Genomic DNA, 72089 nt, shown 5'->3' with positions numbered 1-72089 from the left:
CATCGTGCATTACAATTTCTTATGTCTTCAAAATTAAATCATGACAGGTTAAAACGTTGGGCATTGTTTCTGCAAGAATTCCACTTCACAATAGTCTACATTCCCGGCAAGGAGAACATTGTTGCGGACGCACTGTCACGCGCACCGGCTGGGCTTGAGAAAAGTAACACAGAAGGCAACCTCGAGAAAAATTTCAGTATTCTTTACATTCAGAAAGTCGCCTTTGAAAACTTCATCACCACATCTTTAAAGGACATTGCTCATGAACAAGATAAAGATCCGATTTGGAAAGACATCAAAAGCAAATGGCATGAAAAGACACACACACAGATTCGGCATTATTATCTGGTTAGAAACAACATACTATTCAAACGCTGCACTGTTGAGGACAAGCTATGGGTACTTCGCATTCCTGACGATTTTGTTAATAAGCTCATTTGGTACATTCATTTCAGCTACGCACATTTTGGTCCACGAAAATGTTATCATATTCTTCGAACGACTTGTTATTTTAACAATATGGAAAACAGAATTCGAAGAGTCCTGTCTATTTGTAAACTTTGTCAAAAGGCGAAACCATCTACTATCTCACATCGTGCTCCGTTGTTTCCTATCATTCCTTCTAAATTAAAAGAATTTGCTGCAGTTGATCTATTGGGACCCCTTGTCAGAACATCGAATGGATTTTCGTACGTTCTAGTCGCTGGTGAACTTACTTCCAAATTTGTTTCTTTCACTCCGTTACGTAAAGCCACTGGACGATCTGTATCCAACGCCTTTGTTAAAAATTTCTTACGTGAAGTTGGCCACGTTGCTAAAGTCATTTCAGATAACGGACCGCAATTCAGATCTGCTGTTTGGTCACGCATGCTTCGCAACCATAAAATCAAACCTGTTTTTATTTCATTGTACTCACCACATTGTAACCCCTCCGAACGGATTATGAAAGAAATCAATAAGCTTTGCAGACTTTATTGTCACAGAAAGCATCAGCATTAAGACAGATATTTACACTTATTTCAAAAAGTGCTGAATGAAATGCCTCATGACTCCACCGCTTTACCACCTACTCTTGTACCGAAGAATGAAAAACCACCGAACAGAATCAGAGAGCTTGTACCTTTCCCGAATACACGTAAACTTCGACACAAAGACATAATTGATTTGGCTATTAAAAATATAAAATCTGCAGCAGACAAAAGGAGAAAACTACACGGTAAAGCAAATGCAAAGAAATTATACACTCTGGAAATTGAAATAAGAACACCGTGAATTCATTGTCCCAGGAAGGGGAAACTTTATTGACACATTCCTGGGGTCAGATACATCACATGATCACACTGACAGAACCACAGGCACATAGACACAGGCAACAGAGCATGCACAATGTCGGCACTAGTACAGCGTATATCCACCTTTCGCAGCAATGCAGGCTGCTATTCTCCCATGGAGACGATCGTAGAGATGCTGGATGTAGTCCTGTGGAACGGCTTGCCATGCCATTTCCACCTGGCGCCTCAGTTGGACCAGCGTTCGTGCTGGACGTGCAGACCGCGTGAGACGACGCTTCATCCAGTCCCAAACATGCTCAATGGGGGACAGATCCGGAGATCTTGCTGGCCAGGGTAGTTGACTTGCACCTTCTAGAGCACGTTGGGTGGCACGGGATACATGCGGACGTGCGTTGTCCTGTTGGAACAGCAAGTTCCCTTGCCGGTCTAGGAATGGTAGAACGATGGGTTCGATGACGGTTTGGATGTACCGTGCACTATTCAGTGTCCCCTCAACGATCACCAGTGGTGTACGGCCAGTGTAGGAGATCGCTCCCCACACCATGATGCCGGGTGTTGGCCCTGTGTGCCTCGGTCGTATGCAGTCCTGATTGTGGCGCTCACCTGCACGGCGCCAAACACGCATACGACCATCATTGGCACCAAGGCAGAAGCGACTCTCATCGCTGAAGACGACACGTCTCCATTCGTCCCTCCATTCACGCCTGTCGCGACACCACTGGAGGCGGGCTGCACGATGTTGGGGCGTGAGCGGAAGACGGCCTAACGGTGTGCGGGACCGTAGCCCAGCTTCATGGAGACGGTTGCGAATGGTCCTCGCCGATACCCCAGGAGCAACAGTGTCCCTAATTTGCTGGGAAGTGGCGGTGCGGTCCCCTACGGCACTGCGTAGGATCCTACGGTCTTGGCGTGCATCCGTGCGTCGCTGCGGTCCGGTCCCAGGTCGACGGGCACGTGCACCTTCCGCCGACCACTGGCGACAACATCGATGTACTGTGGAGACCTCACGCCCCACGTGTTGAGCAATTCGGCGGTACGTCCACCCGGCCTCCCGCATTCCCACTATACGCCCTCGCTCAAAGTCCGTCAACTGCACATACGGTTCACGTCCACGCTGTCGCGGCATGCTACCAGTGTTAAAGACTGCGATGGAGCTCCGTATGCCACGGCAAACTGGCTGACACTGACGGCGGCGGTGCACAAATGCTGCACAGCTAGCGCCATTCGACGGCCAACACCGCGGTTCCTGGTGTGTCCGCTGTGCCGTGCGTGTGATCATTGCTTGTACAGCCCTCTCGCAGTGTCCGGAGCAAGTATGGTGGGTCTGACACACCGGTGTCAATGTGTTCTTTTTTCCATTTCCAGGAGTGTATATTGGTCAGAAAGTTCTCATTAAAGGTTATTCATTGTCACATAAGAATAAACACTTGAGTCACAAATTCTTTCTAGTTTACAATGGACCTTACAGAATCCGACGTATGCCACATGATAACTGAGTTGAAGTTGAAACTCTGCGTACTAGGAAGAGTAAAGGTTTACACCACATTTCACATGTAAAACCGTTTATTGAAAGATAATCTGCTTTTTAACATTGTCTTTGCCATAAAACTTTTCACTTCACATTTCTAGTATGCTTTGTCAGACTTAAGAAACTGTTAACATGCAACAATGTTTGAAGTTAAATATCCAGCCTAGAACCTAGGGAACATTTTTAAACAGAAATTACGAACGCATTGTTATAGTGAACAGACTACACAGTGTTGTATTTGTACATTCTTGCTTGTTAGTTGCACGATTACGTAACGACTATCAGGCTTACAAACTTAGGACACATATTGGTACTGCTAATGAGATTTTAATGCAACATTTTGGTTTACTTGAAAATACATTCTGGATTTAAAGTACTTTCTGTGAGATACCAGATGACACAGTGGTTAGTTTATGTGACAGCTACACGATTTTTATCATGACGCTACTAATGAGTGACAGTTTAAAATGTTGCTTTTGCAGTGTTTCTGTTTTATATCTGCACAGTTTTCTGTTTTATTCTGGAAAGTAAAACATGTTTTAGTAGTAACTTTTGTGATATAGCTACAATGAGCCAGCCTTTTCCGTAGCACAACAATACATTACAGTACAGTACTTTCTTCATCACAACAATAAGCGTAATAACTACGATATCTATACACAAAGCATTTCACTTTTGTTTATCATGAGGTGAGTACATTGACTTCTGCAGAACTTAGCTTTCGGAGGACGATAACTACGACACTTCCACAGAGATTATCTAACAACAAGACGCACAGTTTAGCGCTACAGTACACGTATTTGAGTGATTAATTTCGCACTTAAAACATTTATTTTTTTAAAGATATTTGAAGTGCAATGATACAAGGGTTTTCCGTGATACATTTCATTCCATTGCTGTAATCTGTAACACCTGAGGGTATAATTACATTAATTCTCAGGGGGGTACACGCTTACTTTGTGTACCATGTGTGTGGCAAGCACAAGGAGCCCTAGCTGATATGGTATTTGCTTATACAACGTTACACATCGGTACCATATTTCTCCAACACAAAATACACAGCTACCTGATTATTTATCAGAGAAACAAACTTTTTTTTTCTACATCAGTGACAGATGTTTACGCAATTACACAGGTGGATAATTTCACACTTATGAAATTGTATTTTGTTTGCACTGTGTGAACTGTTCATATTTTTTTTTCGGAACCATTGTGATACTATGAGAGCTTTGAATGATGTATTTGGTAAGGGAGCATGATTTTAAAGTACATTTGAGGTAGATGACACTATTGAAATAAGCAGAGAATTTTCTTTAGGTTTTGATATTATTGGAGGAAGCTACGACGATTTTGAGATTTGACTGAGGTGTTATGATATTATTATGACGACCATGTGTATTTTGCTGTTGAGGTATGTTTATGATCAATAAGCTGATGCTATATGAGGAATGTTTATTATGATATGTTTTTATTATGATGAAATACTGAAGAAGTGTCGACGAATATTTATATGTGTAATAAGGTAAGGAATAATGAGTAGTGGTTAGGGACTCTGATTTATGAAAAGGATGTTGGAAACCAAGAATCGTACTTTAAGAGTTATGAAATGTGTGTAAATGCGTGAAAGTATCACAATGCCGGCGAAAATTTTTTGGACACTGTTATATTTAAAGGATTTCACTTTCTACACATTTGTAACGCAAATTCTCAACCTGTGAAAATATTTTTATATGAGACTGTCACTGTAGCGGAAACTGCTGTTGTAAATATTTCAGTTAGAAAGGTAAGTGACCTTGACATAATGCGTTTTGGGCGCCCAGCTGAGAGGTAGTCGTCTGACAAAAGAAAGCCATTAGGTGCAGAGAAAAGAAAGGGAGGCCATTATCCTCACTATTGACATTCCTTTGTAGAAAGCACCGCAAATACGACACGCTCATTACTTGGAAAGATACTTACATCTGCACACCTGATTATGACAAGCGTCTTTCTCGAGAATTGAGATAATTTTTACTGCCTTATGAAATGCCATATGGCTAATGAATGATGTTTCATGCCGTCCTTTGTACATATTTGCTCATTTTCTTTAATATCTAGTTTCTAGCTGCACTGCAGCATTGGTTAAAATAAAATTTAATATATGTACTAATATAGTTATTTTATGCCTACAGATCCAGTCAATAAGAAATTTATGATCTACTTCCAAGAAAACGAGGGCACATAAATAGACATTTCCCTTCACAGGAATTGCATAAATAATTTCTTTACGATTTAGTAACTTATCTGCTAGTGTAAGTTCTCGTGATGCATCACTCTAGTGTTAAGATGTGACATAGGTATTACACATGGCCATTTTTAGTGTAATATTTTTTCTGCTTGAGCTATGTCATGTTTAGATATAAGTTTTTGCATTGCTGCTGCTGTTTGCCAGGCATAGTGTTACTGAATTTGACTTTGTGTTACTCTGCTAAGCCAGTTTACTACTGATTTATTTTTCTTGTTTGCTGCTCATTGCCTTATATTAGTCGTAATATTGCAATTGATTTGCCAATGTCCATTTTTTTGTCATTGCTGTTTGTGTTATTTGTTTTGTGCTGCTGCATTGCCTCGTCCCTTAGTTTAGCATATGAGCTCAGTAGATTTAAGTTAGCTTAAGAGGGGGTAGACTATATAAGAGAATGAGTTGCGATGAATTGGAAGAAATGCATTGAGAAGTTAAATGAAAAAAGTACAGAAAGCAGGTATAGATAGGACTTTTTGGTAATAATGATGAACGAAGGGAGATCTCCATGCAAAATACTGCAGTAAAACAAACCCTGTCCTTTCCTTTTGTGTCATCCCTCTACATCTTTGTGTACCCTTGTGTATTTGTGTTTTTCCTGTCTTTATGTGTTTAGCTGATGAGAGCTATGTTGTAGAATTTTTCTAATACTATGTTATTTACTTTGTAAAGATGTTTAGACATTATTTATTCTGTTTTGTTGCTCATATGTGAAGGTGATGTTTCAAAAGTTATTCTGATCTTTATGTATGTACTCATGTCATAATTCCTGAAACACTGATGTATATGTTTATTTCGATTCTTTTGTAAAGCCTGTTTTACTACAAATGTTATCTGTATTGTTATGTTCTTTAATGATGTATTTTGTACCTTTGTTATTGTATTTTTATGTTATAAAATTGTAATTGACACCAGTTCATCAAATTAAGTAACTTGTAAGTTACATTTCACTGCACACGTTTTTGTTGGTCATAGTATATGGACAATATGTGAGAAGTAGGGACTGATAGTGTTTGCATGTGTGTTAATAATTCAGCAAGGGACTGGATAACAGCATTGCTGGTTTTAAGGACATTTCAAAAAAATTTTTTGTGAGTGCACAAGTGGTGGTTCATGGACTTGCTATATTCTCCGCAAGACTCTTCGATGGTGATTGTGCACCTGCACAGTCGCAACAGATGACTGTTGGCCGTCTCTACAAGGACTACAGTGGGTCTGCATCTTTGATGACCCACCAATACCATTATTTCTACAAGGACTACAGTGGGTCTACACCATTGCTGACTCACCTGTACCATTATTTCTACTAGGACCGCAGTGGGTCTGCACCTCTGGTGGCCCACCAATACCACAATCTCTACCAGGACTACAGTGGGTCTGCACCTCTGGTGGCCCACCAATACCGTAATCTCTACCAGGACTACAGTGGATCTACTCTGTGATGACCTACCTACCAATATTCTTCAAAACTTCGACTGACTCTGTGGTGGGTTTGCTCTGTTGTGGCCCATTACCTGTCTGCATGTCAAGAGTCAGCACTGTCTTTTCGTTGGAGGGACAACACTACTTCTTCAAGACAGCATGGAAATCCACTACTTCCGTGTGCATTTTCTTTTACTGCTCAGACTTTGAAAAAAAAACTGCAATTTTACTATGATGAATGATCAGGACTGTCTTTATGGACTGTGAGAAAATTTTACCTTTTGACCAACATTGTATCAATAAGTGTGTGCATTTGATATCTTTGTTATTGTAATCATGAAATTTTTTTTAAATCATTATTGGCCAGTGCCCAAAACAATTTGTAAAATTTTTTGTGGGGAGCATGGGGGCTATGTAAGTAGGCTGTTTATGTTTTCTTATTGGCAACGTTACGTAGCGCTCTGTATGAAAATCACTGGCTGTGCTGTGTGCAGTCTGTGGCTAGTTTGCATTGTTGTCTGCCATTGTAGTGTTGGGCAGCTGGATGTGAACAGCGCGTAGAGTTGCGCAGTTGGTGGTGAGCCGCCAGCAGTGGTGGATGTGGGGAGAGAGATGGCGGAGTTTTGAAATTTTTAAAATTGGATGTCATGAACTGCTATGTATATTATGAGTTTTCAACATTATTAAGGTAAATACATTGTTTGTTCTCTATTAAAATCTTTCATTTGCTAACTATGCCTATCAGTAGTTAGTGCCTTCAGTAGTTTGAATCTTTTATTTAGCTGGCAGTAGTGGCGCTCGCTGTATTGCAGTAGCTTGAGTAGCGAAGATTTCTGTGAGGTAAGTGATTTGTGAAAGGTATAGTTTAATGTTAGTCAGGGCCATTCTTTTGTAGGGATTATTGAAAGTCAGATTGCGTTGCGCTAAAAATATTGTAGCGAAATATTGTGTGTCAGTTTAAGCACAGTCAAGTATAATTTTTCTAAGGGGACGTTTCAAACAGTCGTTCCAGCGACAGTACACGTGAGGCGGAATGTCCTACCCCCTAGGTTATTGATTAGCATCCCGTTGTCACTTAACTCGATCCTCGTCATGCCACTTGGCATCCCTTTCCCATAACAATTTACGATCATCGCTTCCCAAGAAATAGATATCCTCGGTGTCGCAAAGCATCTTAAATCACTTAATAAAAGCAAAGCTTCCTGTCCAGATTGTATACCAGTCAGGTTCCTCTCAGAGTATGCTGATACAATAGCTCCATATTTAGCAGTTATATATAACCGCTCGCTCACAGAAAGATCCGAACCTAAAGAGTGGAAAATTGCTCAAGTCACACCAATACCGAGAAAGGGAAGTAGGAGTAATCCGTTGAATTACAGGCCCACATCACTAACGTCGATTTGCAGTAGGGTTTTGGAACATATACTGTATTCTAATATTATGAAGTACCTCGAAGAAAACGATTTGTTGAATCATAGTCAGCACGGATTCAGAAAATCTCGGTCTTGCGAAACACAACTAGCTCTTTGCACTCATGAAGTAATGAATGCTATCGACAGAGGATGTCAAATTGATTCCATATTTTTAGATTTCCAGAAGGCTTTCGACACCGTTCCTCACAAGCGTCTTCTAGCCAAACTGCCTGCCTATGGAATATCGCCTCAGTTGTGCGACTGGATTCGTGATTTCCTGTCAGAAAGGTCACAGTTCGTAGTAATAGACGGTAAGTCATCGAGTAAAACAGAAATAATATCAGGCGTTCCCCAAGGAAGTGTTATAGGCCCTCTATTGTTCCTGATCTATATTAACGACATAGGAGACAATCTCAGTAGCCGTTTAGATTGTTTGCAGACGATGCTGTCATTTACCGTTTTGTAAAGTGATCAGACGACCAAAACGAATTGCAAAATGATTTAGATAAGGTATTTGTGTGGTGCGAAAAGTGGCAATTGACCCTGAATAAAGAAAAGTGAGAAGTTATTCACATGAGTACTAAAAGAAATCCGCTAAATTTCGATTACGCGATAAGTCACACAAATCTGAAGGCTGTAAATTCAGCTAAATACTTCTGGATTACAATTACAAATAACCTAAATTGGAACGATCACATAGATAATGTTGTGGGTAGAGCCAACCGAAGGTTGCGACTCATTGGCAGAACACTTAGAAGGTGCGACAGGTCTACTAAAGAGACTGCTTACACTACGCTTGTCCGCCCTATTCCGGAGTATTGCTGTGCGGTGTGGGATCCGCTTTAGGTGGAACTGACGGATGACATCGAAAAAGTACAAAGAAGGGCAGTTCATTTGGTATTATCGCGAAGTAGGGGATATAGTGTCACAGACGTGATACGTCAATTGGAGTGGCAATCATTAAAAGAAAGACGTTTATCGTTGCGACGGGATCTTCTCATGAAATTTCAATCACCAGTTTTCTCCTCCGATTGCGAGAACATTCTGTTGGCAACCAGCTATACAGGGAGAAATGATCGTCACGATAAAATAAGAGAAATCAGGGCTCGCACAGAAAAATTTAAGTGCTCGTTTTTCCCACGCGCTGTTCGAGAGTGGAACGGTAGAGAGACAGTTCAAGGTGGTTCATTGAACCCTCTGCCAGGCACTTTATTTTGAATGAGAGAATAATCACGCAGATGCAGATGCAGAGTGAGTACCGAGTAAACCCAATGCATGCCTGGTTTTTTCCTTGTTTTAGAAAAAAAAGGAGTAGTGACAACGCTTTACTCTTGACATTCGGCTGCTTCTGTCTCACCCCAAATCCGTTGTACTGCACGTGTCTGCGTGGTAGTCCGGACCGTATTAGTCGGACAGGCCACAACACTGTCTCTGTGGCAGCCCCGTAACTCTTCTGCGAACAGTGTCGTATATTTAAGCACAAATGAACCGTGCTGCTTGCCTATAACAAAGCGCACTGCCCGTTCGAAATGGAGCAAGTTAACACGCATACTCGGAACATCTGCCAAAAAGTCGTGGCACAAGTCGCACCCACGCATACAGGGGAGCAGTCTAGCGCAGCGCAGTGTATCTGGGTCCAAGCGACGCGACGCTGCGGGCTGTGTCAACACCGACTCTATAGAAGGCCCTGGCGCTACGTCATCAGTCGTTAGTGACGTCACAACGCCTAGCCATGTCACATGGCGTATGATCGTAGTGTTGGTTGTGCAGTGCCGTTCCTTTTGTATTACGTATTGTGTTTTTTCGACTACAGCAGTTATAGTGAGAGTTTTCACCACGGTGTACAAGTGTTGTGTTCCTGGCTGTAACGGCAATTGTCCAAATTCGAGTTTTCGTTTCCTAACGACGAAGACCTTCGTCGCAAGTGGATTGCCGCCATTCACAGGGATGCATTTTCACCAACCAAATATTCCAAAGTAAGTAAATCCGATAGTGTTCCATGTTTTCAGTTTTTGTAGTTCTTTATTCTTTATTTCTACCTTTTGAAGACCTGTACGATATTGTATCCGGGCACCACTACTGGCTTTGTGTCGTCAGTCTTACGTAGTTAACGAACTTTGACCGGTCAGTTCAGCAACTAGTATTCACACTTGAATAGACGAAATCGCGTTTTCTACATTCTTTTTTATTTACTCGAAGGAACTATTTATTTGACCTGCATGTAGGCAAAGACTTCTTTTCAGAGTAAAGATCATACAGTTAGCTGTGTTGTGACAAGTCAGGTTTTAGCAAAGATTTCCACTGAAAATAATAGTACGATGTGTAAATTCGAAGTTATGAGCTCTAATACAATCGAATTAGTGTTCAACTTCAGTCATTATTTTCGAAATTATTTTCAGGTATGTGAACTAAATTTTCCAAAAGAGAATTCAGTAATACAGAACTATGATCTTCATTTGTAGCTTTACGATAGTAAGAAAATCTTTCATCTAAATAAAACTGCAGAATGCAAAACCATACCAAACATTTTGTCCAAAAATAAGGGATTTATAGTGATAAGCACGCCCAGGCGTTTCTGCCTGCAACAGATGTGGCGTTCGCCGTGCCTAGCTGACGTGGCGTCACCAACAAGCGCCGAGGCCTTCCTTTGAGTCGGTGTTGGCTGTGTCGGCGCGGCGGCTCGCACGTGGACGGCGGTCAGTGTGGGATACCGGGCCGCCGGGGCGCTCCGGCCGCTGCCTCTTCATCGCCGCGGCGGCTCGCGTGCCGCACGAAGCCCCAAAGTCCTTTGTCGGCAGCCGCCGGCCAGATAAATTCAACCGTGAAGAATGGCGCGGCCGCCGCACCTGTGCTCGCGTGGCCGTAACGAGCTGCCGCGGGAAACCAGCCGAGGCTGCTGCCCGTAGCCAGAGACGCCGAGCGCAAGGGACGGGCAGCGCACGCCACTGCCGTACGCTTTGCCTTCCGCACAAAATCGCAAATCGCGTTCCGAGTCACTCTGGTGTACGTAACGGCGCATTACTGAAGCCAACAGGATTCAAATTATCCACCCTCTCATTTCTTTCACGTAACCATTTGTGGGGTATGAACTACACTACTGGCCATTAAAATTGCTACACCAAGAAGAAATGCAGATGGTAAACGGGTATTCATTGGACAAATATATTATACTAGAACTGACATGTGATTACATTTTCACGCAATTTGACTGATTAGATCCTGAGAAATTATTACCCAGAACAACCACCTCTCGCCGTAATAAAGGCCTTGATGCGCCTGGGCATTGAGTCAAACAGAGCTTGGATGGCGTGTACAGGTACAGCTGCCCATGCAGCTTCAACACGATACCACAGTTCATCAAGAGTAGTGACTGGCGTATTGTGACGACCCAGTTGCTCGACCACCATTGACCAGACGTTTTCAATTGGTGAGAGATCTGGAGAATGTGCTGGCCAGCAGTCGAACATTTTCTGTATCCATAAAGGCCCGTACAGGACCTGCAACATGCGGTCGTGCATTATCCTGCTGAAATGTAGCGTTTCGCAGGGATCGAATGAAGAGTAGAGCCACGGGTCGTAACACATCTGAAATGTAACGTCCACTGTTCAAAGTGCCGTCAGTGCGAACAAGAAGTGACCGAGACGTGTAACCAATGGCACCCCATACCATGACGCCGGGTTATACGCCAGTATGGCGATGACGAATACATGCTTCCAATGTGCGTTCACCGCGATGTCGCCAAACACGGATGCGACCGTCATGATGCTGTAAACAGAACCTGGATTCATCCGAAACAATGACGTTTTGCCATTCGTGCACCCAGGTTCGTCGTTGAGTACACCATCGCAGGCAATCCTGTCTGTGGTGCAGCGTCAAGGGTAACCGCAGCTGCAAACGTCGTCGAACTGTTCGTGCAGATGGTTGTTGTCTTGCAAACGTCCCCATCTGTTGACTGAGAGATCGAGATGTGGCTGCACGATCCGTTACAGCCATGTGGATAAGATGCCTGTCATCTCGACTGCTAGTGATACGAGGCCGTTGGGATCCAGCACGGCGTTGCGTATTACCCTCCTGAACCCTCCGATCCCATATTCTCCTAACAGTCATTGGATCTCGATCAACGCGAGCAGCAATGTCGCGATACGATAAACCGCAAAGGCAATAGGCTACAATCCGACCTTTATCATAGTCGGAAACATGATGGTACGCATTTGTCCTCCTTACACGAGGCATCACAACAACGTTTCACCAGGCAACGCCGGTCAACTGCTGTTTGTGTATGAGAAATCGGTTGAAAACTTTCCTCATGTCAGCACGTTGTAGGTGTCGCCTCCGATGCCAACTTTGTGTGAATGCTCTGAAAAGCTAATCATTTGCATATCACAGCATCTTCTTCCTGTCTTTTAAATTTGGCGTCTGTATCACCTCATCTTCTTGGTGTAGCAATTTTAATGGTCAATAGTGTAATTTTTAGTTACTCTAAGTATTAAGTCGAAACAAGGCCCCGGGAGTAGACAACATTCATCCATTAGAACTACTGATAGCCTTCGGAGAGGCAGTCCTGACAAAACTCTTCCACCTGGCAAGCAGTATGTATGAGACAGGCGAATTACCCTTACACGCCAAGAAGAATATAATAATAAAAATATGGCATTTCAGTCTCTGATCGCTATTTTTTAATTTCATTGGCCGGTTTCACCGGTCATTGTAAATAAAAAATAGCGATAAGAGACTGAAATGCCATATTTTTAATCAAATAACGATCGCGGCAATCCCAATAACACAATCATCTAGTTTTGAATATAATAATTCCAATCCCAAAGAAATCAGGTGTTGACAGATGTGATAATTACCGAACTATCAGTTTAATAAGCCACGGCTGCAAAATACTAACACGAATTCTATACAGACGAATGGAAAAACTGGTAGAAGCCGACCTCGGGAAAGATCAGTTTGGATTCCGTAGGAACGCTGGAACACGTGAGGCAATACTAACCCTATGACTTATCTTAGAAGATAGATTAAGGAAACGCAAGCCAACGTTTCTAGCATTTGTAGACTTAGGGCAAGCTTTTGACAAGGTTGAATGGAATATTCTCTTTTAAATTCTCTAGGTAGCAGGGGTCAAACACAGGCAGCGAAAGGCTATTTACAATTTGTACAGAAACCAGATGGCAGTTATAAGAGTCAAGGGGCATGAAAGGGAAGCAGTGGTTGCGAATGGATGAGACAAGATTGTAGCCTCTCTCCGATGTTATCCAATCTATATATTGAGCAAGCAGTAAATGAAACAAAAGAAAAATTTGGAGAAGGAATTGAAATCCATGGAGAAGAAATAAAAACTTTGAGGTTTGCTGATGACGTTGTAATTCTGTCAGAGACAGGAAAGGACCTGGAAGAGCAGTTAAACGGAAGGGACAGTGTCTTGAAAGGAAGATATAAGATGAACATCAACAAAATCAAAAGGGGGATTAAGCCGTGTTGCGGCTCACGTTGGTGCCGTTGGTAGCTTGGCATCATGTAATAGGGATAGTGGCGTCTCGTTTTCTTCTTGCGTTTACTGGCACCACTACATTTGCTAGCGTTGTCTGTTTGCGTGTGGCAGCAGCAGCGGTTATCGATATCTGGTACTATCTTTGGAAGTACGTCAAAGGTTTCCAGGTCGGAGTGTGTCGAGGAGTTCGGTTGGGACGGACCAGTAGTTAGGTTGAACAGTGCGAGGGCGTGCCGGGACTGCTGGCGGCACGCAGGCATTGCTGGATCGAGGGGTTATAGTTGCGAGGGCGACAAACTCGTTCTCCACCAGACCCAGGACGTTTGAGTTGAGTGAACATTAACCCAGTACTGAAACCTCCACGATTTTGAGTTCACGCCATTTGTTGACACGTTGCTGCTCGCAGGGTCGCTGAGACAAAGAGCAACAAGTGGAGTGTTTAGAGTCGGTGAAATTAATTAGCCGTTCTCCACTTCTTATTAATAATCATTGAATTCCTTGTGTTTATTGATGAAGTTCAACCAGCGGTATTTTTTTGGCTAGTGGCCGCTAACGCCCCAGTTACCTGCCCTGGAAGTTTGTGGCAGCGTACCTTTCCTTGCCTTGCCACTGCTGTCCAGTAAGGCTTGTGGTTCGGATATTTAGTTTCTTTTGGACTACTTTGGTCATAGTGGTTCCTTCTGTTTCTGGATGTTCTAAACACCGGATTCTGAAGACGCAGTGCTGTCCGCCAGTTCCGCCATGCCTGGGTTATTCCATCGTTGTATTGGTTATCAGACCTTAGGTAGATTTTGCAAGAGTGTTGATCTGTGTTTAAACTGTCACTAGTTTGAGTTACCATCCGGTTAAGCGAATACAACTCTTGGCTGCCTGTCTCATCGTTTACGAAGTTGAGCGACTTTCCCAGGTCGATACTTGGTGACTGTCTAAGGCCCACTTCTCTCTTGATTTGGTCAGATTTTTGATGATAGTTTTTTTTAAATATTTTAATTCATATTTATTACTATTGGCGCCTTCAGCCGACAAATAATTTGAATTTCTTGTCAATAAGGCCTTCACCCGTGAGTGCAACTTGCGTAAGAATTTTTTATTAGACATTTTGTCTTAACAGACAAATTAGGTAATTGTTGCAATTTTATCATATGATGACATGTTGGAGACCGTGGCTGTTTTTGAAGACAAATGTTGTTGGTGTTAGGACAGCAACCAGCCACAAATTTACTTTGAGTTCCTTTATTCAAAGGAAACCGTTACCGGTTTCGAATCGTTGCGATTCATCATCAGACGGTTTACACGCTTTCTTTCTACATTTGGTGTGTTTTTATAGATTAATTGTCCTAAAATATAAATAAAACATAATTACAAACACGCCACACACAGATGGTAGCGTTGCAGATTTTCGTTGCATGTGACTTACGTGAAACGTCGGTTTCGAGTGTTTGTTTCCATAACGTTCACCCAATCGATGTAAATGCATTCACACTGCATCCTCGTTGTTGCACACGTAATAGTTCTCACTGTACACTTTAGATTTGTCGCTGAGATCATTCCAACCACGCACCACATGTTTTGGTACATACAAAGAGCTTACAAACATATGGGTGTCACAGATGCTATGATACATCGTAACATTTGACGATGTTGTCCTATGATTGGAAAGAATCATATATTCTTTTACAAAACTGTAATGTCTTTTACATTAGTGCAGAGATTTTTTTTTATTTAGATCTGTTATTGCTAATTTAATTATAAATTCTCATGCTGCCAAATGTAATAAAATATAATGTACTATTTTACCTACACAGTTCTAAATATATATAAAAAACTTTATAATTAAATTAGCAATAACAGATCTAAATAAAAAAAATCTCTGCACTAATGTAAAAGTCATTACAGTTTTGTAAAAGAATATATGATTCTTTCCAATCATAGGACATCATCGTCAAATGTTACGATGTATCATAGCATCTGTGACACCCATATGTTTGTAAGCTCTTTGTATGTACCAAAACATGTGGTGCGTGGTTGGAATGATCTCAGCGACAAATCTAAAGTGTACAGTGAGAACTATTACGTGTGCAACAACGAGGATGCAGTGTGAATGCATTTACATCGATTGGATGAACGTTATGGAAACAAACACTCGAAACCGACGTTTCACGTAAGTCACATGCAACGAAAATCTGCAACGCTACCATCTGTGTGTGGCGTGTTTGTAATTATGTTTTATTTATATTTTAGGACAATTAATCTATAAAAACACACCAAATGTAGAAAGAAAGCGTGTAAACCGTCTGATGATGAATCGCAACGATTCGAAACCGGTAACGGTTTCCTTTGAATAAAGGAACTCAAAGTAAATTTGTGGCTGGTTGCTGTCCTAACACCAACAACATTTGTAGATAATTGTTCCTTATTGTCAACCTTATTTGCAATTGTTTCCAAATAAAGTGTAAGTGACTTAAAAAAAAGAATTGAGCAACCAACGGTGACAGAGTACGGCCCTGTCCACACCAAATCCTGCCTTTCCCTAAGTCCCAGGTCTCAGGGATAATGAAATGTAGTCGAATTAAACCAGGTGATGGTGAGGGAATTAGGTTAGGAAATAAGACACTTAAAGTAGTAGATGAGTTTTGCTATTTCTGGAGCAAAATAATTGATGATGGTCGATGCAGAGAGGATATAAAATGTAGAGGAAAGCGTTTCTGAAGAAGAGAAATTCTTAACATAGAGTATAGATTTAAGCGTCAGAAAGTCTTTTCTGAAAGTATTTGTATGGGGCGATAAATAGTTTAGACAAGAAGAGAATAGAAGCTTTCGAAGTGTGGTGCTACAGAAGAATACTGAAGATTAGATGGGTAGATCACGAAACTAATGAGGAGGTATTGAATAGAATTGGGGAGAAGAGCAATTTGTGGCCCAACCTGACTAGAAGAAGGGATCGTTTGGTAGGACGTGTCCTGAGGCATCAACGGATCGCAAATTTAGTATTGGAGGGCACCGTGGAGGGTAAAAATCGTAGAGGGAGACCAAGAGATGAATACAGTAAGCAGATTCAAAAGAATGTAGGTTGCAGTAGGTATTTGAAGATCAAGAAGCTTGCACGGGATAGTGTAGCATGGAGAGCTGCATCAAACTGGTCTCTGGACTGAAGACCACAACAACAACAAAAAGTACGTTAACTGGTGTGTAGAATGTATGACACGTGAGACATACCATCCAGCTTTCGGAAAAACATCATCAAAACTAAATAACAGAGATCGCCGTACGCTAACACGAATTTTGTTAAAACTAAAGTGACTGCAGAAATCAATAGCCATCTTCGAGTCCCAATATGTATCGACACTGTCCGCCGAGAACTCCATAAAGCGAATATTCATGGACGAGCTTCTATACCGAAACCATCAGCGACGACAACCAACGCAAAGAAGCGTAAAACATGGTGTTAGGAGCATAGATCCTGAACGGCTGATCGGTGGAAACACGTCATATGGTCCGACGAGTCAACGTTTTCGTTATTTCCAACACTGGGCCGGGTTTACGTTTGGAGAACGCCAAAAGAAACCTACAATCCTGATTGCTTGATTCCAATGGTTAAGCACGGAGGTGGAAGTATGATGGTGGCTACAGCCATATCATGGTATTTTGCTGGTCCCATCATTACTCTCAAGGGCCGTATTACAGCCACGATTATGTGAACATTTTACGTGATCAGGTGCACCCCATGTTTCCAATGATGTCATATTTCAGGACGACAATGCACCCATTCACACAGGCAGCACAGCGCAATCGTGGTATGAGGAGCATGCAACTGAACTGCAGCATCTTCCCTGGCCAGCACAGTCCGCGGACTTGAATATTATCGACCCCTTGCAGCCAGTATTGGAGCGCAGACTCCGGAGTAGATTTCCACCTCCTCGTCACTACAGGGTTTAGAAGAAGTTCTGTTTGCAGAGTGGCATAACATTTCACTCGAGACTATAAATCATTGTTGTTGTTGTGGTCTTCAGTCGAGAGACTGGTTTGATGCAGCTCTCCATGCTACTCTATCCTGTGCAAGCTTCTTCATCTCCCAGTACCTACTGCAGCCTACATCCTTCTGAATCTGTTTAGTGTACTCATCCCTTGGTCTCCCTCTACGATTTTTACCCTCCACGCTGCCCTCCAATACTAAATTGGTGATCCTCAGAATATGCCCTACCAACCGATCCCTTCTTCTAGTCAAGTTGTGCCACAAATTTCTCTTCTCTCCAATTCTATTCAATACCTCCTCATCAGTTATGTGATCTACCCAGCTAATCCTCAGCATTCTTCTGTAGCACCACATGAGACGACTTCCTGACATTTAAATCTAAACTCGATGTTTACAAATTTCTCTTCTTCAGAAACGCTTTCCTTGCCATTGCCAGTCTACATTTTATATCCTCTCTACTTCGACCATCATCAGTTATTTTGCTCCCCAAATAGCAAAACTCCTTTACTACTTTAAGTGTCTCATTTCCTAATCTAATTCCGATAGCATCACTCGGTTTAAAACGACTACATTCGATTATATGCCAGTATAACAATCGCAGCTGTATTACGAGAAAATGGGGGTTCAACCCCTTATTAATAAACGTTTCCCAAGGAAATACAGGTGTTGACATTATTTTGCCTATGCCCTGTAACTCGGCCGTACCAGAAGATGACTGCGGGAAAAATAAAAGATGTACAAAAAGTAGACACATATCACGGGATAGAGCATCACTCCAATTATTATTCCCAGTCTGTCATAAAAAACTGTTGTGCAGTAATGCTGCAGACGTGTACCTGCAACCAAATAAAAAAATTAATTACGTAGTTTTATTTTTCTAGGATGTAATTTAACGTATGTGACCACTCCTCGTACGCTCTTGGTGAGGACTACGCCCATGTGAAGTACGGTGTAGTTGTGGTGAACTTTGAAGTGACGACTACTTTACTTTCTGCTCAGCTACTACGGAATGCGGGTCACGTAACGTTGACAGAGACTTATGGTAATTGCAGCAGGCTCGCAGTTTCTGCGCTGTTCTCTCTCTCTCTCTCTCTCTCTCTCTCTCTCTCTCTCACACACACACACACACACACACACACACACATACACACGCAGAAAGTCAGCAGAGAGCGCAGAGAGTGTGGCCGCGGGCTGCTCTGCTCTCCTCTGGTACGGGCTGGGCTGGGCCGGGTTCTGCAACTTGGCGAGTTGTTGAGTTGTTGGTAGACAAGCGAGCATCTCGCCGCGCCGTGGGAGCGCGCGCACGCTGCCGGGCGGTGTGGGGTGATGTGGGGTGGGGCGGACCGGAGCGACTGCAGCGCCGCCGCGCCGGCCTCGCGGCTCAAATCAGAAGCTGGCCCCTCCCCTCCGCCCTCCTACTCAACCCACTCCTCGCCACCCCTCCCCCCCCCCCCCACCCTTGGGCTAACTTAATTACTGCGGCCCAGTCACGCGACTGCGCGATCCGCACACGCCAGACAACTGAGCGCCAGCTGACTGCGCCTCGCGGCGTCTTCCCGCGGGACGAAGAGTTAACTCGAGTTAACACTGCGCCCAGGCCGAGTTCCGATGCGGCAAAGGACTCTCGAGCTGGTGCCCTACATCGGCCATGTGGTCTCTAGATAGAATTGCTTCTGACCTCAGGCGCTCAGTGACTGGAGGCGAGATGTTAGTCTTCGTCTCTAGTATCCACTCCTGGTCATACGCGTGTTCCAGATATTTCCATGTCGAAATAAGATTTTATCCATTATAGATGAGGATCACTGCAGTAACTATAGAGGTATTACACTGATGGCACACACAATGAAAATTTGGGAAAGAGTGATAGAAGCAAGAAAACACAAGGAGACTGTGGTGTGTGAGGAACAGTTTGGGTTTATGCCTGGAAGAGGAACGACTGATGCAATACATGCTTTAAGGCGGATAGTGGAGAGACACGGGGAGCTACAAGCCGATCTACATATGGCTTTCATTGATTTGGAGAAAGGATATGACAGAGTCCCAAGGGACGAAATATGGACAAACATGAGAGAGCAGTGCGTGCCAGAGAAGTATGTAAGGTTAGTGAAGGAAATTTACAGAGGAGCAATGACAGAGCTGAGAAGTAGTGTGGGTATTACAAAGGAATTTCCAGTAAAAGTAGGGTTACGTCAAGGGTCTGCGCTTAGTCCCTACCTCTTTGACCTGATTGTGGATGTTCTGGTGAAGGATGTGAAGAAGGAAACGCCGTGGAATATGATGTTTGCGGATGATGTGGTTCTTTGTGAGCAGAGCATCGACAGACTTGAGGAAAAGCTGGAGGAAGGCACTAGAAGAAAGAGGGATGAAAATTAGCAGGACAAAGTCAGAATGATTAGCACTGAAGGATGTGCAGGTGAGGTCTTGCAAGCTTCAGGATGATGAGCTGAAATCGGTCTGCAAATTTAAATACCTGGGGTCGTAGATACAGAGGGACAGAGGACTGGAAAGCGAGATACAACACCGAATAAATTGCGGTTCGAACAACTGGAGGAAAATGAGTGGAGTGTTGTGTGACAAGAAGGTGAGCGTTGGGTTGAAAGGGAAAGTGTACAAGTCGGTGGTAAGGCCTGATACGATATACAGGGCAGAGACATGGCCAATAACAGTAGCCCAGGAAAGGAAGATGGAAGTGGCGGAAATGAGGATGCTGAGGTGGATTTGTGGGGTAACAAGGAAGGACAGGATTAGAAGTGAATTTGTTAGAGTAGCTGTGAAAGTGGGACCCATGGGGAAAAAGATACAAGAGAGCAGACTAAGGCGGTACGGACACTTACAGAGAAAATGGTAAGAGTACATCGGAAACAGAGTTGAAGATATAAAGGTTGAAGGAGCGAGAAGGAGAGGAAGACCGAAGATGAGGTGGAAGGATAAGATATCCAGGGACCTAAGGGACAAAGGATGGAAGAAGGAAGAGGCAATGGATAGAGTACTATGGAGCAGAAGGATCCAGATGAGTTACGCCGACACTACGTGTCGTGGGGCAAGGCGACGATAAAGAAGAAGAAGAAGAAGAGGATCACTGCGACTGATATTCGAAGAAACCTATATTTCCATGTCGATCTTTGCTGGACGGTCTGGATCACTTCTTTTTCCCGTGCATCGTTGCATGTCATCTCTCCGTCTCGTCAGAGGGCGTCCGACACTTCACTTTGACTCCTGCGGCCGTCACTGGATCAGAGTTTTGGGCCATTTGAATGTCTTCCTGGCCACATGTCCTGCCTGATGCCACTTCAGTCTCACTATCCGCTCGACAACGTCATAGACACTCTTTGCTCTAATTATCTCTTCGTTCTCGATTCTCTCTCTCTCAGTCTAACACCAAGTGTTGCTCTGTCTGTTGCCCTTCCACAGACTCTGAATCGATTTGCGGTGCATTGTTTCGTGTCCGTATACTATTTTTGGCAGGATGCAAGTATCACAAACCATCGTTTTTAAATGTGTGCGGATAGTCGGTTTGCACATAATGTAACCGAGTTTCCCAAATTCCACCCAAGTAAGGCCAATTGGACGGATGATCTCTGCTGTCTGGTTGACGGGGCTCATACGTTTGGTCTTTTGAAGGTTAATTTTGAGGCCTACAGCTTGGGAAGCACCTTTAAGCTCTCTCATCGTTGTTGAAGGTTCGTTTATGACACTCCTAAAGAGGATGATATCACCTCCAAAGCGAAGATGGTTTAGATGTCTTTCGTCCACGCTCATATATTTCCGTTCACAGACTAGACACTTGAACATAGCCTTCCAGGGTGACATGAACAACATAGGCGAGATCGTGTCTCCTTGTATCAGGTTTCTTCTCAAGGGAACCTTGCCAGTGATCCAGACTTAATTTATTTTCGCATGTAGAGGGGAATGTAGCGAATTAAACTGGTATACCTGTAGTCAGTGCGGGGTCTGTTCGTCGCTCTAATCAACGACCTGGTTGTCTCTGAAGGCAATGTGAAGTTGGATATTATACTCTGTACATTTCTCTATCAGTATACGCAGTACTTGAATTCTACTGCCGAAATATATCGTATAAAATGCGTGACACAGTGCTGCTCTTTTTAATTTCACACTTATTCCGACCGGTCTCGCTCTTGAACCATCGTCCAGGGAAAAGTACCAAGTGTGTGAGAAAAGTAATGAGACTGACAACACCGCCAGCAATTTGGCAATGCTGTGTTTTTTCTACTGGTATACTCTGCTATGTTCCTTCCGTCCAGATGCTTAGTCCGAGTTTCAGCCCCGTGCAGTCATCATGTGATTTTTCAGAGCTTCATCAGTGAAGTTGTGTTTCGATGTGTGACACGAAAATGGAAAGCGAAATTTAGAAGAACGTTATGCCATCAAGTTTTGTGTTAAACTTGGGAAATCCTCGAATATGACCTCTGAAAAGTTGAAACAGCGCTATGGGGAACATGCCTTACCAAGAGTACAAGGTTTTCGCTGGCACAAATCGTTTTTGGATGGCCGAGAAAACGCTGATGACGAATCTCACTCACTGAGGCCTCCAACTCAAAAAACTGACGAAAACGTCAATCGTGTGCTTGCTCTTGTCAGATCAGACCGATGTTTAACAGTAAGGATGATGGATGATCTGTTAAAGACTTCCACCGTTCATCAAATTTTACCAGAGATTTGCACGTGTGAAAGGTTTGTGACAAAGTGGTGCCGGAAAACCTCATAGCTTAGCAGGACAGTCAAAGAAGCGTGTGGGTTGATCTTTTTGAGAGGACTGGCAAAAATGGTTGAGTCGAGTCATCACAGGGGATGAATCCCTTATTTGTGAGCACTGTCCTGAGACAAAGCGGCAAAGTAAGGAGTGGCACACTGAGGCACCTTCTCGACGGAAAGAAAGTTCGAATGAGCAAATCAAAGATCAAAACAATGCTGATTTCCTTTTTTTACAGTATGAGTAAAGTGTGTAAAAAAATTTGTTCCTCCAGGACAAATCGTCAACCATGTACGAGGTGCGGCTAGAAAAAAACCGGACTGATGCTGGAAAAAAACATTTATTTACAATTATTTACAATTTCATGTTATCTCCTTCAATGTACTCTCCGCCTCGGTCTCTACACCGCTCCATACGAATTTTCCACTGTTCATAGCAATGCTGCAGATCATTTTCGGTAAGTCCATACATTACTTCCGTCGCTTTTTCTTTTACTGCTTCAACAGTCTCAAATCTAGTTCCTTTCAAAGCTGACTTGACTTTAGGGAAAAGAAAAAAGTCACAGGGGGCCAAATCAGGTGAGTAGGGTGGATGATCTAAGATGGGAATGTTGTGTTTTGCCAAAAACGTCTTCACTGACAACGCAATGTGAGCTGGGGCATTGTCTTGGTGAAGGATCCATGACTTTTTTCTCCACAAATCGTTCCGTTTTCTCCGTACTCGCTCACGTAGGGTAGCCAGGACGCTAATGTAGTAATGCTGATTCACTGTTTGTCCCTCTGGTACCCAATCAATGTGCACAATCCCTTTGATGTCAAAAAAACAATCATCATTGCCTTGAATTTCGATTTTGACATTCGTACTTTTTTTTTGTCGTGGAGAACAAGGAGTTTTCCAATGCATCGATTGGCGTTTAGTTTCGGGATCGTAAGTAAAAAACCACGATTCATCGCAAGTAATAACATTTTGTAAGAAGGTGGGATCACTTTCAATGTTGTCCAGGATGTCAGAACAAATCATTCTTCGGCGTTCCTTCTGTTCAATTGTGAGACACTTTGGAACCATTTTTGAACACACTTTGTTCATGTTGAAACTTTCATGAAGAATCTGCCTAACACTTTCCTTGTCAACTCCTGTTAACTCAGACACTACTCTGATTGTTAAACGGTGATCTTGTCGAACAAGTTTACCGATTTTTTCAATGTTTGCATCAGTTTTTGCTGACAATGGTCTGCCAGTGCGAGTGTCATCACTGGTGTCTTCGCGGCCATCTTTAAATCGTTTAAACCACTCAAACACTTGTGTTCGCGATAAACAATCATCGCCGTACACTTGTTGTAACATTACAAACGTTTCACTTGCAGATTTTCCTAGTTTGAAACAAAATTTGATGTTAACACGCTGTTCTTTCTGTACACTCAACATTTTCCGACGCACAGACAAAACGTCAACTACTTAAAACAGACGCCACGGGCAGACTGAGTGCAGGAGGCAGATGAAACTCGAGCAGTAGGCGGAGCGAGAGTCACGTGACAGGCCACGAGACTTTCAGCCTTATTGCATTCGTTTTATTGTTTCACCAGTACTAGTCCGGTTTTTTTCTAGCCACACCTCGTATTTTACAAAGAAATCCTTGAGAAGCTCAGCGTAACGATGAATCAAGTGAGACCGGACATTGCAAACAAGTGGATGCTGCATCATGATAACGCCCTTGTGACTCGGGCACTTCCATTACGTAATGTTTGATCTCAAAAGGCATTCCTGTTGTTTCACAGTCCTCCTTTTCGCCTGATCTGAATCCTTGAGAAATGTCTTAAAAGGACGTCATTTTGAGACGCTGGAGAACATTCAAAAGAATGTGACCTAGATGTTAAAGGCCCTACCAGTTGAAGCTTTTCAGCGCTACTGCCAAGAATGGGAACAACGACTCTGCCTCTCTATAGCTGCCGAAGGGAACTACTTGGGGGCGGAAAATGTTGTTGTTTTAAAAAAATATAAAAATGAAAACGTTGATAGATTACTTTTCTCACACACTTCGTAAAAACAGGAACGTTCTCGCATGTCACAGGCACATGATACAATGCAAAATTACCATCCTTAATGCGACAGCAACTGTAGCGCACAGCATAATATCAAAGCACCCAACACAATGATGTGGCCAATTCAGTACCAAATGAAAAAAGTGAATACGGTATTGTTTCATGTATGACATGTGACAGCTTTTTAATTTTTATTTTTCTTGATGATGTTTTAAGACCGTCGAGGGTTGGAACTTTAATAGATATGTGTTTCCAAGTTTTACTGACCTTCAAAGTAGTCACCAGCATTGTGTATAACCCGTTGCCAGCGATGTGGCAGTCGTAGGATACCCTTAGCGGTGCCAGTTGTGTTGACATTTCGAGGGGCGCGGTCTATTGACCGACGAATTTGTAGCAGTTCTGAAGCGAATGCCGTGAAGTGTTTCCTTCAGTTTAGAAATCGAGTTGAACTCACGAGGCCTTTAGTCAGGGAAGTGCAGAAGGTGTTATAGCACTTAGCAGCCCCATCAGTCGAACAAATCAGTAGCAGCTTGCACTGTACGTGCTTGAGCATCGTCCTGCAAAATGATGGTCAGGTCCTGCAGAAAGTGTCATCACTTCTGTCTCTAAGCTGGTCGTAGGTTGTGTTCCAAAAATGAACGGATGTACTCGCCGGATGAAATTTTGTGATAGACATTTTTTATCGCTGGCATGTGAGGAGTCGCGCTTCTCTTGCAACCTTCGTCCTCAATTATCTGCTGGATGTATTTCAATCTCTGTCTTCATCTACAGTTTTTGCCCTCTACAGCTCCCTCTAGTATCGTGGAAGTCAGTTCCTGATCTCTTAACAGATGTCCTATCATCCTGCCCCTTCTCCTTGTCAGTGTTTTCCACATGCTCATTTCCTCTCCGATTCTGCGCAGAACATCCTCGTTCCTTACCTTATCAGTCCACCCAATTTTCAACATTCGTTTGCAGCACCACAGTTCAATTCGATTCTCTTCTGTTCCGGTTTTCCCACAGTCAGTGTTTCACTACCATACAATGCTGTACTCCAGACGTACATTCTCAGAAATTTCTTCCTCAAATTAAACCCTATGTTTGATACTAGAAGACTTCTCTTGACCAGGAATGCCCTTTTTGTCAGTGCTAGTCTGCTTTGGATGTCCTCTTTGCTCCGTACATCATTGGTTATTTTCTGCCTAGGTAGCAGAATTCCTTAACTTCATCTACTTCGTGACCATCAATCCTGATCTCAAGTTTCACGCTGTTCTCATTTCTCCTACTTCTCATTACTTTCGTCTTTCTTCGATTTACTCTCAGTCTGTATCGTGTACTCATTAGACTGTTCATTCCATTCAGCAGATCATGTAACTCTTTTTCACTTTCACTCAAGATAGCAATGTCATCAGCGAATCGTATCATTGATATACTTTCACCTTGAGTTTTCATTCCACTCCTGAATCTTTCCTTTATTTCCATCATTGCTTCTTCGATGTACAGATTGAACAGTAGGGGCGAGAGACTACATCCTTGTCTTACACCGTTTTCAATCCGAGCATTTCGTTCGTGGTCATCCACTCTTATTATTCCTTCTTGGTTCTTGTACATGTTGTGCGAGGGCTATTCGGAAAGTAAGGAACGATAGGTCGCGAAATGGAAACCACACTGAAAATCAAAACTGTTTTATTTGCAACGGTTAGCTACACCTTCCAGGTACTTCTCTACACAGTCGCCGCTCAGACTTAGACATCTGTGGTAGCGTTGTGCCAAATTTTCAATTCTCTCGTTGTAGAAGACAGCCGCCAGTGCTTTTCGACCAATTTCTACTCTGGACTGCAGCCCGTTGTCTGTGTCAAAATATTGTCTTCATAGCCAACGGTTCATTTGATAGATATGAACCTCAGGGGTAGCCAGTTACGGGTTGTATTGTGAATGATCAAACACTACCCATCGAAAACGCTGCTGGAGCATCTTCATTGCCCCTGCAGAGTGCGGCCGAGAATTGTCGTGTACAACGAACCGCATGACAGTTACGTGGATTGCATAGCTTCAGGCGAAATCTTTCACCAGGCCCTCATACTTGGCGGGAGACGCTGATTTCCAGCCATCTTTACGTTCTCACTGTGACTTCAGAACTGAAAAGAGCGACATGATGCGATCGATGGGCGTACTAGACACAGCTTCAGCAGATTTTCACTGTATTTTCAATTTCGCTACCGATCGTTCCTTACTTTCCGAATAACCCTCGTGTATTACCCGTTTCTCCCTATACCTTACACCTATTTTTCTCAGAATTTCGAACATCTTGCACCATTCTACATTGTCGAAGGCTTTTTCCAGGTCGACAAATCCTATGAACGTGTCTTGTCTTTTCTTTGGTCTCGCTTCCATTATCTATCACAACTTCAGAATTGCCCCTCTGGTTCCTTTACCTTTCCTACAGCCAAACTGATCGTCATCTAACACATCCTCAATTTTCTTTTCCATTCTTCTGTATATTATTCTTGTCAACAACTTGTATGCATGAGCTGTTAAGCTGATTGTGTGATAATTGTCGCATTTGTCAGTTTTTGCAGTCTTTGGAATTGTATGGATGATATTTTTCCGAAAGTCAGACAGTATATTGCCAGACTCAAACAACGTGAATAGTCATTTTGTTGCCACTTCCCCTAATGATTTTAGAAATTCTGATGAAATTTTATCTATCTCATCTGCCTTATTTGATCTTAAGTCCTCCAAAACTCTCTTAAATTCCAATTCTGGATCCCCTATCTCCTGTTAATCGACTGCTGTTTCTTCTTCTATCAGGTCAGACAAGTCTTTCCCCTCGTAGCGGCCTTCAGTGTAGTCTTTCCGCCTATCAGCTCTCTCCCACACATTTAACAATGGAATTCCTGTTGCACTTTTAATGTTACCTTCCCCACTTTTAATTTCACCCACATAAGATAATGCTATGCACCTGGTGGAACAGCGGTGGTGTGATGTACTATGAATTGCTTTCCCGAGGTGCAACCATCACTGCTGGCATTTATTGTCAACATCTGAGACGTCTCGCAGACACAGTCCAAGAAAAACGACCAGGAAGACTGCGTGAAGTGATGCTACACCACGATTACGCCCACCCATATTCTGCTACACTGACAAGAAACGCTATACAGGAGTTGTGTTGGGAAGGCATTCCGCACCGACTTTGTTCACCTGATCTTGCGCCTTTTCCTCTCTCCCCTTTCCGGATCAAAATGCGCTCTGAACATGACTCCACGTGTCCTTCGCCTCATAACCCCGTGATTGAGGAATTGGAAAGTTACCCCAGCGTTGGTAGACTTCTGTAAACAGTGAAGGAGTATATGTTATCGATGACTACAGTCTCTGCCATGTGTATCTATTGTATTTTTTTTAATTTATGGGAAAACGCTACGAACTTACGCACCAACCCAATGATTTTGTGTCTCTCGGTAACAATTTCTTCTCGGTCATACGAATTTTGCGGATGATCAGTGTGCGTTTAGCTCGACGGAAACGAAGGACTCCGTCAACATTGTCTTCAATGGTGTCCTCGATCAGTCTTGTGTTTTGCCTCCTCTGATCTCTTCTGATCGCCTTCTTAGCGCTTTTGGTAGCGTCTCTCTATTTGGCAGACACTCCGTCAGTGTTTCTTCTTTCTATTGTAACATATTTTGTTTCGATGCTGAATTTCGGGTTTTTCCGTTTTAGTGTTGTTCTATAACTGTCGGTAATTTCTTTCGAGATTTCGTTTAGCTCCATTCTTCTTAACTTTTCTGTTGTGGGGTTTCTTGTTAAAGCTTTGCTTGAACTCCTTTCTTTTCTCTTTCAGATCTCTCGCGCTGAAACCTCACAGATCGCCCGTCGTGTGTCATTGCGGGAACCAGAGCGCTAATTTTGTACTTGACCTGTTACCACGTTCTCTGATTAAGCTTCTACTTAACTGTAAGATAGGAAAAAATTACTCCTATTTATCGGGAGGTGGAGATTTATCGTTTTTAGAAGAAGGAAGAACAGTAATAACGAAATACAATTCCTCAGTATTGAAACAATTATAATGCTAGCAGTGAGAGGGATTTGTTTCTGCTGTTAAGACTAGTTCTGGAGACGAACCTCATTAGAAATGAATTGCTGATAACAGCCTTTTTATTAATTATCAAAACTTACTCAAATATAATTTTGTCTTGCAGGTACTTAAACCGCACAAACGAATCATCTGAATCCACGTGGCCGGGCGGAGTGGCCGCGCGGTTTGAGGCGTCATGTCACGGATGGCGCGGCCCCTGCCGCCGGAGGTTCGAGTCCTCCCCCGTGTGTGTGTGTTGTTCTTAGCGTAAGTTAGTTTAAGTAGTGTGTAAGTCTAGGGACCGATGACCTCAGCAGTTCGGTCCCTTCGGAATTCGCACACATTTGATTTGAATCAACGTGTGCATCTTATTTGTGATTACAAAGGAGAAATTAACATTACCCTCATTACCCTCGTCGATGTCACAAATGCTCGAAATGACACTGTCATTGCAGGGAGACGAAACAACAGTGGTCTTACACCGCTGTTGCCTGCACCGAAATTGTATATATTGTGCTGTTTCTCTCCCTGTGTTTCTAGTAAAGTCAGTCCGAACCTTTAAACAATAGTAGGAGAACCTTTACTAATTCTTTATTAGGCACAACTCCTGCAGGGATTAATGAGCCAAATATTTTGTGTCTTTTGACTTCCAAAACTTAACAATGGGAGATTAAATGTGGTGCAGTTTCATCCCACTCACCACATTCTGTACACTTACTAATTTTTTTCTCTATAGTCTATACTAATCGTGGGCTGGTGTTTCCTAAAGTTATAATGGCCAGTCATTAGTCCTATGATAAGTTTAACCTGTCTCCAGTTCAAGCTCAGGATTACAGAACTTGTCTTGAAACATGGATTCGGCATCATTAGCGAGCCATGTTTCTGTTTTTGGGCGTTAGTCCATTATTCTAAGTGCTATATCCTAATTCAGCTACGTAGTTTTGATTTTACATCGCCTTAGAGGCGGTTAAGGCAGGTTCCGGTCCAACAAATGGAGTCGTCGCACGTGTCCTGGCCAGCCTATCAAATTGTTCATTGCCACTGATTCCTGACTGACCAGGGACCCACAGCAGGTGTGCGATGTTGCATCCCCCTAGTCTCACAATGGCATCACGGCATTCTGCTACCATCTTTGATCTCATTGCAGGGGCGCGTAGATATTTCAGAGCTGCTTCTTTGTGAGTAAATGTAGATGCTACGTTCCTTGTAGCTCCTACGCAAATTCCCCTCTGCTCACATATGATAGCAGATATTTCCGCCTGGAATGCCCTGGCCAGCTTTCGTAGAGAGACAGCTCTCTCTAGTCTATGCCGCTCCCTGTATACCCCGGTCTCAGCGCCTTTGTGTGTTTTCGACCCTTTAGAAAACCAGACTATGTCTCCTGAACCGCCTCGTATTTCGTTCTTCCATTGTTCCCTTCTTCCAATTGTTAGACTCAAAGATGTACTGAAGCAGCTGGAAGTTATTGTATAGTCATCCGGTGTTTCCCCGACCATTCCTCTCGTACACTCACTGTGTTGGTATGAGGTTATAGAGATCCTAAAGGTATCCAGTTATTTCCAATTTTTAACCCGTATGTTCCTGCCGCTGCCTCCATTTTAACTCATGTCCAGCGTGGTCTCCATCCGAGATTAAATTAGATCAGAGCAGATGTTGAATGACTATGCGATGTGTTACGACAGTTTAAAGAACCTGTGATCACTGGAGACAGTGCCACAAGTTCCTCCAAAGCATGGTGACACAACACACACAAATGTCATACTATCAAATGTAAACCCACTTGATAATGGAGGTTTAGACCTTGAAACGCGTTGTGGGAATAAACAAACAGTGACTGATAACAGTATACTTATTTCATCTTATGTCAGAAACGGTCACGGTAAAGTCTAACCTAAAATGTTCGCATTTAAAGTTAATGTGCCCAGTCAGGCAATCAAGGCTATTTTCGAGTACAAAAGCACCGCAGAAAAGCTCGCAATGATGACACAGCATATACACCTCAATAGATTAGATCTACTTTTCGTTCCAATTGATCCATAGTGGGGAGATCCTCTTGGATGTGGAACACGTCAGAAAGGAAGGATACACAATAAATATTTACGAAATAAGAAGAAATATTCTAATGTATCTTCGACAGATCCCAAATATAATTGCCACTGCGGATGTGGAATCGGTAAAAAAAACTGAATCTTATTTTCATTTAAAAGGATATGAAACTTGCCACCAAACATTAAATGTTTAATACACTGAGGTACAAATGATAATTCTTAGGCAATTGTAGCAGCGCATCATCAAATAAAAAACAGTTAACAGCAGTTATTTACAATGATCGCGTTACTATACAAAATTTTCTACAGAAGTCAGATTGTACGCAATATTCAGAATATGTGATAGATCAATAACAGACACACATCAATCTGTTCTGCAAGGAAATTCATGAATGGAGTAGAAGGGATTGGCCACCAATAAATCTTTTAGACTCTTTTCAAACTGAACTTTATTATTAGTTAAACTTTTTTTATGGTTTCTGACAAGTTATTGAAAATTTTTATTGCTAAATCGTGGACGTCTTTCTGAACCAAAGTAAGTGACTTTAAATCTTTGTGAAAGGTATTCCTATTTCTAGTACTGATTCTATGAACTGTGCTGCTGGTTTGAAAAAAAAAAGACTTATTTTTAAGGTCAAGTTGCACTGAGGAATAAGAGTGTTGGGAAGCAGTAGTTAGTATCCCCAGGTCCTTAAACAGCACTCTACGGGAGGTTCTTGAGTTCACACCACAAATAATCTGTAATGCACATTTTTGGGCTCGGAAAACTTTAGCTTGACTTGGTGAGTTACCCCAGAAAATAATCCCTTATGACATTATCTAATGAAAGTAAGCATAGTATGCTAACTTTTTTTATCTTTATATCACCTATGTCTGACAGTATTTCCATAGCAAATAGAGATTTGTTTAGAAGCTTCAACAGTACTGTGGTATGCTCCTCCCAGTAATCTGTAATCCCAAGAATTTAACACTTTGAACATCTTTTATCTGATTCTCGTCATATTTTAGGCATATACTGGCAAGAAACATTTTGCAAGTTCTGAACTGCTTATAATATATTTTTTCAAGGTCTAATGACAGAGAACTGGCTAGGAACCATGTTTTAATGTCCATGAAAATTTCGTTAGACGATGTTTCCAATGCTATAGTTCATTTACTGTTTATTGCTATGTTTCTATCACCTGCGAACGAAACAAAGTTGACATCTGGTTAACTTACAGATGAAAGGTCATTGATGTACACAAGAAAAAGTAAAGGCCCTAAAATGGAACCTTGAGGGGGCACCTCATGTTATTGGTTCCCAGCTGGATGATGTATTATTGTCTAATGTATTAAGTACATTCACATCGTATGTGTATGTAGGAATCCTTTAGAAATCCAAATTGTGACTTGGCTAATATTTTATTTGTGGTCAGATGGTTGAAAAGATGACTGTGTATTATCGTTTCTAACATTTTTGAGAATGCTGACAAACGTGAGATTGCACGAAAGTTTGATGGTATTTCTTTGTCTTCTTTCTCATACGAAGGCTTAACTTCAACATACTTCAGCCATTCAGGAATATTCCACTGATAAAAGACTGGTTTCACTAATAACTTAAAATGTCACTAAATCAGAGGCACACTGCTTAAGTCTGTTGGTATATTATCGTGCCTTAGATTTTGTTTATTTTAAGGATTTTATGGTGGACATTATTTCTACTGGTGTTGGGAGGATCATACTCATATTATTGTAGTTATTTGTAGTGACTGATCTGAGAAAATCTAGTGGTAGCATCTACTTAATCTGGCAACCCCATCTTTTCAGTAACAGTTATGAAGTGCTTCTTGAAAATTTCAGCAACACTGCACACATCACCTACCCATGTACCATTTGCTCTTAATGCTATGTGCCCCTCTTCATCTCTGATTCTACCAGTCTCTTCCTTCACCATATCCCATGTTGTCTTTATTTTGATATCTGATGTGATTGTCCTTTTCTGACAATGGATTTGTTTTGATACCCACATGATTGCTTTCAACGGTCAACAGTGAAGTGCTTTCAAACGCTCTGTATGTTCAGACACTGTCTGAAAGTGGTCCTCGAATAAACAGAAAAATCAATCTCATGAAGGAAGACCACTGAAACAATACATCTAGCGTAAACGACATACACTCGGGATCTTTATACTAGTCGTCTCGCAGTGCGCCGATCCACCCGCGGAGCAGTGGCCGCAGTCGCTAGCCTCCGCTGCTGCATGCGGTTATGACACGTCATCACCCGTATTTATTCTAATTCTTCCAGTAAACTGTCCGAAAACTGCCTGGTAGAGGTTTCAGACACTCCACTACCACGAATAACAGCTCCGTCTCTCTCCCTCTCGCTCGCTCTCTATGTGTGTATGTATGTGTGTGTGTGTGTGTGTGTGTGTTCTAGTATACTGTCAAAGGATGAGATTCGTGCTGTACAGATGGAGGAGGAACAGACGGTGGAGGAATTTTACACAGATCACTTGCTCCTAGTGGAGTAACACACTACATGTCTGCCTAAAGTGGTCTAAAGGGTATTATCTTACGTTCTTGAAACGAAAACTGTGACGTCATCAGTGCGTGTAGCTGATATAGAACTAAAATCAGTGAAATCTCTAGCTAAATGAGTGCAATCTCACACTCTTGGGACAAGCACGTAATGGCAGTTGTGGGGAAGGCGGATAGTTGTCTTCGGTTCAGTGGTAGAATTTTGGGAAGATGTGATTCATCTGTAAAGGAGACCGCTTATAAAACACTAATACGACCTATTCTTGAGTACTGCTCCAGCGTTTGGGATCCCTATCAGGTCGGATTGAGGGAGGGCATAGAAGCAATCCAGAGGCGGGCTGCTAGATTTGTTACTAGTAGGTTTGTTCATCACGCGAGTTTTACGGAAATGCTTGAGGAACTCGGGTGGGAGTCTCTAGAGGAAAGGAGGCGTTCTTTTCGTGAATCGCTACTGAGGAAATTTAGAGAACCAGCATTTGAGTCTGACTGCAGTACAATTTTACTGCCGCCAACTTACATTTCGCGGAAAGACCACAAAGATAAGATAAGAGAGATTAGGGCTCGTACAGAGGCATATAGGCAGTCCTTTTTCCCTCGTTCTGTTTGGGAGTGGAACAGGGAGACAAAATGATAGTTGTGGTACTAGGTACTCTCCGCCACGCACCGTATGGTGGACTGCGGAGTATGTATGTAGATGTAGATGTAGCACTTGTGCTTGCTTCAACGATTACTGAATCGAGAAAGATCATCGGAAAGTAATGGCCCTGAAATGGAACCTTGAGGGAGCACCACATGTTATTGGTTCCCAGTTGGATGATGCATTATTGTCTAGTGTATTAAGTACATTCACACCGTATGTGTATATAGGAATCCTTTAAAAATCCAAATTGTGACTTGGCTAGTATTTTATTTATGGTCAGATGGTTGAAAAGATTGTCAGAATTTTTTAGTAGGCTGACGAATATCACCCGTATAAAATCAAGACACACCGGGTTATGTTAGCAATATGAGTATATACATGTCGAAAAAAGTGGAAAAAATGGCCTTAAATTGCTAAAATTACGAAAATTGACGGAAAATATATCTAAATTGAGGGAAAATATGAAAAAGTGCGACAAAATTGAGAGCGAGTAAGAGAGGACTTACATGTGTGCTTGGTGCAGAAAAAGTCTTCAAAATGGGAAGACTGTGTGACAGCAAGAGGAATACGAGAAAAAGTCGACCTGGAAGCACGGAAACACTAATGGCTCATGGACAGCGATAAGACGGCTGGAATAGACTATTTAACGTGTATGACCACTAGATGGAGAGTAATAAATGTATGTATGTTGGATCGGATAACAAGCAACCATTCCATAGATTTTTATAAAGTTCCCGGACGTGAGACTACGATAAACTTTACACCACAAACTTTACGTTCTCCGTAGCTAAATAGCATAGTATTACCCGATTTGGGACTAGAGGGTACAATTACAGAATGGATGGCGTTTGAACTCGTGCAAGACTGTTTAAGCATTTTAAACTGTAACAAACGGTATTTACAAAGTCCTCCTAACTCTAACAAAAAGTATTTACAATGTTGTTCTCTGTACTCTCTACCAATCACAAGCACGCGTTGTCAGCTACCAAATACCTCACAGAACAGTTGCTGCATGGCTCTTAACAACATTCTGCTGTATATCTATTGAGGTAATAGGGATGCATACAAGTTGACTGCTCTCTTTTATGCTATCCTGGAAAAGAGAACCATCTGCCTCTAAATTGACATGGATCTGCATTAATGGATGACAGAAAGAAGGAGGACTAATTGGTTGACAGGGTTGTAAAGAAGTAGACTGACGCGGCATTAGAGGGAGAGGGAGATATTGTGGCAGGTCATTTACCGCGCATTTAACCTTCTTTCCCGTTGTTTTCTCGGGTTGTGTTACACATAGGATTCCCAAAGCATGTGTGATGAATCATGTCCACCAAACCAACGGAATACCTTTTTCGGTATCCTCCTCCAGACGAACGATGATGCAGGCGAAGTACACCATAATCCCGCAACATAAGAAACTAATTTTTTGCGTAGAAGGTTGTAGTTTTATCATCTTAAAGTTTATCACCGTAGTGAGTGGGATAGAAAACTTGCAGGATGTATGTATGTTAGATGATAGAAACATACACTACGTGATCAAAAATATCGGGACATCACCAAAAACATTTTTTTTTTTTACATTAGATGCATTGTGCTGCCACCTACTGCCACGTACTCCATACCAGCGACCTCAGTAGTCATTAGACATCGTGAGTGAGCAGAATTGGGCGCTCTGCGGAACTCACGGACTTTACACGTGGTCAGGTGATGGGTTATCACTTGCGTCATACGTCTGTACGCGAGATTTCCACACTCCTAAACATCCCTAGGTCCACTGTTTCCGATGTGATAGTGAAGTGGAAACGTGAATTGATACGTACACCACAAAAGCTTACTGGCCGATCTCGTCAGTTGACTGACAGAGACCACCGACAGATGAAGAGGGTCTTAACGTGTAATAGGCAGACATCTATCCAGAACATCACACAGGAATTTCAAACTGCATCAGGATCCACTGCAAGTACTGTGACAATTAGGTGGGAGGTGAGAAAACTTGGATATCATGGTCGAGCGGCTGCTCATAATCCACGCATCACGCCGATAAAGGCCAAACGACACCTCGATTGGTGTAAGGAGCGTAAACATTGGACAATTGAACAGTGGAAAAACGTTGTGTGGAGTGACGAATCACGGTACAAAATGTGGTGATCCGATGGCAGTGTGTGGGTATGGCGAATGCATGGTGAACGTCATCTGCCAGCGTGTGTAGTATCAACAGTAAAATTCGGAGGCGGCGGTGTTATGGTGTGGTCGTGTTTTCCATTTTGGGGGCTTGCATCGTTGCTGTTTTGCGTGGCACTATCACAGCAGAGGCCTACATTGATGTTCTATGCAGCTTCTTGCTTCCCACTGTTGAAGAGCAATTCGGGGATGGAGATTGCATCTTTCAACACGATCGAGCACCTGTTCATAATGCACGGCCTGTGGCAGAATGGTTAGACGACAGCAACATCCCGCAAAGGACTGGCCTGCACAGAATCTTGACCTGAATCCTATGGAACACCTTTGATATGTTTTGGAACGCCGACTTCGTGCCAGGTCTCACCGACCGACGTCGATACCTCTCCTCAGTGCAGCACTCCGTGAATAATGGGCTGCCAATCCCCGGAAAACCTTCCAGCATCTGACTGAAGATATGCCTGCGAGAGTGGAAGCTGTCATGAAGACTAAGGGTGAGGCAACACTATATTGAAGTCTAGCATTACCGATGGAGGGCGCTACGAACTTGTAAGTTATTTTCAGCCAGGTATCCGGATACTTTTGATCACATAGTGTATTTCCTGCACTGGAGTATGCAGTGTGTACTACACAGGCGAAAGTAATGGTTTTCACAATACACTATTAATATAACAGTTACTGTTTTTTTTATTAAAGTCTACACTCAAAAGGATGAAATTGTAATTGTGATTTGGAAATGTTGTCATTGTTTGTATTTACACTGACGTGACAATAGTCATGGTGTAAGTAGGCTGTTTATGTTTTCTTATTGGCAACGTTACGTAGCGCGCTGTGTGAGAATCACTGGCTGTGCTGTGTGCAGTCTGTGGCTGGTTTGCATTGTTGTCTGCCATTGTAGTGTTGGGCAGCGGCAGCTGGATGTGAACAGCGCGTAGCGTTGCGCAGTTGGAGGTGAGCCGCCAGCAGTGGTGGATGTGGGGAGAGAGATGGCGGAGTTGTGAAATTTTTAAAACTGTATGTCATGAACTGCTATGCATATTATGAGTTTTCAACATTATTAAGGTAAATACATTGTTTGTTCTCTATTAAAATCTTTCATTTGCTAACTATGCCTATCAGTAGTTAGTCCCTTCCGTAGTTTGAATCTTTTATTTAGCTGGCAGTAGTGGCGCTCGCTGTATTGCAGTAGTTCCAGTAACCAAGATTTTTGCGAGGTAAGTGATTTGTGAAACGTATAGTTTAATGTTAGTCAGGGCCATTCTTTTGTAGTGAATTTTGAAAGTCAGATTGCGTTGCGCTAAAAATATTGTGTGTCAGGTTAAGCACAGTCACGTAAAATTGTTCAAAGGTGACGTTTCATATGTCGACCCTTAGCCGAGGATACCTCACTGGAATCTTCTGACTTTTTCCTTGTAGTTTGTGTAATTAGCGTAGATTTTGTTTATTGCTAGCGCGTAATTGTAGAGAGAATCTCCTTTGTAGTTGCAGTCTTTCATTGTTGTACAGTAAAACAGTTGTGACATGCATGTAGATTTGCACCAAGTATTTAAGTAGACATTATTTCCATTTCTATGTTAATGTGTTATCTTATTTTGCTCTTCAAATTGTGCTTTTCTGTGTTATCGTGTGAAATATTATGACAATAATGGCGTGTGAAAAACGTAACACTAGGCTCCAAAGTAAACTGAGAAATAATAGTGACGACGAGCGTAGCTTATCAGCACCACTGTGTAATGAATTAACAGACATTCAAAGTAGTAATTTGGTAAAAGTGCATAGAGAAATGGAGCGGGCGCCAAAGAATGGTGTAGACAGTGAAACAGGTAGTGAACAGGGAAGCATTATCAATCGATCGGTCGGCAACAGCTCGCCTCAGGAATCGGGAATGACAGAACACAATATTGCAAATACTGTAGACTCAGGTTTTGGGTTCTCACCGTTTTCTCAAATGAGTCAAGACACATTTTCCGCTTGTCAAAATGTGAATGTTGCCGGTGCAAATTCACTGCCGAAAAGCACTGAGGAACATGTTTCAGACACCAATGCATTGTTATTACAATTAATACAACAAATGGGACAAACACAGCAAAAGCTTCAAAAGTTAGACACGATGGAACAAAATCAGAGACAAACACAGCAACAGCTTCAAACGTTAGACACCACACTTGAACAAACACGTGAAGATTTAACTACTGAGTTACATAACATCGAATCGAAATGTCAAAAAGTCTGTAATGACGTAAAACCACAAATTTGTGAGCATTTCCAACCTATTTTTTCGCGTCATGAAAATGCATTACAGAATCACGAAGCAGCCATAAAAGAACTGCAAACTATTGTTCATGAAAATCACGACACCTTGCAAGCTAAAATTGACTCAGTTGCATCTACCGATTCGGTTACGCAACTCGCAAAAACTCAGGAAAACTTAAAAGACACAGTAGATACGATTTCAACACAAATGGACACTCTGAAACTTGGTTCAGAAAAACACACTGAGGAAATGTGTTCACTATCGGAGAAAGCAGCCGAACATTCGGATCAGTTCACTAACTTATCTACGAAGGTAGACGATAATCTGAATGACACAAGACCTGTAGCCGTCACGGACACTGAAGAGTATGAACAAATTAGAAAATTCAAACAAAATCAAAATCAAATCAATACACAGTACAAAAGAGAAATCCGGGAAGTACAAGATCAGCCGACACAGGTAATACAAGAATTACGTATTTCAGAGGACACACGAGCCCCAATATGGGAAGAGGGACATAGAAATACGGAACAGCCACAAAATAACAACACAGGGCATTTCGGAAGTTATGAAAGAAATTGGCAATGTGCACCGAATTTTGAGATTGAACCGCCGACACGACGTAACAATGACCGACATGCGACTCGCCGACATGATGATTTTGACTATAAGCTGTTCATTACTACACGTAAATTCAAAACGTTTAAGAATTCTGGCAACGACATTCATCCACAAGCGTGGCTCCATCAATTCTCTCATTGTTTTCCTCCCAACTGGTCATTAGAGCATAGATTAGAATTTATGTGTGGCTATTTAGAGAATGAACCAGCTGTAAGAATGCGATCGGTCATTCACGATTGTCACAGTGAAGGAGAATTTTACCATGCCTTCCTCTCAGCCTATTGGTCTCAAGCCACACAAGACCGAGTAAAACATAGCATCATAATGATGAAACATTTCGAACAATCTGAATTTTCCAGTCTTGTCGAATATTTTGAAGACATGTTGCATAAGAATCAGTATCTTTCAAACCCATACAGCCCCTCAGAACTCATCCGCATTTGCTTAATCAAACTGCCTGAACATTTACGACATATTATTTTAGCAGGACGTTGCAAAGACGACATTGAAGCTTTTCAGGGACTCTTACAAGAACTGTAAATTGACACTGACAATCGCGGAAATCGCGGAACGCGAAAACAGGAACACAACAATTACAGGTCACATCCGTCACAATTCCGCGACGAAATAAATAAAAACTGGACACGACAAGGCTATTCTCACAACACAAATCGTGAACAAAACAGACACCACCCATATGACAACCACTGGCATAGTAACAATAGTTACAGAGAAAGATCGCATTTCCGTAGTAATGAATATGACAGAGATTACCTTAGAAACAGACAATATGGGAACCAAAACAATTATTATCAAGGGAGACAGAATAACTTCAGACGCAACAGTTCAGCGCGCAGTTACGATTCAGGTAGAAATTCTCCACCACATGACCGACAAGAAAGAAATTATGAAATCTACCGACATGACGACAGACGAGATAATCATAACGACAGACCTGAATTTCATCAGAACTGGCGGGATTCAAACAGAGCAGGGCACTTTCGACAACGAGAATTTGTAGAAGCTAGGTCTCCTAATCCCAATAACGACGCGCGCCAATAAAGGAACAGACAATGACTCGCACCGCAGGCAGCCACCTGCGCCGGCTGGCTCAGAGAAAAATAACACAGACGCTAACCTTGAGAAAAGATTTAGCATTCCTTACCGACGTATAAAACATGACAATTGCTTTCCAGTTGAAAGTCTGCGTACTAGGAAGAGTAAAGGTTTACACCACAATTCACATGTAAAACCGTTTATTGAAAGATAATCTGCTTTTTAACTTTGTCTTTGCCATAAAACTTTTCACTTCACATTTCTAGTATGCTTTGTGAGAATTAAGAAACTGTTAACATGCAACAATGTTGGAAGTTAAATATCCAGTCTAGAACCTAGGGAACATTTTTAAACAGAAATTACGAATGCATTGTTATTGTGAACAGACGACACAGTGTTATTGTGTGTGTACATTCTTGCTTGTTAGTTGCTCGATTACGTAACGACTATAAGGCTTACATACTTAGAACATATACCGGCACTGCTAATGAGATTTTCATGCAACATTTTGGTTTACTTGAAAATACATTCTGGATTTAAAGTACTTTCTGTGAGATACCAGACGACACAGTGGTTAGTTTATGTGACAACTACACGATTTTATCACGACGCTACTAATGAGTGATAATTTACAATGTTGCTTTTTCATTGTTTCTGTTTTATATCTGCACAGTTTTTCTGCATTATTCTGGAAAGTAAAACATGTTTTAGTAGCAAATTTTGTGGTATAGCAACAATGAGACAGCCTTTTTCGTGGCACAACAATACGTTACTGTACAGTACTTTCTCCATGACGCCAATAAGCATAATAACTACGATATCTATACGCAAAGCATTTCACTTTTGTTTATCATGAGGTAAGTACATTGACTTCTGCAGAACTTAGCTTTCGGAGGATGATAACTACGAGACTTCCACAGAGATTATCTTACAACATGACGCACAGTTTAGCGCTACAGTACACGTATTTGAGTGATTAATTTCGCACTTAAAACATTTATTTTTTTAAAGATATTTGAAGTGCAATGATACAAGGGTTTTCCGTGATACATTTCATTCCATTGCTGTAATCTGTCACACCTGAGGATATAATTACATTAATCCTCAGGGGGGTACACGCTTACTTTGTGTACCATGTGTGTGGCAAGCACAAGGAGCCCTAGCTAATATGGTATTTGCTTATACAACTTTACACATCGGTACCATATTTCTCTAACACAGAATTACACAGCTATCTGATCATTTAACTGAGAGAGACAAACATTTTTTTTTTCTACGTCAGTGACAGATGTTTACGCAATTACACAGCTGGATAACTTCACACTTATGAAATTTTATTTTGTGTGTACTGTGTGAACCCTTTATAATTTTCAGAGCCATTGTGATACTATGAGAGCTTTGAATGATGTATTTGGTATGGGATCATGATTTTTAAAGTACGTTTGAGGTGGATGAATCTTTTGACATGAGCAGAGAATTTTTTTTAGGTTTTTAAATTATTGGAGGAAGCTACGACGATTTTGAGAGTTGACTGAGGTGTTATGATGTTATTATTACGATGACTATGTGTATTATGCTGTTGCGGTATGTTTATGATCAATAAGCTGATGCTATATGAGAAATTTGATTATGCTACGTATTTATTATGATGAAATATTGAAGAAGTGTCGACGAATATGTATATGTGTAATAAGGTAAGGAATAATGAGTAGTGGTTAGGGACTCTGGTTTGTGAAAAAGGTTGTTGGAAACCAAGAATCGTACTTTAAGAGTTATGAAATGTATGTAAATGCGTGAATGTATTACAATGCCGACGAAAATTTTTTGGACACTGTTATACCAATAGAATTTTGTTTCTACACATTTGTAACGCAAATTCTCGACCTGTGAAGTTTTTATATGAGACTGTCACTGTAGCAGAAACTGCTGTCGTAAATATTTCGGTAAGAAATGTAAGTGACCGTGACGTAATGCGTTGTGAGCGGCCAGGTGTGCCAGCCGCCTTGAGAAAAAACCATTAGGCGGAGAAAAAAAGAGACCATTAACCTCGCTATTGACATGCCTTTGTAGAAAGCATCGCAAATACGTCACGCTCAAACTTGAAAACATATGATTACACAGTGTAGCTCTAAATTTATGATATTTACTAAAATGCCTAATGAAATGATGAGAAACGTTTTCCATCTATTGTCTTTGTAGTTGAGAGATTGCTCATTTTGTTTAATATCTAGTTTCTAGCTGCACTGCAGCATTGGTTAGAATAAAATTTTATAGATGTACTAATATAAATATTTTATGCCTACAGATCCAGTAAATAGTAACTTTATGATGGACTTAAAAAAAAAAAAGACGAAGGAGCACAAAAAAAAACATTTCCCGTCATAGGAATTGCATACAGAATTTTCTTTTCAAGTACTTGGTAATTTGTTTTGTAGAATAAGTTGTGATGCACCACTTTAATTACATAGACATTAAGATGTGAATAGACATTTCCGTTGTCTGCGTTGTTATCTTTAGTGTACTATTTTTTCTGCTTGAGCTATGTCATGTTTAGGTATAAGATATTTCATTTTCTGCTTCTGCTTGCCGGGCATAGTGCTATTAAATTTCACTTTGCATTACTCTGTTAATCTAGTTATGCTACTGATTTATTTTCCTTGTTGCTGCACATTGGCTCATATTAGTTGTAATGTTGCTTCGCTTGGTAATTTAGATTTACTGCAGCTTGCTTTGACAATTTCCATTTTTTTTCATTGCTGTTTGTATTAATTGTTATATGTGCTGCTGCATTGCCTCGTCCCTTGGTATATATATCTGAGCTCAGTAGATTTAAGTTAGCTTAAGAGGGGGTAGACTATATAAGAAACTAACTATGATGAATTGGAAGAAATGCATTGAGAAGCTATAAGAAACAGATTTGGCAAAAATGAGTATTGTGCACTGAGAAATAATTATTTTGAAAGAAATATGAATAGAATATAGAAAGCAGGTATAGATAGGACTTTTTGGGAATCATGATGAATGAAGGGAGATCTCCAAGAAGTAAAGAAAGTTTTGTTTGCAAAATACTGCAGTAAAACAAACCCTGTCCTTTCCTTTTGTATTATTATGCTATGTGTTTGTGTACCCTTGTGTATTTGTGTACTTGCTGTCTTTAGTTGTTTATCTGATAAGACCTATGTTGTAGAATTTTTCTAATACTATGTTATTTACTTTGTAAAGATGTTTAGACATTATTTATTCTGGTTTGTTGCTCACATGTGAAGGTGATGTTTCAAAAGTTCTTCTGATCTTTATGTATTTACTTATGTCATAATTCCTGTAACACTGATGTATATGTTTATTTCTATTCTTTTGTAAAGTCCCTATTACTACAAATGTTCTCTGTATTGTTATGTTCTTTAATGATGTATTTTGTACCTTTGTAATTGTATTCTTATGTTATAAAATTGTAATTGACACCAGGTCATCAAATTAAGTAACTTGTAAGTTCCATTTCACTGCACACGTTTCTGTTGGTCATAGTATATGGACAATATGTGAGAAGTAGGGACTGTTAGTGTTTGCACGTGTGTTAATAATTCAGCAAGGGACTGGATAACAGCTATGCTGGTTCTAAGGACAATTAGAAAAAAAACTTTGTGAGTGCACCAGTGGTGGTTTATGGACTTGCTATATTCTCCGCAAGACTCTTCAATGGTGATTGTGCACCTGCACAGTCACAACAGATGGCTGCTGGCCATCTCTACAAGGACTACAGTGAGTCTGCATCTTTGCTGACTCACCAGTACCATTATTTCTACAAGGACTGCAGTGGGTCTGCGCCTCTGGTGGCCCACCAATACCATAATCTCTACCAGGACTACAGTGGGTCTGCTCTGTGATGACCTACCAAACGATATTCTTCAAAACTTCGATTGACTCTGCTGTGGGTTTGCTTTGTTGTGGCCCAATACCTGTCTGTATGTCAAGAGTCAACACTGTCTTTCCGTAGGAAGGACAACACTACTTCTTCAAGATTGCATGGAAATGCACTACTTCCGTGTGCATTTTCTTTTACTGCTCAGACTTTGGAAAAAAAAACACTGCAGTTTTACTGTGATGAGTGATCAGGACTGTCTTTATGGACTGTGAGAAAATTTTAGCTTTTGACCAACATTGTATTAATAAGTGTGTGCATTTGATATCTTTCTTACTGTAATTATGAAAAATTGTTTCAAATCTGTATTGGCCAGTGCCCAAAACAATTTGTAAAATTTTTTGTGGGGAGCATGGGGGCTATGTAAGTAGGCTGTTTATGTTTGCATATTGACAACGTTACGTAGCGCGCTGTGTGAGAATCACTGGCTGTGCTGTGTGCAGTCTGTGGCTGGTTTGCATTGTTGTCTGCCATTGTAGTGTTGGGCAGTGGCAGCTGGATGTGAACAGCGCGTATCGTTGCGCAGTGGGAGGTGAGCTGCCAGCAGTGGTGGATGTGGGGAGAGAGATGGCGGAGTTGTGAAATTTTTAAAACTGTATGTCATGAACTGCTATGCATATTATGAGTTTTCAACATTATTAAGGTAAATACATTGTTTTTTCTCTATTAAAATCTTTCATTTGCTAACTATGCCTATCAGTAGTTAGTCCCTTCCGTAGTTTGAATCTTTTATTTAGCTGGCAGTAGTGGCGCTCGCTGTATTGCAGTAGTTCGAGTAACCAAGATTTTTGTGAGATAAGTGATTTGTGAAACGTATAGTTTAATGTTAGTCAGGGCCATTCTTTTGTAGTGAATTTTGAAAGTCAGATTGCGTTGCGCTAAAAATATTGTGTGTCAGTTAAAGCACAGTCTTGTATAATTTGTTAAAAGGGGACGTTTCAATGGGATAGCGACGCACATATAGGGATGGCGGTAGGGTCGCGTATACAAGGTAAAAAAGGACAGTGCATTGGCGGAGCTGTCATTTGTACTCAGATGGTTCATGTAAAAAGGTTTCCAACGTGATTATGGCCGCACGAGGGGAACTAACATATTCTGATCTAGACGCGTGGAAGGTTACATTTCGGAAATTGTTAGAGACTTCTATATTCTGAAATCCACAGTGTCAAGAGTGTACCGACAATATAAAATTTCAGGCGTTACCTCTCACCACGGACGACGCAGTGACCGACGGCTTTCACTTAACGACCGAGAGTAGAGCCGTTTGCGTAGTGTTGTCAGTGCTAACAGACAAGCAACACTGCGTGGAATAACCGCAGAAATCATTGTGCGGCGTACGGCCAACGCATCGTTAGAACAGTTCACTGAAATACGGCGTTAAAGGACTGTGGCAGCACGACGTCGTCTGCAGCTCCTGTCCTGGGCTCGTGACCATATCTGTTGGACCCTTCGACCATAGATATTAGTAGACTGGCCTTGCTGTGCAGAAGCTATAGGGCTGGTGTGGCTCCAACATAAACCACGTGACTGTTGGCAAAACGTGGCGGGATTTCAAATCAGCAGTCTGCCATCCTATGTTTGTATCGTATTTTCCCCACATTTCTCAATTGACTGCCAAACGCTTGCATCAAAAATTACTTTTTATTTGCGAAAAATTATGCCAGAACTACATTTGACCTACATTTAAAAAATCTAAAAAATACATCGAACGCCACTCTGGTGCCCAGCGGGACGAAATTACCATAAACTATCAATTAAAGTAAAATGTCGTTAAAATGCTTTTAAACAGTAAGAGTGGGCTCATGTCGAAACTTTAAACATTGGATTCGCCGCGTTTTGAGCTCTAGTCAGTTATAAAAGAAAATGGGATATGGGAATTATGTCAACTATAGGTGCCAAAATTGTCGACTTTAGGAGCAGGTCCATTTTAGAGTATCAGTTTTAGGTGCACTTCAAAGGTTCATTTCCCAATATTTTTACAAAAGTTTAAACTATCAGTTTAAAAAAATGTTTTAGATGAAAGGTGAGACTTTGAAGTTTCAGAAAATAATTTTGGAGCCTACGTTTATTTAATAGTATTAGAAGGTAGAAAAAATTCTCTTAATGTGTCGACTATAGGTGCTCTTACCTTATTATAATCTCACTTGAATATACAAATCCTTGCTACCTGTGGGCTATTAAGTGCCTCAAAACGAATAATGCATATACCAAAGTGAATATTGTGCACCGTAAAAGATGTCAATTATGACTCCAGAAACACCTACAAAATTTCAACTGAAACAGTCGTTACAGCAATCAATTTAACCAGGGCAGGCCATAAATTAAAAGTTCCAAGAGATTATGCAATGATTTTAATTTTTTACAGGTATTTCTTCACAGTTGATGAAAACAAACTCAAGGAAAACTCTTTTCAAGGTTAAAACACTGTTGTCAACTTCTGTCTTAAGATAGTAATTCTGTGAGGAAACAAACTGCAAAATAATTCCCACAATGAACTGTGACAGTATATAATTTTTTAAGAAAACTATCTAAGGGCCACTTTCCATTCCTAATATTGCAAAACTGTACTGACCCTCATCCAGATTAAGAGCTATTTCCCAGGGCACAAACAGGTTACAGCTCATCTGCCAAAACGAAAACATTTGGCAGTCTCTCAGTACAATAAGAATAGGGGCTCTTTCTTATTTTAGAAAAATAATACCTGTACAGTGATCTGATTTTGTTCTGACACTGTGTGGGATCATGAGGAAATTTTTCCTTGCCTCTGCATAATAATCATGTGGGCATAAATCAAATAAAACTCCCCTTTAATTACATAATAATGATTATCATTGCAGTTTGTGAACAATTTGAATAGCTTACTACAAATGCAGCAGAAGACAATTAGTCAACCTAGAGCTTAAAAACTCACTTTTTTAACAGAAATTTTAGGCTTACCTTAGGAGTAACCTTTAAAGATAGGAAAAGTTGTTCTTACACTGAAAAGTGAGGTCTGTTTTCTGCAGAGTTCATAAACTGCCAATGTCACATTTTCATGATGTTTTGTACCAAATTTTGGAAATTGTTGCATATGAATGAAATATATATACCTGTACTTGCTTCAATCAAACAGCATTCTGAATTTCTTATTGCAAGCTTATCCAACAAATCCGTAGTACCTGGTGTCTGTAGTGGATGCATATTGCCAGAGGTGAACATTATCCATTGCAGTAACAACTGAGGTAATAGAAATACTTTTGTGCTTGACACTCCAATGATATTTACAAACATGCACTGCCAACACCATGCATAATCTCACATTTTCACTAAGTTCCTTAGCAAAGTTTGAAAGCTGTTGCATATGAATGAAATATATGTACCTGCACATGCTTCACTCAGAGCCTACTGAATTTTGTATTACAATCTCATCTGACAAATCCTTGCTACCTGGTGGTTATTATGTATCTATAGCAGACACATTTTACCAAAGTGAACACAATCCATTGCACCAACTACAGTTGACTAAGAATCAAGAAACTGGTTTAAACTATTACGTGAAACAACTTTTGGGTGTTTGAGTTTCCATAGATAACATGAAAAGAAATAAATGTTGATTCTTTCAAGTGCTTTTCTCATTTTAAATTTATTACCCTTTTTTCTCAGTTGCTGCAAGTATTCAAAGAAAACTAACATATCTTGGGAAAAAATGGATATTCAGAAAAAATTAACTCAATATTTTATTTCACAACATTATTTTATTTCTTACAAAATTTTAATTCACATTTTCTTTCTTACAACACAATATTTTCCCACAGATTTATTTCTTAAGCCCATATTCTAAGAGGGCAGAACAATGTTTAACAGGTAAAAAGATATAGAAGACACTGACAAGAGAATAAATCTAGTAAAAATATAAGGGCCCAAACAAATTAACAACACAACATACAGACCTAGAAGGAACAAAAAATAAAAGACAGTACATAAATATATGTTCTGTTAAGAGCAAAAGAATATCTAGGTTTACATAAAAGAAATGAATCCAATTGGTCTGAAAACAGAAGTAAAGTCCAAACATATATTGAAAAAGGCTTTGTGGGTGCAGTATGGGCACTTAGAGGAACTGCAGATACCTCTGTCTGTACTTTGTGTGGACATCAAGGTTCAAACATTAATAATAATAAACAACATAACCTTGGCAATTATTAACTCTAATGTAATAGGGATCAGGCATAGAATATTTAATGTCCCTTAAACAGCACAGTTTTTGTGTATAAACTCCTCACACAACCTTTCTGGAATGTTTCTGTCACAGACTTGCCAAAATGGTGATTTCTAATTTTAAAATACTCAAATAAAATTGATTTAATTAGAGCATTTCTGTGATTTTCTGTGGGCTCAAAGTCCATAATATGTTTGTTGATAGATTGAAAAACACTACAATCAACATCTGCCATAGCACATGAAACAAGAACAAGCATAACATTTTTCTTTTGCAACATTCCCTTCGCCTGTTGCAACCGATAAGCTTGCTCTGCTGCTTTGCAAATTTTAATAACGTCAGCAGAAGGTGTAACTAAACCTCCCACATTCTTTCTTCTGATTAGTCCAATGTCACTGTCCACTGCCCCACACAAGGAATTTCCACATTCTACACAATGTACTGACTTAGTCAATTTACGCACAATGAATCCTGCTATGTATGCAACAACATTCCGTACATAATTTGACAGCTGTTCAAATGAGACAGCAGGAATGCTGTATGAGTGATCATGAGAGACTGATGCAACATCTAGGCCTAACTTCTCTGAATTACAATTGATAACTGATGTAAATGGGTTAGATTGCATCACATCCAGTCCAGAAGATACACTGAGAATGGAACAATCTGCAGTATCCAAAGTAGATCCAAACTCTGACCCTCTTACCTGCTGATGGATAAGCAATCGTTTGTAGGCTGCTTTGAATTGAGCTGCTGTGGAATTGTTGTTATCACCACCATATCTTCTGATTGAGCTGAAAAATGTCTCTATGTGGTCCTGTAGCAATTTATATGTAAGCAAGAAATTTAGTTTTGGTTGAAAGCTGTCTATGAGGGAAACATATAATTTTCTTAGGCTCTGTATACATACAAGAAAGCCAAGGAAACCAGTCTTTCTGTTAGTATACAAAATAGATGGTCCATTAGCCTCAAGTCTCAGCTCCTGAATATATTTTTCCACTTCATCAAGAAATGATAAATATGAATAAAACAAAGTACATGGTAATTGGTGGAGTGAATGGAGACTTAATATTAGAAGAAGGGATGGGAACAATAACAGCTACTAAGGAATATAAACATTCAGGTGTGAAAATTACAAATGATGGGAAACAGGACAAAGAAATTAGATCAAGAATAAATTCTGGAAAGACGACAATCTCTTTATTGAATGGAATTCTCTGGGACAAACACATAACAACTGATAACAAAATAAGGATTTTTAAAACAATAGTTAGGAGCATTATTACATATGGTTCAGAAGTGTGGACAACAAAATGGCAACTGAAATCAAAATTATTAGCCACAGAAATGGATTTCTGGAGACGTTCAGCAAGAATATCAAGACGAGAAAGAATAAGAAATAAAATAATCAGAGACAAGATGAAATGTAAAAATTCAATTATTGATTTCATCGAGTACAAACAACTTAAATGGTATGGACACATCAGACGAATGGAACAGGAAAGGCTACCAAAATGCATAATCGACTGGGTACCAATTGGAAGAAGAAAAAGGGGACGACCACCTGATACATGGATACAGGGAGTTCAGTCAGCAATGAGGAAGAACAACATTCCTGAAGATTTATGGACGAATAGAGAAGAGTGGAGAACAATAATTAGTGACTTACTGTAATCTAGAATAGGCGCTGGAGAAATGTACTCACATTGTAAATCCAGAATAATAATAATAATAAGAAATGATAAAATATGGCCAGCTGTCTGCATTGACAGAGGTGATTTATACCCTTTGGACAGGAGATTTCTACTATTGAAACAATCAAAAAGGTTGTTCATTGTCCTTATAAATTTAACTGTATGTTCACATCCTTTAAAGTCAGCTAGTTGCAAATCTTTGTCAAGGAATTCTAGAGCATTAGCTACACTACCACTAAATGTTTGCACAGCAATCCTTACATTCATTTTATGACGATACCACTCAATGTGTTTTGTTCTTACTTTTGTAGCGGCCAGAAGTTTCTCCACTTTTTGCAGCTCATGTAATTTTAATACATAATCCCATTTTATTGGATTTCTGTTTCCATCAAAAATGACACCTTTACCAGCTAATGTATTGCGTATTAACTTGAACATGTTGCATGGATCAAGGAATATGCAAACATCATCCTTACATAGACGGTGTTTAAAAAAAGATTTCATTCTGCACGTTGAAAGACAGGCCCCTAGCTTGTCTACCATTGCAGTGTTTACGTGAGCACCATCAAAAGTAACAGAAATTACTTCCACTCCAGCATCATATGTAAATTTCAATGCCTCCTTAAGTAGGTTTGATTTTTCAACAGCACCCAGGCCATTGACTAAAAAGTAGCCAATTGGAATTTTCCATGAACCATTAACAGCAGTCAACATGAATGTTAATGCCTCATTTGCAACAGGCAGATTGTCATTGTCAAGATCTGTACCATAATCTATGTAACCAATAAACTTATTTCCACAAAATTCAATATGCTTCCTTACGGCAATCTCATCAAATGACATGGCACAAAGCAATTTCTTACCTTTGCTAATGAGTTCCTGACTTTTTATTCTAAGCGCTATTGCTGCTTCTTTACTGAAACCAGGATCCCCATCAACAACACTGTACCATTTTCTTAATGTTCGTGGATGTGGCAGTGATGTTTTAAAATTTTTCCTTACATAGCTATATGCCTTGCTACTGTAAAAATTTAGTGTTAGAGCAAAGGTCCGAAGAGCTGCTGGATACATATTTGCTTCTTTACCTTTACTGACACGTTGGAGCAACTCTGAAGTACCAGGTGGCAGCATCTGATAGCAAAAAGCCACATCATTTAAGCATAAGTATTCCAACTGCAATCAGTTATACATTTTAAAAATGACAGGCATTGTAAATATACTTGCCTTTAGTAAATTAGCCAGGGATTCATTTATAACACGATTATTTTCAAGATTATTTATCAAAGATTTCAAAGACAAGACTTTCTTCTTCATCCCACGAGATGACCGCTGCAAATTCTTTAACTTTCTGGCTTTGATGCTAATCTGCCGTCTTGCCACATCTATCACTTTTTCTGCTATGCCAGGAGTACACAAAACGCTATTCGAAAAGTCCCCAATATACCTGAAACTTTTGTTTTTCGGGGTGTTCGTTTCCATATCGCATGTCACTGTAAACAAAGCAAAAATGCATGTATGAGGTATAATTTGTGGGCGAAGCCTGTCCGAAATGGCACTTAACGTAACGTGCTACAGTTCTATTCTAATACAATATTTTACTAACTCGCAGTTATCACACACATCCTAACAACATTCAGACTTACAGGCATTGGAAGCACAGAATTCAGAAGACGAGGCATCAGCTAACGAACACCTTCTAGTGTGTGATTTACGGAGCTTAGGCCTCTTCGATTTCATATGCTCCGGAAAATCGAAAAGTGTCGGGATAGCATCACCACTTAGCCAATTCCCTCCAGTTTTAGCCCTATAAACACATCGGGTTTAAAAATGACAGGCATTGTAAATACACTCCTGGAAATGGAAAAAAGAACACATTGACACCGGTGTGTCAGACCCACCATACTTGCTCCGGACACTGCAAGAGGGCTGTACAAGCAATGATCACACGCACGGCACAGCGGACACACCAGGAACCGCGGTGTTGGCCGTCGAATGGCGCTAGCTGCGCAGCATTTGTGCACCGCCGCCGTCAGTGTCAGCCAGTTTGCCGTGGCATACGGAGCTCCATCGCAGTCTTTAACACTGGTAGCATGCCGCGACAGCGTGGACGTGAACCGTATGTGCAGTTGACGGACTTTGAGCGAGGGCGTATAGTGGGCATGCGGGAGGCCGGGTGGACGTACCGCCGAATTGCTCAACACGTGGGGCGTGAGGTCTCCACAGTACATCGATGTTGTCGCCAGTGGTCGGCGGAAGGTGCACGTGCCCGTCGACCTGGGACCGGACCGCAGCGACGCACGGATGCACGCCAAGACCGTAGGATCCTACGCAGTGCCGTAGGGGACCGCACCGCCACTTCCCAGCAAATTAGGGACACTGTTGCTCCTGGGGTATCGGCGAGGACCATTCGCAACTGTCTCCATGAAGCTGGGCTACGGTCCCGCACACCGTTAGGCCGTCTTCCGCTCACGCCCCAACATCGTGCAGCCCGCCTCCAGTGGTGTCGCGACAGGCGTGAATGGAGGGACGAATGGAGACGTGTCGTCTTCAGCGATGAGAGTCGCTTCTGCCTTGGTGCCAATGATGGTCGTATGCGTGTTTGGCGCCGTGCAGGTGAGCGCCACAATCAGGACTGCATACGACCGAGGCACACAGGGCCAACACCCGGCATCATGGTGTGGGTAGCGATCTCCTACACTGGCCGTACACCACTGGTGATCGTCGAGGGGACACTGAATAGTGCACGGTACATCCAAACCGTCATCGAACCCATCGTTCTACCATTCCCAGACCGGCAAGGGAACTTGCTGTTCCAACAGGACAATGCACGTCCGCATGTATCCCGTGCCACCCAACGTGCTCTAGAAGGTGTAAGTCAACTACCCTGGCCAGCAAGATCTCCGGATCTGTCCCCCATTGAGCATGTTTGGGACTGGATGAAGCGTCGTCTCACGCGGTCTGCACGTCCAGCACGAACGCTGGTCCAACTGAGGCGATAGGTGGAAATGGCATGGCAAGCCGTTCCACAGGACTACATCCAGCATCTCTACGATCGTCTCCATGGGAGAATAGCAGCCTGCATTGCTGCGAAAGGTGGATATACACTGTACTAGTGCCGACATTGTGCATGCTCTGTTGCCTGTGTCTATGTGCCTGTGGTTCTGTCAGTGTGATCATGTGATGTATCTGACCCCAGGAATGTGTCAATAAAGTTTCCCCTTCCTGGGACAATGAATTCACGGTGTTCTTATTTCAATTTCCAGGAGTGTACAAATTATAAATATACATTGTAAATAATAACTAACCTATCAAAACATTTCTCCTCGAAGTGTTTCGAGCAAAGGCGCGTATGTGCAGACGGCTTAAAGTTTTTCCGCTTCAGAGCCTGTATCCAAAGCTGCCTTCGGTTTTCATCCTTAGGGAACCTATGAGTAGGAACGAGAAACAGTTATATTTACTTCTGTAACCGAATTATCACAGATACTTTCCAAAATGTAGTATGAGTCTGACTTTACAGGCACCACATTCAACACTTTAATTTACGTGATACTCTTTTTCAAGTGCAAAAAACATATAAAAGTCACTTCAGCAGGTTTCAATAAACGCATCTGCACTATCATAGAAACACTTACACGTGAAATGTAATGCCATTTCCCCCGACAAAACGCTGAGTACAGCCATAAGCACAACACGAAACAACCATGTTTTGCCAACATTCACGTGACTTCAGCCCAGAGATGTTGGAGCCGCGAAAATGACGTCAGGGCCAGTCTATTATATTTATGGTCGAAGGTTGGACCCTAGACTACTGAAAAACTGTGGCCTGGTCAGATGAGTATCGATTTCAGTTGGTAAGAGCTTATGGTAGAGTTAGAGTGTGGTGCAGGATACACGAAGCCATGGACTCTGGTTGTTTACAAGGGGCTGTGCAAGCCGGAGGTGGCTCCATAATGGTGTGGGCTGCGCTTACAGGGAATGGACTGAGTCCCCTGGTCCAACTGAACCGGTTATTTACTGGAAATGGTTCTGTTTGGCTACTTGGAGACCATTTGCAGCGATTCTTGGACTTTTCGTTCCAAAAAAACGATGCACCGGCCCAATATTGTTCGCGACTGGTTTGAAGAACATTCTGGGCAATTCGAGCGAATGATTAGTCTACCTAGAACGCCCGACACGAGACCCGTCGAACAGTTTTTATGAGACATAACGGAGAGGTCGGTTGGTGCACGAAATGCTGCACTGGAAACAGTGTCGTAACAATGGACGACTATAGAGACAGCATGGCTCAATGTTTCTGCAGGCGATTTCCAAAGACTTGTTGAGCCCATGCCACATCGAGTTGCTGCAGTACTCCGGGAAATAGGAGGTGCGACACGATATTAGGAGGTATTCCATAAAAAAATCTCAGTGTATATCATTTATGTACATACCGAAAACATTTAACAAAAAGTAACAAATTATATTGAAATCTTTGGACGCGAAATTGAAGTACAGGGTGTTTCAAAAATGACCGGTATATTTGAAACGGCAATAAAACCTAAACGAGCAGCGATAGAAATACACCGTTTGTTGCAATATGCTTGTGACAACAGTGCATTTTCAGGCGGACAAACTTTCGAAATTACAGTAGTTACAATTTTCAACAACAGATCTGCAAGTGATGTGAAAGATATAGAAGACAACGCAGTCTTTGGGTGCGCCATTCTGTACGTCGTCTTTCTGCTGTAAGCGTGTGCTGTTCACAACGTGCAAGTGTGCTGTAGACAACATGGTTTATTCCTTAGAACAGAGGATTTTTCTGGTGTTGGAATTCCACCGCCTAGAACACAGTGTTGTTGCAACAAGACGAAGTTTTCAACGGAGGTTTAATGTAACCAAAGGACCGAAAAGCGATACAATAAAGGATCTGTTTGAAAAATTTCAACGGACTGGGAACGTGACGGATGAACGTGCTGGAAAGGTAGGGCGACCGCGTACGGCAACCACAGAGGCCAACGCGCAGCTAGTGCAGCAGGTGATCCAACAGCGGCCTCGGGTTTCCGTTCGCCGTGTTGCAGCTGCGGTCCAAATGACGCCAACGTCCACGTATCGTCTCATGCGCCAGAGTTTACACCTCTATCCATACATAATTCAAACGCGGCAACCCCTCAGCGCCGCTACCATTGCTGCACGAGAGACATTCGCTAACGATATAGTGCACAGGATTGATGACGGCGCTATGCATGTGGGCAGCATTTGGTTTACTGACGAAGCTTATTTGTACCTGGACGGCTTCGTCAATAAACAGAACTGGCGCATATGGGGAACCGAAAAGCCCCATGTTGCAGTCCCGCCGGCCGCGGTGGTCTCGCGGTTCTAGGCGCGCAGTCCGGAACCGTGCGACTGCTACGGTGGCAGGTTCGAATCCTGCCTCGGGCATGGATGTGTGTGATGTCCTTAGGTTAGTTAGGTTTAAGTAGTTCTAAGTTCTAGGGGACTTATGACCACAGCAGTTGAGTCCCATAGTGCTCAGAGCCATTTGCAGTCCCATCGTCCCTGCATCCTCAAAAAGTACTGGTCTGGGCCGCCATTTCTTCCAAAGGAATCATTGGCCCATTTTTCAGATCCGAAACGATTACTGCATCACGCTATCTGGACATTCTTCGTGAATTTGTGGCGGTACAAATTGCCTTAGACGACACTGCGAACACCTCCTGGTTTATGCAAGATGGTGCCCGGCCACATCGCACGGCCGACGTCTTTAATTTCCTGAATGAATATTTCGATGATCGTGTGATTGCTTTGGGCTATCCGAAACATACAGGAGGCGGCGTGGATTGGCCTCCCTATTCGCCAGTCATGAACCCCTGTGACTTCTTTCTGTGGGGACACTTGAAAGACCAGGTGTACCGCCAGAATCCAGAAACAATTGAACAGCTGAAGCAGTACATCACATCTGCATGTGAAGCCATTCCGCCAGACACGTTGTCAAAGGTTTCGGGTAATTTCATTCAGAGACTACGCCATATTATTGCTACGCATGGTGGATATGTATTTCGAAAGTTTGTCTGCCTGAAAATGTACTGATGTCCCAAGCATATTGCAACAAACGGTGTATTTCTATCGCTGCTCGTTTAGTTTTTATTGCCGTTTCAAATATACCGGTCATTTTTGAAACACCCTGTAGATACTTCCTGTGAGTTAGTATGGGCAGAGGTCATTGTTGGCAACCGAAATAAAATAATAATTGGATCCTTTTAGCGACCTTCCAATTCAGACGATACAGTTGCTGAAAGGTTCAAAGAAACCTTGAGTTTGATTTGAAACACGTACCCGACTCATACAGTTATAGTTGGTGGTGACTTTAATTCACCCTCGATATGTTGGCGAAAATACATGTTTAAATCGGGACGTACGCATAAAATATCATCCGAAATTTTGCTAAACGCATTCTCTGAAAATTATTTCGAGCAATTAGTTCATGAGCCCACGCGAATAGCAAACGGTTGCGAAAACACACTTGACGGCTTAGCAACAAATAATACTGAGTTAATAACGAGCATCAAAACCGATACAGGCATTAGCGGACACAGGGTTGTCATAGCGAGAATGAATTTTGTAATCCCCAAATACTCGTAAAATAAGCGAAAAATATACCTATTCAAAAAAGCAGATAAAAACTCCCTTGACGCATTCCTGAGAGACAATCTCCACTCATTCCAAATTAGACCGGATGTGGCTTAAATTCAAAGAAATAGTATCGGCAGCAATTGAGAGATTTATACCAAATAAATTAACAAACGACGGAGCTAATCCTCCTTGGTACACAAAACGGGTTAGAACACTGTTGCAGAAACAACGAAATAAACATGCCAAATTTAAACAGACACAAAATCCCCAAGATTGGCGATGTTTTACAGAAGCTCGAAATTTAGCGCGGACTTCAATGCGAGATGCCTATAACAGTGTCCACAGCGAAACTTTGTCTCGAAACCTGGCAGAAAATCCAAAGAGATTCTGGTCGTATGTGAAGTATGCTAGCGACAAGAAACAATCAATGCCTTCTCTGCGCGATAGCAGTGGAGATACTATTGAAGACAGTGCTGCCAAAGGAGAGTTACTAAACACAGCCTTCCAAAATGCCTTCACAAAAGAAGACGAAGTAAGTATTCCAGAATTCGAATCGAGAACAACTGCTAACATGAATAACGTGGAAGTAAATATCCTCGGAATAGTGAAGCAACTCAAATCACTTAATGAAATCAAGTGTTCTGGTCCAGACTGTATACCAATTAGGTTCCTTTCGGAGTATGCTGATGCATTAGTTCCATACTTAACAATCATATACAAGCGTTCGCTCGACGAAAGATCCGTACCCAAAGACTGCAGAGTTGCAAAGGTCACACCAATATTCAGAAAGGTAGTAGGAGTAATCCACTAAATTACAGGTTCATATCGTTAACGTCGATATGCAGCAGGATTTTAGAACATATATTGTGTTCGAACATTATGAATTATCTCGAAGGAAACGGTCTATTGACACACAGTCAACAGGGTTTAGAAAACATCGTTCCTGTGAAACACAACTAGCTCTTTATTCACATGAAGTGCTGAGTGCTATTGACAAGGGATTTGAGATCGATTCCGTATTCCTGGATTTCCGGAAGGCTTTTGACATTGTGCCACACATGCGACTCGTAGTAAAATTGCGTGCTTATGGAATATCGTCTCAGTTATGTGACTGGATTTGTGTTTTCCTATCAGAGCTGTCACAGTTTGTAGTAATTAACGGAAAATCATCGTGTAAAACAGAAGTGATTTCTGGCGTTCCCCAGGGCAGTGTTATAGGGCTTTTGCTGTTCCTTATCTATATAAATGATTTGGGAGACTATCTGAGCAGCCGTCTTCGGTTGTTTGCAGATGACGCTGTCGTTCATCGACTAATAAACTCATCAGAAGATCGAAACAAACTGCAAAACTATTTAGAAAAAGTATAAGAATGGTGCGAAAAGTGGCAGTTGACCCTAAATAACCAAAAGTGTGCGGCCATCCACATGAGTGCTAAAAGGAACTCGTTAAACTTCGGTTACACTATAAATCAGTCTAATCTAAAAGCCGTAAATTCAACTAAATACCTAAGTATTACAATTACGAACAACTTAAATTGGAAGGAACCCATGGAAAATGTTGTGGGGAAGGCTAACCAAATACTGCGTTTTATTGGCAGGACACTTAGAAAATGTAACAGACCTACTAAGGAGACTGCCTACACTATGCTTGTCTGTCCTCTTTTAGAATACTGCTGCGCGGTGTGGGATCCTTACCAGAAAGGACTGACGGAGGCAGCACGTTTTGTATTATTGCGAAATATGGGAGAGAGTGTTACAGAAGTGATACAGGATTTGGGCTGGACATCATTAAAAGAAAGGCGTTTTTCGTTTCGACGGAATCTTCTCACGAAATTCCAATCACCAACTTTCTCCTCCGAATGCTAAAATATTTTGTTGACACCGACCTACATAAGGAGGAACGATCACCACGATAAAATAAGGGAAACCAGAGCTCGTACGGAAAGATATAGGTGTTCATTCTTTCCGCGCGGTATATGAGATTGGAATAGTAGAGAATTGTGAAGGTGGTTCGATGAACACTCTGCCAAGTACTCAAATGTGATTTGCAGAGTATGCATGTAGATGTAGATGTAGAAAGATCGATATTTACACACGTCTCTGAACTGCGACTTTATGTATCGCTATATTTGTTGATTTGTGAGTGTAACAAGCAGTCGTCGTTTTGGGAATCTAGTCGAGTCGTGAGTCAGTTGTAGTTGTAGGACGGCGTATATGGTTGGACCCTGGAATCTTGTGCTGTACAGGTAAGATAAAATCATGTGGATGCAAGCATACTGAGCTCTGTCGAATGTTGGTATCTGTAAATGTTTTCTTCGAATTATGCAAAGTGTTTTGAGTACTGTGAAGTGAATGAATCGACCATATCGCAAAACTGAAATATCACTTCCTAGTTCACTAGTACATTTCGCCGTACAAATAGGAAAACAGCAACCCATCCCTCTAGTAGGAAGCGAGATCATCGTACTTGATAACCAACATCAACGAGATCACAAGTTAACTAATAAGTATTGTTTTTAACAGCCACTTACTCGTTTTGTATTATCATGCAAATTCTCGCACTGTCATTAAATAGCTATTTTTGGTATGTTGTTTGGTTTAGCTGTTTTGATGTCAAAAAAGCGAGGGGGCTGGTTAAAGAATGCAGTGTGATGAAAATTGTGCCCTGCCCTACTTCGAGCACAGGACTTTTCCCCCCGCCTAATAGTCCGCTCACGTCTGTCTCCTGTCTCACCTATATAACGGCGTGCAGTCTGAAGAAATGCCGGCGTCGTGAAAACGAAACATTGTTTACGTGTACATTCGTTGAATGTACACCGATGTGCTTCTGCACGTGTGCGCTTGCAACACACGACTTTACGTCCAGCGGTGCGTTTCCTGGAGCGGTACGACGTGGCCCGAACTGGATGGCCGCTACCTTTTACGTCCCTTGTCGGGAGGAGAGCTCAATGTCGCGGAAACGCCGTGTATTTTATATTTTGCCGCTGTGGGCGCGCAGCTGTACTGTGGAGTGAATTTAGGACTTCGATAGTCGTATATCTCGGAGGATTTCCTTTCCATTCTTCGTGAGCAGCTGTGGCCACGAGAAACTGGACGTAGCGCCAATATTTGGAACTGTAACATTCTCTGGATCTCTTTATTTGGTAGGCTTTTCATTACGTTTTCGGTCCTGGCAATTAACATTATATTTTGAGATAGCACAGCATCTAGTGTGATCGTACAAAGACACGTCTGTCACACTGTAGAATTCTGTGATAAAACGTATCCGGACACCTGGCTGAAAAGGACTTACATGTTCGTGGCGCACTCCATCGGTAACGCTGGAATTCAGTATGGTTTTGGCTCACCCTTAGCTTTGTCTTTCTTCAAGACAATTTTCAGCCGCATTTGCAGGGGGCAATGAAGACGCTCCTTCAGCGTTTTCAATGGAAAGTGTTTGATCACCCACAATACTGCCCTTAATTGGCACCCTCAGGATGTCCATCTCTGCTCACATGAACCGCTGGCTATTAAGACAACATTTTGGCACAAACAACGAAAGGTGGACCAGCGGATAGAATTGGCAGAAAGCACAGGCGGCTGTTTTCTGTGACGAGGGTGTTGGAAAGTTTGTACAACGCCACGACAAATGTCAAAGTCGGAGCGGCGACTACTTGGACAGGTAGCTGGAAGGTGTGGCTAACTGTTGCGAATAAATTTTTTTTTTATTTTCATGTGGTTTCCATTTCGCGACCGATCGTACCTTACTTTCTGAACAGCCCTCGTACTTTCTTCGTCATCCGGTAGCTGAGACACAAGGTCATACGTACATGAGTGCCGGGCTGCCTACATCGCAGGCAGCGCCGAGTTGAGGGCAGCGTGCAGACGTAGCCGCAGGAGGCGAGACCTGCTCTAAGCTTCGGCCATGCCTCGCTCCAATGCACTAACTAAAAACGCTCAAACACGCCTTCAAGGCCCAACGGTATCGACCGACTGCTGTGTCATCCTCAGCCTACAGGCGTCACCGGATGCGGATATGGAGGGGCACGTGGTCAGTTTTCGTGACCGGAGACTGTTGTGTACATAGTTCCGCGTAGTCAGCGCGTACGCAACTTTCCCACTAGAGCGCGCCCCGCTAAGCACAACAGCGCAGGCGCAGCGCTCGTCCGTCTCCGCACTACGAGATGGCGCTGTCATAGAGACGGACCAAATTCTGCTTCCGACGATCCGCGTATTAATATGTCTCGCAGCCAATGAGATTGCTGCTAACGTAGAACATTTCCTCCTCGCGGATCACACTCGCGCAGTGATACCTGAACGCGCGAGGTATTATAACGAGTGTACAGACCTCCGATAAGTCATTCTGCATTAGTCTGCGTTAGTCTGCATCAGTCTATAGTCAAGTTTCAGTCTGCGCCTAATATGATTATCATATTCCTGTACATAGCCATGAAGAGAAATGTATAGACTGTATAGTATCAGAGATATGTGAGAATAAGATCAACGGAACCAAGACCAAAGGAACTTCAGATTGTCAATTGTAAACAACATCCAGAATCAAGTTACGTAATGTCTACTCCTTTTATTATTTTAATAAATGTGTGTGAAAATTAATCAAGTTCTGTTTAAAGTTGGTCACCGTCAATCTGCTACTCTAAGCGTGCAAGTGGCATTTCTATCGTCTGACCTAACGGCAAAAGATAAACACGCCACGATAAGACCACGAGACATATTGCTGACACTCGCCTACTTCGCTAGAGCGACAAGTCAACTAATCTGATGGTGTGTGTACCGAAGGTCTTACAGTACGCACACCACAGAGACTCTACTTCCCCATCAAGCTGCTCCTCAACTGGCCTCACAAGGGCTGAGTGCACACCGCCTGCCAGCAGTGGCTGCAGAGACGCTCCTGGTGCTGTCTTGATGTACTGCTGACACTCTGAGCTGATACTGACAGAATGCTATGCACATACTGTCTGAGTAGAGCTGTCCACGTTTGGTGGATGCGTGTCCACCTGGGAACTCTTCGTGGGAGCTAGATTGGATGCATATAATAGCGCTTGCTGGGTGGCGCCCTCTCTGGACGCTAGCCGTAACTCAGTTACGCCTGAGTACTAGGCAGTTCGGCACTCTTGCATGTAAGGCTGTGATGCGTATCTTCCGGAGGACACAGCACCCCTGTAAATCCTTCTATCATCGTTCCATAATCTTCATCTACATCAGTATTCCCCAAGACCGCAAATGGCGCATGGAGGAGGGTACTACAGGTACCACAAACTCATCCCCCCTATCCTGATCCATTCACGAAAGGCGCTTGGGAAGCATGACTGTCGATAAACCTCTGTACTGGCTCTAATTGCTCCAATTTTCTCGTCGTGGACATTTCTCGAGACGTATATGCAAGTACACTACTGGCCATTAAAATTACCTCCACGAAGATGACGTGCTACAGACGCGAAATTTAACCGACAGGAATAAGATGCTGTGATACGCAAACAATTAGCTTTTCAGAGCATTCACACAAGGTTGGTGCCGGTGGCGACACCTACAACGTGCTGACATGAGGAAAGTTTCCAACTGATTTCTCATACACAAACAGCAGTTGACCGGCGTTACCTGGTGAGACGTAGTTGTGATGCCTCGTGTAAGGAGGAGAAATGCATACCATCACGTTTCCGACTTTGATAAAGGTTGGATTGTAGCCTATAGTGATTGCGGTTTACCGTATCGCGACATTGCTGCTCGCGTTGGTCGAGATCCAATGACTGTTAGCAGAATATGGAATCCGTAGGTTCAGGAGGGTAATACGGAACGCCGTGCTGGATCACAACGCCCTCGTATTACTAGCAGTCGAGATGACAAGCATCTTACCTGCATGGCTGTAACGGATCGTGCAGCCACGTCTCGATCTCTGAGTCAACAGATGGGGACTTTTGCAAGACAACAACAATCTGCACGAATAGTTCGACGATGTTTGCAGCAGCATGAACTATCAGCTCGGAGACCGTGGCTGCGGTTACCCTTGACGCTGCATCACAGACAGAAGTGTCTGCGATGGTGTACTTAACGGCGAACCTGGGTGCACGAATGGCATAACGTCATTTTTTCGGATGAATCCAGGTTCTGTTTAGAGCATCATGATGGTCGCATCCGTGTTTGGCGACATCGCGGTAAACGCACATTGGAAGCGTGTATTCGTCATCGCCATACTGGCGTGTCACACGGCGTGATGGTATGGGGTGCCATTGGTTACACGTCTCGGTCACCTCTTGTCCGCATTGACGGCACTTTGAACAGTGGACGTTACATTTCAGATGTGTTACGACCCGTGCATCTACCCTTCATTCGACCCCTGCGAAATCTACATTTCAACAGAATAATGCACGACTGCATGTTGCAGGTCCTGCACGGGCCTTTCTGGACACAGAAAATGTTCGCCGGCCGGGGTGGACGAGCGGTTCTAGGCGCTACAGTCTGGAACCCCGCGACCTCTACGGTCAAAGGTTCGAATCCTGCCTCGGGCATGGATGTGTGTGATGTCCTTAGGTTAGTTAGGTTTAAGTAGTTCTAAGTTCTAGGGGACTGATGACCTTAGAAGTTAAGTCCCATAGTGCTCAGAGCCATTTGAACCACAGAAAATGTTCGACTGCTGCCCTTGCCAGCACATTCTCCAGATCTCTCATCAATTGAAAACGTCTGGTCAATGGTGGCCGAGCAACTGGCTCGTCACAATACGCCAGTCACTACTCTCGATGAACTGTGGTATCGTGTTGAAGATGCATGGGCAGCTGTACCTGTACACGCCATCCAAGCTCTGTTTGACCCAATGCCCAGGCGTATCGAGGGCGTTATTACGGCCAGAGGTGGTTGTTCTGGGTATTGATTTCTCAGGATCTATGAACCCAAATTGCGTGAAAACGTAATCACATGTCACTTCTAGTATGATATATTTGTCCAATGAATACCCGTTTATTATGTGCATTTCTTCTTGGTGTAGCAATTTTAATGGGCAGTAGTGTACTTGAAATTTCAATAGTAAACATCTCCGTTATGGACAACGCCTCTCTTGTAGCGTATGTCACTGGAGTTTGTTGAGCATCTCTGTAACGCTCCCGCGCCGATTAAACGATCCCGCGACGAAACGCGCCGCTCTTCTTTGGATATCTCTATCTCTTCTATCAGTCCTACCTGATAACGTAGCATTATGAGCAATACTAAAGAATCGGTCGGACTATTTTGTAAGCCACTTTTTTCGTGGATGAGTTACTTTTTCTTAAGATTCTTCTTATGAATCTTAATCCGGCGTCTCCTTTTCCTAATACTTGTGTCGTCATTCCACGTAAGATCGCTCTAGATAGTTACTCGTAGATATTTTATGGCAGACACTGTTTTCAGCAATTTATCGTCAATAGTGTAGTTGTACAGTAGTGGATCTCCTTTCCTGCATATGCGCAGTGTGTCACCATTGTTTACGCTCAGGGTCATATGCTGCAGCTTGCACCATCCATCAATCGTCTCCAGGTCATTCCGCAAGTCACTACTGTCTTCTGGCGTTGCAACTTTCTTATAGGCAACCGCATCATGTTGAAGAGACTTCAAGAGCTTCCGATATTTTCCAGTATACAATTTACATACATCGTAAACAGCAACGGTTCTGTAACACTCCATTGGGGCACTCCCGAAATTTTCTTTACAGCTGTCGATTTTGTTCCATTAAGGCTCAGTCTACATTTAGTGGGGGTCACTGAAGCGAAATCGAAAGAAGACAAGGCGTTCTAGTCATATGAATATAGGGTAATATCAACAGCAACAAAACATGGTATAACGGGTGTAGGATTCGTTATGAATAGGAAGGTATGGTAGAGAGTGTGTTACTGTGAATAGTTCCGTATTGCAGTTGTTCTGATCAGAATCGACAGCAAACAACGACCGACAGAAACAGTTCGGGTACGCATACCGAAGTCGCAAGGTGAAGACAGATAGACAGAAAAAGTATATGAGGATATTGAACGAGTAATTCAGTACGTAAAAGGAGATGAAACCCTAAAAGTCACGATCGGCTGGAATGCGGTTGTAGGGTAAGAAGTAGAAGAAAGTGTTACGGGAGAATATGGGCTTGATAGTAGGAACGAGAGAATTACTAATTGAGTTATGCAATAGATTTCAGCTAGTAATACAGAATACTCTGTTCAAGAATAACAAGAGGAGGAGGTGTATTTGGAAAATTTCCAGTTAGACTACATCACGGTCCGGCAGAGCTTCCGGAATCTGAGATTGAATTGTAAGACGTATCTAGGAACACACGTTGATTCAGATAACAATTCAGTGTTGATGAAGAGTAGGCTGAAGTTCCAGAGACTAGTCAAGAAGAAACAATGTGTAAGGAACTGAGATACGGAAATGCTAAGGAATGTTCTTTGAGGCTATAGATACTGCGATAATGAATAGATCTGGGTTTGTTTATAAAAAAACTTCCTTATACCAGTCCCGATTTTCTTTTTTTATGTTTTACACGACGCGTTTCGCGAAATGATGAGCATTTTCAAGTGTGCATTTATTTGTACTATTCTATTCTTTTGTATTGTTTTCGGTTTGTGAGGTTCTGCGATGTTTTGTTGAATTTATGTTTTCTTAGTAAAAAAACTTAAATTCAATAAAACAACGCAGAACCTCACAAATCGAAAACATTACGAAATAATGGCATAGTACAAAAAATACACACTTGAAAACGGGAATCATTCCCGGAAAGGCGTCGTGCAAAACATAAAGAAAAGAAAATCGTGACTCGAAGCAGAAAGCTGTTTATAAACAAACCCATTGTTCCTACAGTCGCAGGCTTCCAAAAAAAAAAACGTTTATAATGGACAAAATGAGATGAATAGCTCTGTAGGCATTTCAGTTGAGGAGGAATAGATATCTCTAAAAAGAGCGATCACAGAAGTTGGAATGACAAACATAAGTACAAAGAAGGTAACTGCGAAGAAACCATGCGTAACAGAAGAAATACTTCTGCTGATCGACGGAAGAAAGAAGTACAAAAATGTTCAGAGAAATTCAGGAACACGGAAGTACAAGCACTTACGAATGAAATAAATAGGAAGCGTAGGGAAGTAAAGGTGAAATGGCTGTATGAAAAATATGAAGAAATCGAAAAACAACCGATTGTCCGAAGAACTGACTCAGCACATAAGAAATTCAAAGTAACCTTCGATGAAAATACAAGCAAGGACGGTAACATTAATAGTGCAATGGGAATTCCACTGTTCAATGCAGAGGAGAGAGCGGATAGATGGAAGGAATACATTGAATGCCTCTTTGAGGGGAAGGATAGAAGAAACGGAAGTCGATAGGGAAGAGATGGGGGATCTAGTATTAGAGTCTGAGTTTAAAAGAACTTTGGGGGACTTAAGATCGAATAAGCAAAAGAAATACTCCTACATAACACCCCATCGGAATTTTTGAAATCTGGGAGAAGTGGCAACGAAGCGACATTCACATTAGTGTTTACAACGTATAGACTGGCGATATACCATCAGACTTTGTGAAAAAACATCATCCACACAATTCTAAAAGTGGCAGGGACCGATAAGTGCGAATACTATCGCGCAGTCAGCGTGTCAGCTCATGCATCGAAATTGCTGACAAGAATAATATACAGAAGAAGGGAAAAGAAAATTGACGATCTGTTAGATGACAATCAGTTTGGCTTTAAGAAAGATGAGGCAATTCTGACGTTACGGTTTATAATGGAAGCAAGACCGAAGAAAAATCAAGACACGTTCATAGGATATGTCGACCGGGAAAAAGTTTTCGACAATGTAGAATAATGCAAGGTGTTCGAAATTTTGAAAATAGTAGGGGAGAGCTATAGAGAAACATGGGCTGTACACAACATATACAAGAACCAAGAGGGAACAATAAGAGTGAGAGACCAAAAACGAAGTGTTCGGATTACACAGGCATGTAGTCTTTCGCACCTCCTGTTCAATCTGCATCTACATCTACATCTATACTCTGCAAACCGCCGTGAAGTGCATGGCCGAGTGTACGTCCCAATGTCCCAGTTATTAGGGTCTCTTCGTGTTCCTTCCACGTACGAAGAGCGGGATGAATGACTGATTGAATGTCTCTGTGCGTGCAGTAATTATTCTAAAGTTATCCTCACGACCCCTATGTGAGCGATACGTAGAGAGTTGTAGTACGTTTCTAGAGTCATCATTTGAAGCGGGTTAGCAGACTTTCTCGGGATAGTTTATGCCTATCTTCAAGAGTCTTCCAGTTCAGTTGCTTCAGCATTACCGTGACACTCTCGCACGGGTCAAATGTCTCTGAGCACTATGGGACTTAACTTCTGAGGTCGCCAGTCCCCTAGAACTTGGAACAACTTAAACCTAACTAACCTAAGGACATCACAAACATCCATGCCCGAGGCAGGATTCAAACCTGCGACCGTAGCGGTCGTGCTGTTCCAGACTGTAGCGCCTAGAACCGCTCGACCACCCCGGCCGGCCTCCCACGGGTCAAACAAGCCCGTGACTAGTCGTGCTGCCCTTCCCTGTACACGTTCAATATCCTCTGTTAGTCCTGTTTAGTACTGATCCCACACACTTGAGCACTAGTTATTTGTAAGCAACCTCCTTTGTATACTGATTGCACTTCTCCAGTATTCTACGAATAAACCGAAGTATACTACCTGCTTTTCCCACAACTGAGCTCATGTGATCATTCTGTTTCATACCAGTGCAAAGTGTTACACGTAGGTATTTGTATTAGTTGGCCGATTCCAACAGTGACTCATTGATATTATAGTCATAGGATACTACGTTTTTTCGTTTTGTGAAGCGGACAAGTTTACGTTTCTGAACATGTAAAGCATGTCGCGAATCTCTGCAGCACATTGAAATCTTGCCAAGATCTGAGCGATATTTATGCAGCTTCTTTCAGACAGTACTTCGTCATAGACAACTGCATCATATAGAAAAAGTCTGAGGCTACTATTGATATTGTCTGCAAAGTCATTCATCTACAACATGAACAGCAAGGGTCCCAACACATTTGCCTGGGGCAGACCTCAAATTACTTCTACATCTGACGATGTTGCGTCCTCCCTACCAAAAAGTCCTCAATCCAGTCACAAATTTCATTTGATACCCCATATGATGGTACTTTAGACAAGAAGCGTAGGTGTGGCACCGAGTCAAATGCTTTTCGGAAATCAAGAAGCAATGACAGAAATGAAAGAAAGCTTCAAGAGAGATATTAAAATACAGGGTGAAAGGATATCAGTAATAAGATTCGCTGATGACATTGCAATCCTCAGCGAAAGTGAAAGAGAATTACAGGATATGTTGAATGGAATGAAATGTTGAATGGGTACGGAAGAAAGATGAAAGTAATGGGGATCGCGAAGTAGACAATGTCAAAAAATTCAGCTATCTAGGCAGCAAAATAACCTATGACGTAAGGAGCAAAGAGGACGTAAGAAGCAGACTAGCACTGGCAAAAACGGCCTTACTGGCCAAGAAAAGTGTACTACAGTAGAATCTCGACTATCCGATCTTCGGCTATCCGACCTTCTGTGTTATACGACCCTTTCAACGCGCCGGCCGTGCGCCAGCCGACGACTAACGTGTTGTTTGTTGATACTCAGTTCATTGTCGCCGCCTGCTACTCCTCACTCCTTAGTGCAAACTTAGATCTGTAGTGGAGTGGACGTGTTGCACTTTGTTTATTGTAAAAATTTGTGGTGATGGCTTCAAAACGGAAAAAGGTGGTCGTTTCAATGGAAGAAAAACTTAAAGCTTTAAAAAGAATAGACAATGGTGAAACTTTATTAAAAGTCGTGCAAGATTACAACGTCGGGGAAACAACAGTTGGAGACTGGGAAAGGAACCGCAATGAAATTGAGAAGTGGTATTGTCAGCAAGTAACCTCGGCTGTTTGGGAAGATCGGAAAACCATGAAAAAATGTCATTATGAAAAAGTAAGTGAACCTTTGTTCCTATGATTTACTCAACATAGAGATAAAGGTGTACCCATGTCGGGACCTATTTTGCAGGAAAAAGCCTTAAAGTTTCGTAACGAACTAAACGAAGGTGAACCTGATTTCACAGCTAGTGTAGGCTGGCTCGATAGTCGGAAGAAAAGATACGGAATTCGGTAACTTAATGTCTGTGGTGAAAAGCTTTCAGCAAATTTTGAAGCTTTTCAATTGTTTAGGAATAAACTTCACAAGGTATTGGACAAGGAAAACTTAACAGGTGATCAAATTTTTAACTGCGACGAGACTGGTCTCAATTACAAAATGTTACCGGAAAAAACGTTAGCGTCAAAGGCAGAAAAGGCAGCCAGGCTACAAACGTAGCAAAGAAATAGTGACAATTATTGCATGCAGTAACGCCACAGCAAATTTGAAAATGAAACTGTCTATGATAGGTAAGCCAAAAAAACCGAGAGCATTTAAAAATGTATCTAAAAATGCTTTACCGGTGAAATATTACAACCAAACAATGCTTGTATGAGCTCAGACATTTTTAAAGAATGGTTTTTTTAACGAGTTCGTGCCACAAACTGAAAAGTTTTTGAAAGCCAATAACTTGCCTCGGAAAGCACTGTTGCTTCTAGACATTGCCACTTGTCATCCTAATGAAGATGAACTTCAAGATCAAGATATAAAGGCCATGTTTTTGCCTCCAAATGTCACATCTTTGTGTCAGCCTATGGACCAAGGGACCTTAGAGACACTGAAGAGAAACTACCGCAGAAACTTGCTTTCCTCTTTAATTAATGCTATGGACAAGGGAGAAGACATGCTAGAGCAGTTGCGACGTATTAATTTCAAAGACTTAGCTTATGACGTGGCCCAATCTTACGAGAGTATTGGAGCAAATACAATTGCAAATTCCTGGAAAATTTTGCTACAGGAAAATCAAGAAAATTCTCCAGATGATGAAAATCTACAGCAGCAGACCGAACCAGAAAATACTACCCTGCTTTCATTGTTACGAAAAGTTCCGGGGTGTGCTGACGCCACAGAAGATGACATAAATGAATGGATTGTCCAAGATGATGAATTTGAAGTGACAGATGAAGAAATAGTCAACATGGAAAACGAAAAAGAAGACGACAAAGGAGCGGATGTAGTGGAGGAAAGTGCGCCCAAGATTTCCAACAACGAAGGACACAAGGCCTTAGAAACTGCTTTGAAATATGCAGAGCAACTGGAGGAAACATCGTCTACCGAGATTTTACTTCTTAAGAGACTATGTGATTTAGCGGCAAAAAAACGGAAAACAGCAGGCAAACAAAAGACAATTACTAACTTCTTCACACAGTAAATATCTATTCAGTTTAATTTAGTTTGTATTGTATTAAATGTTTAGCTCATTTGGCCTACTTCAGTTTAATATTTGTGTTTTTTGTATTATTTTCCGTGTTATCCGACATTCCCGCTTATCCGACCTTGCCGCGGCCGGTTTGCGTCGGATAATCGAGACTCTACTGTAGTATCAAATACAGGCATTAACATCAGGAAGAAATTTCTGATAATGTACGTTTGGAACACAGCGTTGTTTGGTAGTAAAACACGGACTGTGGGATATCTGGAACGGAAGAGAATCGAAGCATTTGAGATTTGGTGTTACAAGAGAATGTTGATACTTACGTGGACTGATAAGGTGAGGAGTGAGGAGGTTTTCCACAGAATCGGGTGGGAAAGCAATATATGGGGAACACTAATAAGAAGAAGGGACATGACGATAGGACATCTGTTAACATATCAGGGAATAACTTCCATGGTAGTAGAGGGAACTGTAGAGGGTGAAAACTGTCGAGGAAGACCGAGATTGAGTTACGTCCGGCGAATAATTGAGGATGTACGAGGGTCATTCAATGACTAATGCCTCAATTTTTTTCTCACAATATATTTATTGTTAAGAGTCAGAATTTGGCGACAATACACATCAACATGTCTTGTCCATGTCCTGTTTTTCTACGTAGTCTCCAACGCGTTCTATGGCCGTACGGCAACGTTGTGGAAGAGCATGTATTCCCTGCTGGTAAAAGCTCTTGTCCTGTAGGCGTAGGCATGTTTTCACTGCATGACTGACACTCTCGTCATCTTCAAAGTGTGTTCCCCGTAGAGAATCTTTAAGCGGCCCAAAGAGATGGAAGTCCGATGGTGTCAGGTCTGGACTGTAGGGTGGATGAGACAATGATGTCCAGAGGCTGTGACAGGACGTCCCACGCGTGACTGATGATGGAGCTCTGTTACTACATTTCCTGATGCTGTAACTTTCTTTATTAATTGCCCAAATGTACTCCTATCAACTGCATCACCGTCATACACTGCACACAAGCTTTTATGCACGTTCACCACAGTTTCTTTTTCCGCACACAAGAATTCAATGACAGCACGCTGCTTATAACGTGAGTCGTATATACAGTAGACGCCACTTTGACGTTTGTACTAGGGCCCTGCCATCTGCCAGAACGGTTGGAAACTTCACCGTCGCACGGAACAGACTAATGTGAAGCAACACAGGGGAGTGTTATGGGACCATTGCTTTTCACAATATACATAAACTACCTAGTAGATAGTGTCGGGAGTTCCTTGCTGCTTTTCCCGGATGATGCTGTAGTATACAGAGAAGTTGCAGCATTAGAAAATTGCAGCGAAATGCAGGAAGATCTGCAGCGGATAGGCACTTGATACAGGGAGTGGCAAGTGACCCTTAACATAGGCAAATGTAATGTATTGCGAATACAGAGAAAGAAGGATCCTTTATTGTATGATTATATGATAGCGAAAATATCTGGGAGTATGCGTACGGAACGATTTGAAGAGGAATGATCATATAAAATTAATTGTTGGTAAGGTGGGTACCAGGTTGAGATTCATTGGGAGAGTGATTAGAAAATGTAGTGCATCAACAAATGAGGTGGCTTACAAAACACTCGTTCGACCTATACTTGAGTATTGATCGTCACTGTGGGATCCGTACCAGGTCAGGTTGACAGACGAGATAGAAAAGATCCAAAGAAGAGCGTCACGTTTCGTGACAGGGTTATTTGGTAAGCGTGATAGCGTTACGGAGATGTTTAGCAAACTCAAGTAGCAGACTCTGCAAGAGAGGCGCTCTGCATCGCGGTGTAGCTTGCTGTCCAGGTTTCGAGAGGGTGCGTTTCTGGATGAGGTATCGAATATATTGCTTCCCCCTACTTATACCTCCCGAGGAGATCGCGAATTTAAAATTAGAGAGATTCGAGCGAGCACGGAGGCTTTCCGGCAGTCGTTCTTCCCGCGAACCATACGCGAGTGGAACAGGAAAGGGAGGTAATGACAGTGGCACGTAAAGTGCCCTCCGCCACACACCGTTTTGTGGCTTGTGGAGTATAAATGTAGATGTAGAACAACAAAGGACGTTTGCCTATGTATATCAATGGCTTTTTACAAAAAATGTGGGGCATTACTTATTGAACGACATTCGTAAGTTGCAAGTTCTGCTCTGAGATGAAGGGTAAGCACGGAAGAGGAATTGTCGTTGGGCCGCGTCGAACTAATCAGAAGACTGTCAAGGAAGGGGGAGAGCGAGAGCAATATGTCGATTTTTATTTGCAGTGAAGTCTTGAATCCAGTCGTGAATCTGGCCCTATACGCGGTAAGCTCATGTATTTTCACTAAACGGTGTCAAATGTCTTCCTGAAGTCAAGGATGTCAGCATCAACCTGAGAGCCGTTATCTACAGCGCTATGGATCTCATGGAGGAACAGAGCTAGCTGAGATTCGGAAAATTTGCGTTTCATAACTGATGCTTCACGTTTTCGTGCAGTGAGACAGGAGAAATCCACCTGATGCGCATCTTTTTAGTTTGAAAACCGGAATATTTTGGCGAGTTCACACTGAAGTTTTCTGTCGGGAAACAAAGCCTGCTCCGGAGCAGAAAGAAGGACACAGGCAACAGAGCGTTCTGCCTGCGCCACAGGCGCCTCCGCAGCTGACGCGGATGGAGATGCAAAGTGGGCGGCGAGGGCCGGCGTTTCGGTCTTTCTTGCAAGGGACCACCCGGCCCGCAGTGGACAGCGCGAAGGGCCGTGAGCCGCGGGGGGACGTGGGAAGAACAGCGCGCGATCAAAGGCGCCATCACCGCCGAGGAGGCAGAGGGGTGAGGGGTGAGCAGGGT

General features: G+C 42.1%; 1 long non-coding RNA gene across 1 annotated transcript; it reads right to left on the bottom strand.

Annotated features, from left to right (window-relative positions):
• Nucleotides 1–51061: 51061 nt before the first annotated feature.
• On the bottom strand, nucleotides 51062–53061 carry LOC126234783 (uncharacterized). The gene is made up of 3 exons (XR_007544774.1): nucleotides 52954–53061; nucleotides 52627–52746; nucleotides 51062–51125 (listed from the first exon to the last, which is right to left on the bottom strand). It is a non-coding gene; the product is annotated as an uncharacterized LOC126234783 (long non-coding RNA).
• Nucleotides 53062–72089: the final 19028 nt, after the last annotated feature.

The sequence above is a fragment of the Schistocerca nitens genome, chromosome 1, assembly GCF_023898315.1.
Source record: "Schistocerca nitens isolate TAMUIC-IGC-003100 chromosome 1, iqSchNite1.1, whole genome shotgun sequence".
In the NCBI taxonomy this organism is placed as follows: domain Eukaryota; kingdom Metazoa; phylum Arthropoda; class Insecta; order Orthoptera; family Acrididae; genus Schistocerca; species Schistocerca nitens.
Note: the sequence above shows the minus strand (reverse complement) of the source record. Positions and strands in the feature narration are given on the sequence as shown.